The sequence below is a fragment of the Lygodium microphyllum genome, chromosome 20 (assembly GCF_053477565.2).
Source record: "Lygodium microphyllum isolate KBCC chromosome 20, Lygodium_microphyllum_v1.1.10, whole genome shotgun sequence".
Taxonomy (NCBI): domain Eukaryota; kingdom Viridiplantae; phylum Streptophyta; class Polypodiopsida; order Schizaeales; family Lygodiaceae; genus Lygodium; species Lygodium microphyllum.
In genome coordinates this window covers 118,438,826-118,510,914 of record NC_141154.1, presented here as the reverse complement: position 1 = coordinate 118,510,914, position 72,089 = coordinate 118,438,826, and the positions used below count along the sequence as shown (strand labels likewise).

The 72,089-nt window shown below is 39.9% G+C and overlaps 1 protein-coding gene across 1 annotated transcript; it reads right to left on the bottom strand.

Moving 5' to 3' along the window:
• Positions 1-43,622: 43,622 nt before the first annotated feature.
• LOC148019304 (uncharacterized) lies at positions 43,623-71,014 on the bottom strand. Its single transcript, XM_087660901.1, has 13 exons — positions 70,505-71,014; positions 60,485-60,594; positions 60,279-60,389; positions 60,118-60,175; positions 59,823-59,912; positions 57,478-57,572; positions 57,151-57,204; positions 56,928-57,071; positions 48,470-48,527; positions 48,149-48,263; positions 44,434-44,503; positions 44,253-44,324; positions 43,623-44,156 (listed from the first exon to the last, which is right to left on the bottom strand). Exons 1-13 carry the CDS (start codon positions 70,716-70,718, stop codon positions 44,037-44,039), a joined length of 1,311 nt encoding a protein of 436 aa, XP_087517027.1. The 5' UTR covers positions 70,719-71,014; the 3' UTR covers positions 43,623-44,036.
• Positions 71,015-72,089: the final 1,075 nt, after the last annotated feature.

Below are 72,089 nucleotides of genomic sequence, written 5' to 3'. Positions count from 1 at the left end.
AGAAGCTCTAATTGGGATATATATGTCAAAATCTCAAACGAGTGACATTTTTGATAATCATGAATCAAAAAATTGAGTGAAAAATCCATGTTGAAAACCATTTGAGACACTAATTGCACCTAAACAGTTATTGCAAATCCAAAACCTAGGCAATTGGTAATTTGTGTACATTACAAATCTAAAAACTCAAAGAGTTCTACCCTCATGAGGTCACTACATCTTGAGACACTACCAAATTGGCTCAAAATATGCATACTATTTCATGTCAAGAGGAGATCTCCTTATTAGCATGTGTCCATTTGTTGGCATGCTTACCCAAGTTCCCAATCCTAACAACCACCCTTCAATCTACTTTACTCTTCTTTGTGTTACCCCATTTGATCATAAGTGCACTTTCGAATTGGGTTGTTCAAGGAGGATTAAGAATGTAATGTGGTCCCTTTGCACTCCTTTGTATCCCTTGGTTTTATGCAACATCCTTTCTTTCCCTCTTCCCTTCAACATATGGTCCAGCCCTAATACTATGCTATTTAATTAACATAGTGGAAGTAAAATTAAACTATTCTATTATCTCCTACTCAAGACCAATTTGATGGCAGATGATGAGATCCATGTTTTGGAAAGAGTGGCCAACGTTGCAAATTGAATGGCTATTTTATGCATTTCATTGTGAATTTCAAGAAGGATTTCAATGAACTTTAACTCTACTTGAATAGTAAGGTGTCATGAATAGAGGTGACTATGACAATTGGTCCACTTAGGCCAATTGACCATGTCACAATGAAGCTGTAGAAATGATACAAGTTGCTAGAGACAATGGCCAAAGGCTAAGCGATGAAAAGCTACTAAGACTAGCACTCAATCACTTATGGCCCACTAATGAGCTTACAAAGGCTGTAAGCCAAGAAGATAGGGATTGGAACTAGCACCTTATAATGTTGGAAGATCCAATATATTTTGATTAAACACTTAGAAGTAATAGTTCTATTGAAGATACACAAATTCTCAAGGGGTGCACCTATTAGAAAACATCTATATAACGTGCGTTAAAAGGGTATTAAGAAATTTCCTTCTTTACATGATATAATGCCATAAAATGAACCCTTTACTAAAATTATAGTTTTTTTTCAAATTATAATTAAAAAACATATTTTTAAAATATAATCATGTAAGTTTTACTAAATAAAATACCATTTCTTTTGAACTCAAGTGGTATCTTACATGTTCTATAAGGTGCACCCCTCGGGTACAAATTGTGGTCCATGCATATGTCATGATAATCTAGGTAATATTTTAGGGAATATTCCCTATATCATTAGGCTAAGGGCTCTTGTCCACGGAACCCACCAAGGGGTCTACTAGCCCCCTTGGAACCTCAGAATAATTGAGGCTAGCTCTAGACCCCATGGATGAGGTGCATTTGATAACTCATCACTTGAAGTATAATACTACCTTCATTAACTCTTTCCCACTTGACCCAATAGTCAAGCCTACATAGGCTATGTAATTACTATCGAATCTTCAAAGTTAGGTCCCTTTGAGTAACTAGAGTGAGAAATTTGCCAATGCCTAATACCCATTTGGTTTTTCCCCATTTGGGGGCCTTAAAATATTTGGTACTTGGAGAGCATATGTAGGTAACTTAGAGGTATGTGGGTATTTGAGTAACCTCTAGCATGAATTGTCAATCTAAATGTTATGATTATCTTGAGTGGTTTGCCTTGGTCATAATTCTCTATGTTGATTATATGTGGATTGCCTTAAGTGGCACCCAATTAGTCAAGGTGACAGATCACCTTGATTAAGGTGATTGAATTCAAGACAAAGTGATGGGTTAGGGCCACTTTGAGTGTTTGAGATGCGGTTTAAGTGTCTAGATGCAATCAGTTAATGCCTTCCAGTCAAAGATGTTGATCCAACTTGGATAGTTTTTGGTTACTAGAGGTGGTGGATCACCTTGATCAAGTTGATCAAATGGTCTAATCAAGGTGTGAGATCACCTTAATCAATGTGATGTACTGTAGAGGTCAAGATTAGTAAAGGTGAAGAACACCTTGAGTGGAGGTGATGGATTGTATGCTATATATATGAAGTCAAGGTGATGGATCATCTTCAATAGGATGTTTCAGTCAAGATAAAGGATCACTTTGAGTGGTCTACATAGGATCATCTTGATCAAGGTGGTCGGTTCTAGTCAAGGTGATGAATCACCTTGAACATAGTATGCAATAGTAGCTAGTCTATATGATGTAGTGGAAGTGGTCCACTAGAGGTGTTGAGTCATAGTCAAGGTAAAGGATTACTCAAGGTGAACGATAGTTAAGGCAATGGCTAAGAACCAGTCAAGGAAATCCATTTCAAGGTGTAAACATGTCTTTTTTGGCTCAAAACCATTGTTGGATTAACAAGGATAGTTTGGCTTCCCAAGATATTGTCTTCTAAAGGCCACAGTGAAAATAACTAAAATAGAAGGATTTGACACTTAAATTGAAGCAATTGAGGTGATCAATCTTAGCCTTTCGAACATGAAAAATTCACAATTAAATGTTATGCAGGATGTTTAATGGTTTAATTACACTATAGAGATGGTTCTAAGTGTAAATGGAACACTAGATAATGGTCCACATGTGATTTTTAGCACAAAATGCAGCCAATTGACGTGATGTCTAGAGTACCTTGGCCCACGATGGTGCAAAAGAAATTTGTGACCATTTTTGCTAGGATGATTTCTAGTGAGCCTCCAAGTGTAGAAAGTGCTTCCAGAACATGATGTGGTGCAAAAATCAATGTAAAATACCAAAAATTATGAAATCAAGGAGATGCAAGTACTATTCAAGGTAATGGAATGTGGTCTTTCAAATTATGAAAAAATAAACGTTTAGCACCTGCATGACCTAGTGAGCTTGCATATGAGCTTTACTGTGAAAATTAAATTATTTTAAAGTGTTCCACATGTAAAATTTACAATTTCAAACCAAAAAATTAGAACTCAATGGGATGAGATGGAGCAATCAAGGTGATGATGGCTACTATATCCAATCAAAGTGCATATAACCTCATAGTTGCATTCTCACTTGACCAACTGTGATTGTCCTACCTATCCAACCATTGTCAAGGTGATTTGCACATGCTATGGATTATGAAAGTGTCATTTTCAAGGACCAAAATTGTGGTTATTTGGTGCCAAATTGAGTTGAAATGTCACTTGAAAAAAATGAATAAAGTATGAATCCCTTTTGACATGAATGACATAGAACTCATAAAAATAAGTTTTTATACAACCAGGATTTATACATGACCTTGAACCAAACATAAAGATTATTTATCCATATTGTATGAAGCTCTTGAGAAGTCGTTGGGCCACTTGACCACCCACTACCCCTTTTTTTTGTTAGTGCTAATTGTTGGATGGACCCTTGTGCACAAGGGGAACCACTGATGCTACCCCATCCTCTTAACACAAATTGATGGTCATCATGGCTCCACAATAGGCTTGGGTCCCATTTTCATGCTCTCATCGGCCTCTTCAAGTGATTATTATTGACCTAAGCTTGTATGTAATCGTTGGCTTTTCCAAGATTCAAACATTTCAAGTGATCATTCTCAACCTAAGGTCTCATGTAATCTTTGGCTTTCCAAGATTCAAACATTCCTTGCTTGTTTTCACCGCCTTGAGAGAAAAGGGAATACACAAAAGAGTTTAGAAATTGAAATCAAAGATGAGGCAAAACCACATGATATAGAGCATGTTTATAGATGCAAACATAGAACACTTCCTTCAAAAGACTAGGCTAACCTTTCAAAGTATGCTTTTCTTTTTTCAAGGGTCAAGCTAACCTTTTCAAGGGTGTGTACTACTTTTTAAGGATTGTTCCAAGTTTTCTCTAAAACTAGCCTATCTTTGGAGGCTTTGGGCTATCATTTCAATGCTTGGGGCTACTTTTTCTCACAAGGCTTTTCTTTTATTAGTTAGAGTCTATACTCATGGTGCATGCATTCCAGTACATATGAAAAAGAAAATCGATCTTGAATACCAATCAAGTATTTATCATTAGAACATCTTTAAAGGGGCTCATGTAAAACTAGTTTTACACACATAGTTAAGTTAATTTAACATCTTTAAAGGGGCTCATGTAAAACTAGTTTCACACACATAGTTAATTTAGTTTAGGGGTGTAGATAATTTCAAAGATAAATAGAGACCTTTCATTCTTCCCAACTATAAGAATCAAGATGTCTTTATCTTGAAAAGAAAGCTTAGAATTTTGCTTCCATGTTTGCCTTCGATTCTCGACGAGAGGAATATTTGTAGAAATAGAACTTCCATTGTAGAGATAGAGCTTCCACTTGACAGAATATTCAATAACCATTCTATTCCTAAGTTGTTTGTGATGGGTTTCAAGTATCTCTTCTAGTTCAAGGTCAAATATATCGTAGAGGAACACAAAATTTGGAGGTCATTCGATACATGAGATGGATTTGGCGCATACTTCTTTTAGTAAACTCACATGGAACACATTATGAATTTTAACTTGTGGTAGTAAAGCAATTGATATGCTTGGCCATTAATTTTTCAAGTAATGACATATGGCCCACAATACCTAGGTGATAGTTTCTTACAAATTCCCATGCTTAGAGTACTTTTCTTTGGTTTTACCCTTAGGAAAACCATGTCACCCTCACTAAATGTTTTGTATGACCTATAAGCATTTGCATAGGCTTGCTACCTATCTTGAGATACTTTGATTTCTTGGAGGATGTATCTTGTCTGTGCTTCCATTTCATTTAACATTGGTTTGGTGGCTTCAACTTGGATAGTTGGAACTATCCAAGTAAGAGGTATCAAGCACTTTTGGACATAGAGAGTTCTTGGAATGGGCTCATTCCAATTCACCTTTTATGTAAAGCAATATAGGAGAACTCAAGCAAAGTCAAGTAATGACTCCACTTTTTTTGTTCTCTAGCACAATAGGCTCTTAAGATATGGGGAACTCAAGCAATGGGAGCCTAGATTATGACGGTCTCAGAGGAGTGATTGGCCAAATGGCGGTCTCAAAGAGACCCAACCTATGTGGCACCAACTTCCTTCTGAGTTATGACTGCCATTAGGGGTATGGACTTGGCCGGAACTAGCCAAGAAAACACTCTGGTTGATAAGATTCTCACTGAGGAGGAGCTACATGTTGTGAGTAGACTCGGACAAGGTACCATGCTACTCGATGTTGCAAAATATCTGTTATTATTGAGTAAGCTTCCATGAGTACTGGATGTGTGTGCCATACTCCAATACAATCTTGAGTTCTACAATTGGTTTTTATCCTCACAAAGTGACATGGATGGATAAATTGTACATAAATAAACAATGTGTTTTGTGACTGTGTATAAATAATACCAAAAAAATCAAAGCGAGCACACACACAAGCAGTGATAATCAAGCGCAAGTAATATGCATCAAAGTTAACACCATGGGATTCAGATAAGTGATGTCTCTTTGAGCTGCACCTGTTCATTATGGTTGAAGCATATGACTTGCATGTACTCTCAAGAGTTGCCAAGTGAATGTAGGACGACACAGGTCTTTGTATGAAAGAGTTCAATGTCCAAGTCACTACAAGACCACCAACCCCACAAAGAACCATTATGGAGAAAGTGACAAAAATGCCAAGAACAAAGAGCCATGACGAAAGCCATTCTCTCTCTTTCTTGGCCAAACTCTACATCTAGGGCAAGATTAAGGTGGCAAGCTCCCGTTCACGGTGGAAGAGCAAGAAAAGTACGGCTTGATGATAGAAACGAGAGGTTTCAGCTAGTTTACATTCAAGCTTACCCTAAACCTAAAAGATGCCATCATGGAGGAGCCAACCATAAAACAACTCTTGGACCAGTGCAGTCGATAGAAGTATGTAGAGAAGGCTGGGCAAGCTATTAATTACAGCAAGTGTGTAGAATTTTTTAAGAAGCCTCCATGCCAAAAGAAACTATGGCATGGTGATGGTAAGAAGAGGAGAAGAAGCTCATTAACTAGAGGTGGAGTGGAGCCCTGCGATGATAAAGAAGACCCTGTGTTTAGCCATAGTAGTAGGACTAAGAAACACCCAAGGAGGTATGTGCATAACATGCTAGGGGTGAGCCGCCACCAATCCGGGAACAAGAGGGAGACAAAGTCCACAAGGAACAACAGGACAACATGGAGAGAGTTATTAAAAAAAAGAAGAATGAGCAACCATCTCAACGACAAGAGAGAGTAAGAGGACAATCCGTGAGTAGTAAGACGAAAAAATTTGTCAAGTTAAGCGAAAAGGAAAGATCACACTCTCCAAATCCCCATAAGAAGAGCTCGATCCACCTCCAAGGAAGACAGAAAGTTGCAATGGGTGGAGAAGAAATCGAAGAGAATAAAATAGGAGCGCAAGCAAACTCCATAAGAGGAGGAAAAAGTCTATGGCAAAAGGGAGGAGGAGATTACTCTAATGAAAATGGAATTAAAGATTTAGCCTACAAGCTGGCACATCGCTGCAACATGGATTCCATGCCATGACACCTAAGCCTAACACTGGCTTAGGAGTGGAGGAGCAAGATACTCCCCTAATCCCACCTAGTTGAACCTCACAACAACTCTCCTCGTTAGGGGTTTGGGGAGCCAAAACAACAAAGGTAGCCACTTCAACAAGAGCCACTAGAGCTGGTCCACAAAGAAGGGCGTAACTCTAAATCAGATCAATGAAAGAAAGAGCAAGTACAGAAACCAAGCCCCCTCCATGGCCACAACAAGTACAGTCAGAAGAGAAAAGGGCTCTATGCCAAGCCATGCATTCCTTGGGTAAATCTCTTAGGCCCCCTTGGAATGTAACTATTGTAGAGCATCAGGATGATGTCTAGCATGCCCCCTCCCAATGCATCTCCGAGAGAGAGAGAGAGAGAGAGAGAGAGAGAGAGAGAGAGAGAGAGAGAGAGAGAGAGAGAGAGAGAGAGAGAGAGAGAGAGAGAGAGAGAGAGAGAGAGAGAGAGAGAGAGAGAGAGAGAGAGAGAGAGAGAGAGAGAGAGAGAGAGAGAGAGAGAGCCACACAAAGAAAAAGGAAAGAAATGATGAGTTTTTCCATGTATATCAGAGTGCCACAAACACTGCTCCTAGGGGTCCTCAAGTTAGGCATGTTCGGTGGCCTTGGTGAGCCGGCTCTGTGTCTAACCCCCTAGCCCTTCATGTCCCCCCACTTCACACTTAGGACACATCAAGGGCATGACACACCTAGGGAGTTTGTGCTCACCTACGGTTAGATCTATCTCCCTAAGTGACACCCACAATACCTCCCCTATACACAAACTAGGTCCTCAAGTGTGGGACAACACCACAGGCTTCCTTGAGGTTCTCCCTGAGGTTTGACCCAACTCCTAGTTTCACTAGCATAGACACCATGCAACATTGCACAGTGAGGTAGACGCATCCCTAGGTAGTGCACTTCCTTTTTCTTTTTCAGGTATACTCAACAATGGCGATCAACCACCGACATTGAAGGCCCCCACTACCCGATCAAATCTAATCTCGACCTCTGCAATCTAATCTCGGCATCAATGAGCTCAATTTTTCTAGATCGTGTTGACAAAAGCACAAATGATGTCTCAAGAAGCCTGTAAGTATACTTCTCCTCAGCATTGACAATTTTCTCTAACCCATTGAACCCTTGCTTCATCTACACATTGCTACAAGGAACCTAACTAACTGTATTCTAACTATGTACTATCTACATATGCACGTGCACTCACATAATATCTGCACCATAATCTATTCACAGTTTGGGTCCTCAAGTGCAGGACAATACTCTCAGCTTGCTTAGAGTTCGACGACCTATCTCCCAAACTAATTAAACTACGTCTTATGCACGATAAGAAGATTAGCACTACCCCTAGGGAGAGACCATATATGAGAAGTTTTCAATTGCAGGTATTGAAGACTCCAACAAAAGTGTCAACAGCCCTTCATCAACCCTCAACTTTGAATTCTTATCCATTATCATCATGCAAGCCCACCAAAGAATTGTCACCCATAGAATCCCTAAAACACCAACACCTATGACAGCCATGAGTGCAACTCCTGACAAAGAACAACTCTATCTCCAACTACAACAACCCTATCACGATCCAATCCTACCACCAAAGTACCACAAAAATGCCTTCATCCACACCACCACCACAATTCCTCCATGGCAAACCTGAACAATCTCTTTCAACCACGTCTTCAGTGTATGCCAAAGCCTGCTACCTACGACGGTGAGTGCCATGGGACTGGCACTCGTCTAGGAGGGAGGTAATGTTAACCCTCAAATGAACAAGGTGGAAAATTTGAAAAATCTAAAGCAGAAGACAAGGCCAGGCAAAAGTAAAACGGAAGATGAAGGTGCACCAAGAAAAATATGGAAATACAAGAAGTGCAAAAAATCTTAAATCAAGGAGAAAGGCGCACAAGAAAAAGTGCAGGTCAATACTTTTGTAAAACAGCGCAAAGTGCACCATGATTTTTTGTGAGAGCGCGTGGCTCTCATTCGTGCAAATTGTAAAGGTAGATGGGTGGTAGAAAGGAAGCTAGGAAGATAGGAGGACAATGGGAAAGAGGGCCTATGGTCGGCCATGTAAAAAAGGGGATGACCACCCAAAAGGGATTTAGGGTTTTGTATATAAAGTTGAAAAGTGAATGAGAAGCTCATTCTTGTGTGTGGCCAAAAGTGGTTCTCCTCCTCCTCTTCTTCTTCTTCTTCTTACTTGCTTGAGCTTGTGCTTGAGAGAGGGAGTGTGAGAATGTGAGGGAGTGAGTGTGCGAGGGTGAGGGACTGGGGTGGAAAAGCTCTATGTCTTCTCCTCTCTTCTTCTCTTCTCTTGTCTTGCTCGCGGCAATGGAGCTTGCTTGAAGCTTGCACTTGGATTGTGGAGCTACAGAAGTGCTCAAGAGAGGAGGTAACTTGATCGTGCATGGATGTAAGCTCACTACACCCATAGAGATGAATGGTGCATTGCCTATGTGAGAGGTAGCCTTTAGTGCTCAGCCTAGAACACTTGAAGCAATAAGTGGTCTATGGGTCTCGACGGTTAATTGCCTCTACAAGGACATGATCGGGCCTAGGTGCAATCGATGCACCCTAACCAAGCTTGAGATTAAAAAACTCATGATTACTCCTAAAACTAAGAAATCCTTGAAGAATGTGATATTTGGATTGTAAGCACATCCAAGGGTACAAAAATATGAATACATTGGATATGTGTGTCATATTGTACCTCCACAAAAGCAAGCACTACAAGGTCTAAGTATAGCAGGGTTGAGAGGCGCTCAACAACCTGAGCAAGGGTTCTATGCATGATGGGATTTGCCAAAAGGGATGAAAACTACTTCTACAAATGCCATGGGGTTTGTAAAGCAGGCTTAAGAGAAGGATAATATCCATACAATGGGGTAGCCATCTGAAACAAGAAGAAGATCAAAGTCCCAAAATATTTAGAAGAGTTGTCAAAGAGCACTTATTATCACTGTAGCAAAGTAAAAGCTATTGTATAATATTGCTTGTTTCCTTTTGGTCGATCTCAAGCATAGGACACATGCTTGTGACTAGGGCTTCCACATATTGTATTGTCTCATATGCAGCATTTGTTGCACCTTTCACCTCGAGCTGCATCTCACCAATGATACTATGAAGATGCAATTGTGTGCTCTATATTTATTGAGGAACGTAAAAAATAGATGCGAATTGAGATTGCATCTCCGACATACATTGTAGTATAGCATGAATGTGATCACTATTTTTTTTAAATGATTGGCCAACTTATGATGGATCCCATGATGTTGAAGAAGCTCTCACTAGCTCAAAAATTCTTGAATGCCTCAAGGTGCCAACATATTGAATGTCTCTCTCTTATTGTCAATGTATGAGAATGAGTTCTTACTTTGTCAACAAAGGCTTGCAATACTTCGACTTACGAAGATAATCATTGAGTAGCAAACTTCATAGAGGCTTTGGTGGTTCCTCAAGGAGAGGCAATAAAACCTTTCCATTCAACAATGGTATCTCCCCATTATTGAACCACTAATAGTCTTCGACTTAACCCTCCAAATTTTTCCACTACAACAAATACATGCTTCATTCATCCTTGCAAGGGTGTGTGAGTTCCATGATCCATGTGTAGTTGGATGAATTTCTATCTCAAGCATAGCATGACAAAGGGAAAGTGTTGCACCTCCCATAAGTAGAAATGGATGCATGGTACGTGCAAATATAGATACATTTGATATTGTAACAACATTGCATGATGAGAACTCACATTACCAACAACCAACACTCTATGTGCTTGAGTTCTTACATAGAATAGTTGCTCACAAGAACACACATAATCAATCTTATCATTTTCATTTATGTGACAAAATGACACATTACCTAAATGAAACCTATGCATTTGTGTTCGAACTCTTAGATTGTGTCTTCAACTAACTCTTCTAGAGTTCAACCATAGTCTATGTAAATGCAACATGGGCTCCCTTGAAAGCATACATAGAACTAGATCCATCTTTCTCGGGATGATAATCAAGATGTCTAAATGCCTAGGGAAAAGAATGATTTAATGTCAAGATTGTACTATATATCACTCATGTATCACGATGTACTCACAAAATATTCAAAAATATATAATATGCCAATCACTCAATGAGATCGATAGGATCTGCCACTTCCACATTAAATATACAGGCTCTCTAATAACCAAATTTTTTTGTATTATGTCAAAATATACACTCCACATAAGATTTCCCAACACAAGTACTCTTAACCTCCATTGTAATACATGCACGAATGCTCAAATGTAATTAGGGCTACATTTTTCCACGTGGAGCATGTTAATTACAAACAACAATGCATACATAAAGTTAACACACACACACACACACACACACACACACACACACACACACACACACGCACGCACGCACGCACGCACGCACGCACGCACGCACGCACGCACGCACGAGAGACAGAGACACAGAGAGAGAGAGAGAGAGAGAGAGAGAGAGAGAGAGAGAGAGAGAGAGAGAGAGAGAGAGAGAGAGAGAGAGAGAGAGAGATTATTTAAATAATCAAATTATAAATAAGCACTTCATAATAAGTAATTGAAAAAAAAATTCAAAACTATATGGAGAAATAAAACATTACATCTTATTAAAAAAAAGTTTCTCATAGAGATAAATCCGAAAGAAATTCAGAACTGCCATGATCCTATTGGTCTACCACCTAGCTCTAAAAGGGCCAACAATTGTGTTGCCACTACCAAAAGGGATGCACACCAGTGATCATAATAGGTGAAACATCGATACTTATCCACTTTGTTAGTTAGCTCGGCAATCATGACATTACAATTTTTGGGAATACGCATTTACCATAGATAGGCAGTGACTCACTACTAGCACTTATCTTTTACAATGGATTACAATTGTTTAATCAATCACAACAACACCCACTAATCAAGAATGAGAGTTAGAGTAAAACTTCAACTCCAAGGAGCTACTATGAGAATTGCTTAGGCTAATTACAAAGATTGAAAGCTAAAAATATTATTGATTTGAAATAAATAAGCATTCAAGCACAATCATAGCTTCAAATTTGAAAAAAGACTTAATCCTTGAGTCTCTCCAATGATTGGATTGAAGCACAACAACACACTTTAAAATGACAGACTAAGAACTAAGGAAATACCTTTGATTAGGCTTGAAATTGAATGCCCTCAATAAGCAATGCAATTAGATGCATTTACTAATGGAAAGTCTTCAATAGATGCCTCCCATTGCTCTCCCATAATCAATGGATGGACATTGCTCCATTAAGATCAAAAGCCCCTAAACATTGCTTCAAGATTGGACTCCATAGCTCCATAATGCTCCAATGGCATCATAATGCTCTAGTGCTGATGAAGAAGAAGCAATATCACTTGAATCAAGTTTCTTCGACTCTTTTTATACTTCAAAAATAAAGAATTTCCATGGTTGATGAAGAATCAAGAAGCTCTTCTCCAATGGACTCTTGGTAGACTCCAAGAATGCCAATAAACTCTAAATCTTACAAAGATATGGAAGGATCTTGTTGTATGTAGACTCTAGGGGTGAAGAAAGGAAAAAGCCCCTTAAATCTAAAAAAATTTAACCAAATTTTAATTGCTATCTATGCCTTGCACCATGAGGGTTTCGAGAAGGAGAATTGCTTGAATAAGTGAGCTTTATGGCTCAATGAGCAACAAGAAAAGCAGATTATAGCTCCATAGCATTGAGGAGTGGCTTGGAAGAAGGCACGTGGCCATGAAGAAGAAGCTTCATATCAACTTGATCAAAAAAGTTTGCATTGTTTGCTCTAGTGTGCTGTTGTCATAACCAAGATTAACGATTGCCCATAAGGTATTCTCCCTATTGCTCATGATGCTAGGGAGATTCCTATGATGTTCATTCTTGAAGGGAAGTAAGATTCATGGAGTAGAATGGAGATGATGGATTGAAGGTTCCATGAAAGTCTTAGAAATGAAGTAGAAGAAGCTCTTTCTTAAAAAGTAACAACGGTTTAAGCTTCAACTAAAATCACCCCTCATTCTACCAAGTTACCTTAGAATGACATGAAACTTGAGCATGACCTATTATTTAGGCCATCGTTTTGTTAAATTTCTCCAAGATCCTTATTCACTACAACACCAGTAAAACAAGAAAAAAGCAGGAAAATAGAAAAATCTGAGAAGTAGGAAAAGGCATAGGGCAGGCATGGAGAAGGTGCCCAGAATAATATTAAGTCCAGAAAAAATCCAAAAGCATGGGAACAACCGCCAAAAGTCCCAGGTGCAGCCGCCGAAGTGTGGAGGAGTTAAAAGCTGTTAGATATGATCAATGCCCCACCCTCATTAGGTGCTACCAATGATCCATGGTGCTCAAAGCTGTAAGGCCCCCATTATGAGGAGAAGCCAAATGTGAGCCCGGACATTGGTTGAGCCCTGACTTGTATATAAGATGAGGTCTATGTGACCGGATGGCAAAAAGGTGACTGTTGTGGGTCTAATCTTTGGGTTAGATGGAGTGGTTAAGCTGGTAGCAACTCGAGGCGCTTGTATTGAGTTGCGGTGTAAGGGAGTTAAAAGGGGCCCCTATTGTGGAGTCCGGGGGCTGCGAAAGCGGCCCCTGGCTGGGGGGTCCCAGGGGGGCCAGCGGCCCCCCTAGGGAATATTCCTTGGAATATTCCATGTCCCACTAGTGGAGGCTCATATGGTAGGTCGGTCAACAGGCCGGCCTAACGACCTTCGCGGGCTAAACCCCTTCGCAGCCATCTCTCACTCATCTTTCACCCAGTCAGAGTTGTTGTTCCAGCTAGCCTTAAGCTCTTCACCTATCTTCTGTCTAGATCGCCATCTAAGCTTCACACAGTGGAAGCGCACGGGTGGACAGAGCCATCTTTGTATCAGTTGTTTGAAGTTAAAGAATTTACTGATTCTCCTCTTATCTGTTGTGTACTCTCTATCTCTTTCTTAGATTCTGTTCGCTGCGCCGTGTAATATTTTACAAAAGCAAGAAAGCACACATTTAAATGCAAAAGCGCTCTCAAATCCTTGTAAAAGAGCACCAGGCTTCCTCCTGTGTAAATTGTAAACTTAGAAGGGCGATAGGACTAGCTAGGAAGTGAAAGAATGGAGAAAAAGGGCCTAGGCCATGGCTGGCCATGTAAAAATTTAGGTTGACCGCCCATGGAAAGTAGGTCATGTATATAAACTTGAAAAGTGAATGAGAAGCTCATTCTTGTGTGTGGAAAAAAGCTTATTCTTCTTCTTCTCTTCTTCTTGCCTTCTTGCTTGTGCTTGAGAGAGGGGGTGAGTGAGTGTGAGGGAGTGAGGGAGTGAGTGTACGAGAGTGAGGGACCAAGGAGAAGAAGCTCCCCATCTCCTCTCATCATCTTCTTCTCTTCTCTACTCTTCTCTTGTCTCGTGCGGCTATGGAGGATGAAGCTTGTTGGAGAGGGATTGAGGTTGCTTGAGATTGCCTCAAGGATCGTGGAGCTACCAGTGTGCACAGGAGAGAAGGATACTCGATCGGACATCAAGGTAAGCTCACTACACCCCATAGGTAGGGAGGGTGCGTTGGCTATGTGAGAGGTAGCCATGGCCGCTTGGCTTGAAACGCTTGACCAATAAGCGGTCCATAGGTCTCGGGGGTTGAGCTTGTAGCTCCCTTCATTTTGGTTCCATTGTTGGGACCGATGGAATCGAGTCTTGAGCGCCGCATGCTTCGAATTGAGCATAGAGGTAGGGTTTTTAGCCCAAACCAGTGCTTGAGATAGATAGGAGATTTAGGTGGTTTGATCTTCGGAACAAGTAAGTATTTTGGTTTTTTGTTGAGTAGGCAAGTAGGTAAATCAACCTCAGCCCCACTGTTTTTTATTTTTGTTGCACTTGAATAGGATTAGGACCAAGGAAAAAGGAAAAATAGAAGGGTTTTTTGCTACTGAAAACAGATTGAAAATTGGGAGAAAGGGGCATAAAATCTAAATCTTGAGTAGATGGGTGCAAGAGGGGCAACCATAAGGTTGAAGGAGATTTGAGCAAGGCAATAAGAGGCTCAAAAGGTTGAGGGAGGCATCATTTTGCAGTCAGACATCGAGAGAGAGCTTGAGAGAGAGTGTGTGAGTGCAAGTACAGAAGGGGTTCGATCCGCCGCTCGTTTTGTTGTCACCTAGCCATTCCGGGTATTCCTTGATCTTCTCTAAGTTGTGCTTGTTTGATCTAGAAAGTTGGAGCTTGTACCAGGACCCCCACACGTAGCATTCTTCACTCGCGTCCTCACAATTGCAATGCAACAAACGCAGTCGGACTAGGCTGTAGGTGTCCGATTCCTAGAATCGAACACTCAAACTATCTGACTCTACCAGTCGGACCACTCGTTCGATTGGATGCACCACCTTAGACTTGGACCACCCGATCCGATCGAACCAACTATGCGATTGGACCATCCGACTTTGCCAGTTGGACCCTACCAGGTGGCAGTAGGATCCATTTTTAGACTCGAACCCACCCGTCTGATCAGACCATTGTCAAATAGTCATACCAACTCCAGTCGGACGAAGACTAGGATGGACCACTCGGTTCGATTGGAAAGTCTAACTTGGACAATTGGACCACCCAGAATGGGACGGTCCGATTCTGGGAATCGGACCACTAGGGCAGAACATTTTAAACTGGTAATAAGTGAGCCACCTCCTCAGGCCAAGGCTACTCCGAACACATCCCCAAACATCCTTGAGTACTTGACCTGGCTCTCAGAAGCTAGAAATTGGAGAAACCACACATGGACAGCCTAGAGTCAACCTCTAGTAGCAGGCCATAGAAAAAATGAGACTTAGAGTTGAAACTAACCCTTAGATTCCAATCCAGCCTTGACAGGGTGTAGAGTGTGCAATATAGACCCCAGACGATACAAGAGGATAGCCAAGAAATGCGCTTAGAGCCATATTAGGCTACGAACAAAAGGAGGAAAAGCGGGAACTACATTGTTCATTTTTCATTCGCACCCCACGCTGATTTCATCATTTAAAGTGCACTAAAAGGGAGAAAGCCTAATTTGGCACTGTGCACTAAAAAGCACTAAGCACAAATGTGAATAAAATTGACAGCTGTTTTCAATAACAAGGAACTCACATAGAATCATAATAATTCAAAGAACCCACCAGTAGGAGCAGACCTTGAGACGTAGCTGGGTGCCATAGAGCCCTGTTAATAGGACCCTGAAGACCCCAAAGAGTTCAAAGACAACATGATTGAGGGCAAGTCGCTACTCGAGCTGATTGGATTGATCCACAACCGGGTGGAGCAAGAGGTTGCAAAAATATTAGGAGCAGATGCGGACCAAGAGGATGACTAGCTGGACTTGGGCGAGTTCCCAATCGAATTGCAGTATATGGTCAACCAATACAACTGGCTAACAAGGACCATAATCCACGGCAGACCGATCGAGCAAGTAGTTACAAGCCTTGAGGAAGAGAGGAAGGTAGTTAGGAAAGTGCTACAGAGCATCACGGTGTATAATTGCAAGCAAAGGGCGAGGAAATTGCGGCAAGACTTAGAGGTGCACGAGACACGACACATTCTAGCCTTAGCTAGTAAGGCCACGACAAGGCCAAACGTAGAGAGGAAGAGGGAGCTAGAGGTAGACCTGATGCTGAGCGAGCTTGTCACCAAGTGGCTCATAGACAACACAACTGCTGGGCTATAAGAAGGATTCCAGCTCATAGTCATGTACAATGTTAAGGATACTTAGGAGCTAAAGAGGGAAAACACAAAAAACCTATAAAAAATACTTCACATGGGGTGCTTGCACCTTCGTTTTAGGGCATCATGGAGTGGTCTAGCTCAAGAGAAGAAGCTAGTTATCAACATGGAATGCAACACCAATTCATGTGGTTTTGTAATGATAATGTGGACCATACATGGAACATTTGTTCTTTTATTCATCATGCACCACCCAAGGTTCCATAAGTATAGCTCGTGGTAGGATGCACGAATTTTACCGTAGAAGAAATACACACATTGGAGAGTGGTGGGTTTATTTTACAAAAGGTGACACAAGAGGTGGATGTTAACAAGGGCTCGTGTAGATATCGAAGAGGTGTTTCATAGACTGCAGGGAAAAGAATAGACTCAACTTTGGGTCTAGATGCAACTATGAAGGGCCACACTGTGGTGAAGCCCTTGAGGCATGAGGTTTTCAAACTAGACACAACCAACTCAAGTGTCATACATGAGTGTTATGATGTGTACATTGCAAAGAATCCAACATGTAATTGCCAAGATTTCATGGACCATGCCACAGAAGGAAAAGTGTATTTGGTATGCAAGCACCTATACTATGTGTGCCTCCAAGTGTTTGGGATGGATGCAAATGCCAACATTTTTATACACCAACCCACACTCACTAAATAAAACTCACACATTGTATTTGGAAGCAGAAGAACTTTTCCAACACCACCTATTTAGTGATCAGCAATGCAATGCCAACACTACCTCTTAGCACAACCACATTTTATTTTGTTGAGAAGGTCACTGTTATACAATCCAATTAGATGGCAAGCCTTTGGTGACCTTGTCTCTCTTAATTTGACAAGCAAAAGCACTTTTTCTAGAGTTAACACAATATAAATGTACATTTCGATTGCTTGTATGAATTGTCTTGTTAGGGAGAGGGGGGAAGGGACAGAGGGGGGGAGGGGAGGGAGTTGTCAATCCATTGAAATTAAAGTTCTAAAACACATAGCGGTTTCCCAAGCATTCACATTATGGGGGGAAGGGAGAGAGGGGGGGAGGGGAGGGAGTTGTCAATCCATTGAAATTAAAGTTCTAAAAACACATAGCGGTTTCCCAAGCATTCACATTATGTGTGTGTGTGTCTGTGTGTGATGCATTTAGAATTTAAGAGATGTGTTTGTTACAACATGTGCCATAATCTGATGTGAGACATTATTATACAATGTGGATTGATCACATGCATGAGAGAGAGGGAGATAAACATAGAGAGTGAGTGAGTGACTAAGATTTGTGTGTGTGTGTGTAGAGTGAGAGGGAGAAATTGCATGTACAAACCTAAACTGAGAGAGAGTAAAGACAAGGAGTAATTTGAGAGAGAGAGAGAGAGAGAGAGAGAGAGAGAGAGAGAGAGAGAGAGAGAGAGAGAGAGAGAGAGAGAGAGAGAGAGAGAGAGAGAGAGAGAGAGAGAGAGAGAGAGAGAGAGAGAGAGAGAGAGAGAGAGAGAGAGAGAGAGAGAGAGAGAGAGAGTTGTGGGTTGTGGTATTCCATTCTTTCGGGGTGATCGCATGAATGAATCCATGTTACATGCTAGAGAGATAGAAATTGTTTACAAGAGATGGAGTGTTATTTGATCAAGTGTGCTAGAAAGAGAAAAAGAGAATATACACGTAGAGGAAGAGACAGAGAGAGAGAGAGAGAGAGAGAGAGAGAGAGAGAGAGAGAGAGAGAGAGAGAGAGAGAGAGAGAGAGAGAGAGAGAGAGAGAGAGAGAGAGAGAGAGGTACGTAGAGTGAAGGTAGTGGTGGCAATTGTGGAGGTGGTGGGGATAATGGTAGTGGTGGTGGAGGTGGTGACAGTGGTGGCGGCAGCAAAGATGGTGGTAGTGGTGGTGGAGGTAGTTGTGGTGGTGGTGGCGGCAACGACGGCAACGGTGGTGGCAATGGTGGTGGAGGAAGTGGTGGTGGTAACCAAAAAAATAAAGGGGTGGAATAAGTGGACTATGTGGGACAAGAAATGGAGGTTTCCTAGAAAAGCTTGCTCAAAAAGCTACACTTGGGATATCGGATGGGCATATAATTACTTGCTAAATAATTGCTTTCTTATATTGTAGCTTGCATTTTAGGCAATTTATTTATTGGAAATTAAAGCATGGCCTTTCCATGTGTGCCTATTGCAAAAACATTTCTTCTTCTCAACATTTCCCATCCTTGATACATTTGACCATAAATTGCAACCACAAAAGTGTTAAAAATCATTTTCTAAGCAACCTTGTGAGCTTTCACATTTTGTTTCCACTCAATATCTTGAAAACTTCAAGCTTCAAACCTTTGTAAAAGTCATTGAATTATGTTGAACCTTTGTTTAAGTTTTGTATCTTTGACTTGGCATACTCTTAGAACCTATTTCACCATGATTAGAGCATCTCCTTTGATCCTAATCCTTTTATTCCCATAGCATGTACTATTAACAAGGTTTCTTCTGGCATAGCATATTCAACTCCATTATTATTATGCATTTCTAGCTTTAAACCTTGCTTTCTTTTTAGATTAGCACTTACATCATACACCAGAACCACATGGAGCTTGTCGTTTCCTATATGAACCATTAAAAAAATAAGACATGCATTTCCAACCTCCACTAATTCTAAAAGGGGGATTTGGAATCTCTCATTCCTTGATCATTTGTCTATTGTCATTGTTATTTAATAGGCCCACCAAAGTAGACATTGTGGTTTCTTCCACCAAGAAAGAGAATTGAAATTCTCCCAACTCCATTACCTATTTGGAAAATCTCATAGAGAGATTAGCATTATTTACCATTTAAGGTAACAAGGAATAATTGGTCAAAATTAGAAAAGGCTTAAGCAAAATATCAACCCTAACCTTCTACAAGAAAAGTCAATGTGCTCATTACATGCCCTATGAAAGGTAGAGCCTGAATGGAAACACACAAGCTAGAGCCTGAATGGAAACACACAAGCAAAAACAAGAGCAAAGCAAAGCTTTGGTGGATAGAGCAAGAGAGCAAGAGAGCAAGAGAGAGAGACATTGTATGTGGGAACTCCAACAATCATAATGTGTGACCTTATTCAAATGTCACTGAAAGAATAAAGAATGAAGTAACAATGATGGGTGTCCACCACCTATAGAGTACAGGTGTGCGGGTATTGTTAGTGTAATGAATACATGGGCAGTTAGGCACAAGCGCCTTTACCCCAACAATCTTCCAATTTTGGGAAAATGTGTCCTTAATGAGAAGAGAATAAGAGAAAAGTGACAAAGTACAAATGTATATAAAGTATAATAGGATGAGGAAATACGTCATCTCATCCAATGCCCATTAGCTTTCAAAGGAAGGCAAAACTATCTGCTAAGACACTTTTATTGAGCAAATTTGCAAGATTTTGGCCAGTTGTTGAATTTAAATACATTGTAGGGACCACATCAGTAATATCAAGGTTAGGACTAAGCAGAGAGCCTCCTTGCAAGCCTCAGTGGCTACAAAATACTCTACCATTGTAGTAGAAAGGGCCGTGCATTTCTATACCCTGGACATCCAAGAAATAGTACCTCCAATAAAGGTGAAGACATAGCTAGAGGTGGACTTCCTATTGTTTGCATGCCCTACATAATCAAAGTCAGTGTACCCCACGACTCCTATATCTTCGCTACCATAACAAATGCACATATTTGCACTACCCTTATGGTACCTCATGATACTCTTCAATCACGACATCCCAATGCCATTTGCTATGTGTACCTATATAGCATGCCACAACTCCCTTTGCAAATGCTATGTCAAGACGATTGGAAATCATGGCATACATCAAACTATATAAGGAATCTTGACCATTTGCTCATCATACTGCAGTCAATTGACATGGCTAACCTTCACATGAGAAGGTAAAGGACAACAAATAGACTTAACATCATATATATGAAACCACTCAAGAATCTTTTGGATATACTCCTTTTGCGACAAGTAAAGGAGACCCTTAGAGCAATCGCATGTGATGCACATCCCAAGAATATATGAGGCCTGCCATATGTCCTTCATCTCAAAGCTCTTCTTGAGTTTATTTTTCAAGGCATCTAGCTCATCATGAGTGCTCCTAGCAATCAACATATCATCAACATGGAGTACCACAATCACAAGGCTTTCCCATTGGATGAGCTCTTTGTGATACTCAATATTGTTGGGGTAAAGGCCAATGGGTCCAATGGGGCCAATGGTTGGTTGGATACCCCTTGTATGAGTACATAATTTACAATCATATATAAGTGAAGATAGCAAAGAATAAGGGTATTATTTATTGTACCCACTAAATTGTCTTATGATTCTCTCTCTCTCAACTGTTTTATAGTCTATAGCTTATATCTCACATCCCACCATTACCTTCTTATCAACTGGTATATTAGAGTGATGTTCATGGGAGCTCGTCCTTGGAGTGAGGAGCATTACTAGTAAATATTCCTCACAAAAATTGAGATTTGAGCTTCTTCTACGACATTTGTACTTGTTATTTGTATTTTGATAGAGGTACTATTTTCATCATAGAGCTTTATAGCTAAGTCAAACAAGTGCTTCAACTTGAGAAGCCATTGAGGTTAAATTTGGAAGCTTATATAGCCTGATTTGGTAGACTTTGGGTAGCCATTAGTGGCTAGAATTGAAATAGAATAGCTTGATTGTAGATGCTCAAGAAGAGGTTTTGGTACATGATTTTGATGTATGTAAGCACATGACATACTTAAGCAGGAGAGAACTTGTCATTTGGAAGCAGAGGGCCTACTTGCCAAAAGCACAAGGCTTAAGAAAGGGTTTTAAGTAGAGAGAGAGAGAGAGAGAGAGAGAGAGAAGAGAGAGAGAGAGAGAGAGAGAGAGAGAGAGAGAGAGAGAGAGAGAGAGAGAGAGAGAGAGTTGATGGTTTGTTAAGATAGTGATATTCATGGATTATGATACTTATTTGATTGCTTCAAGAGACTGCTAATTATGAAAATGACCTACTTTGACTAAATTTGAGGCATTAAGATAATCTCCCATTTCTATCACGTTTTTTGGTCTTCTCAAAGCTGCACAGCATATATTTTATCTCATAGAAACCCATTTTTAAAGCTTTGGATGAAGGTTAATAAAGTTAAAACTAGTTTCACATAATAGAAACGAGATACATGTGTTTTGAGATTGTTTTGCTTAATATTAGCAATTTTAAAATTCCAAAAAATATTTTAAAAAGCTTGTATGCATTGAAGAGTACTCAAGTTGTTTTCATATTGTCTTTGCCATTGCAATAACTAGTTTGTTTTGTAGGTTGTAGTATTTATCATGGTTAGCTAATTAATATCACAAAATATCATTGTTCATGTTTGGTCAAGGCTATGTTCTTATTGGTCACCTTCCTTGAGGGTCATGATAGTTTCAGAATAGCCATTAGTAACTCTGTCTTATAGGTGCTCTTATGAGTATGCACATTGAGAGGAGTTTGCTCACTAAGGAGGTAAATAGAAAGAACAATGTAAGGTCAAAGAGCGCTGGTGCACTCATTTGTGAGAGAAATGTCAAATGCCAAGGGGAATTCTTATGAGAGAGGCAAGGCAAAAAGTAAGTCTTACAGCAAGGAGAATATAAAATGCTTCTTTTATAATAAGCAATAACATATAAATAAAGATTGCTAAAAATGGAAGAACAAGAAAAAGGCAAAAAGAAAAATGAAGATGATGGCAAAAAGGAAAAGAAGGTAAGGCAAAAACAGAGGAGATTAATCTATGTAGTAGTGAGGATACATATGCATTCTATGTATCGTCTCTGGTGATGTATTCTTGGTTACCATGGATAATGGCATGTCACAAAATTGGCTTTGGATTCAAGAGCATCATTCCATGTCACTCCACTTGAGAGTGGTTCACTACTTATAATATTAGAGCCTCGAAGATTATCAGCTTAATAATGACTATACATGCAACATTTTTGGTGTAAGAAACATACATTTGTCCCTAGCTAGTGGATCTTCATTTATCTTATAGAATGCATGCCATGTTCTTGATTTGACAAGTTTGATTAGTATAGGATAGTTTGATGGCTATGATTATAGGGTGATGGTACTAGAATATTAGAGTGCTTGGATTTGATTCATAGTGATTTGTGTGGGCCTATTACCCACAGTCTCATTGTGGGTGGAGCTTTGTATTTTGTCACTTTCATAGATGATGCCACCATGAAGGTTTGGGCTTTACCTCTTCGTAAAAAGAATGATGTGCTAGATGCATTTCAAAAACTCTTAGCATTTATGGATAATCAATCAGGCAAAAAGCTTAAGTGCTACAATTGATAATTGCATTGAATATACTTATGCCTTTACAAACTTTTGTGAAAGTAGTGGTATCAAAAGAGAGTTGGCATTTCCTAAAAGTCTTGCTCAAAATGGTGTGGCTGAAAAGATCAAGAGGACCATTTAGGAAAGGGTTCATATAGTATGCTATCTAATGTTGGTCTCATTAATGGAATTTGGGTTGAAGCTATAAAGACAACCGTGTGCTTGATCAATAGCTCTCCTAGTAAACCATTGGATGGTAGAACCTTAGGTGAGTTATGGTCTAGAAAGAGACCTACTTATGATCACTTGCGTGTCTTTAGCTATGAGACATTTATGCACATACGAGGGACAAATGGAGTAAGCTTGATCCTAAGTGCAAGAAGGGTATCTTTCCCAGATATAGAGAGTTAAGAGAAATGGGGTATCACTTTAGTGTTCCAAGAGGATGGATATCCATCACATGAGCAATATACACAACTTGTTTCACATGTTGCACAGCTTAGATAGCTAGCTAGTGTTGAGGAGGAAATGCCACATGTAGGTGGACAACCTCATGTTTTACAAGATGGACAAATGGAACAACTATAGGTAGTTGGTTCTATATCATCCACAAATCCTAGACCTTCAACCTTCCTCTCAATCTCCATAGGCATCCATAACACCCATAACATTATCCTTACACATATCATCTGTAAAAATATAAAGATTTTCAACAATAGATAGTCGCAAAAAGATCTATAAAAAGATTATAAACTTTTCAAGCCCTCTTTATTCCTTTCCTTATCATCATCTAAACAGATTTGTGGCATTTCAAAACAAAATATGATACACTATCATCAATAGCATCAACCTATTGGACTACATGAACATCCTTACTAGTAGGCATTGTTGTTATTTCCACAATAACAAACTCCTTGAAAGATATAGTTTCAGGTTGATCTAACCCATTACACTAACTTTTGAATTTGACTTTTTTTTCTACCATGACACATTCCTACTATATGTCATTCAATGTATTAACCGAATCCATTTGCAAATGTACACTCTTATTTCCAACTTTAACATCATAATTACCACAACATCTTTTTCTTCTCTCTTAGCTTGCAAATCAATTCAAAGCTTATTCTCTAAATCTTGCACGTGTTGTTGCTAAAGATTACCAACTTGTTGAGCCTTGGCATTTGCATCTAGTAGTAGCTCCTCCATATTCTTATAGGAAAAATAGCCTTGAAGCACCTCATAATGTTGAGTGACCAAAAAACCAAAGCTTAAGACAATTGCATTCCATGCCTCCTTGGTAGCTATCAACATGGTATTCTTTGACTCTTGTTCTTTTGCAATTCTTAAGACGAAATCCTCACCTTCCACATCCAAGTTATTCAATACTTGTCTTCAATATATTGTAACAGTGAGAATCAATTCTTAAGTATTTCTAGTTTCAATGACAATTTATTATCATTCTTTATTAATAGAAAATATTCATGATGCATTGTAGTTTTAAGCTCCTTTAACCATTGAATAAACATCTTAGTTGATAATTTCCACTACAAGACTTGATGCTGCAAATCTTGCAACTACCACTATGCTTCTTACTCCCCTTTGCATCATCCATTTGGGACTTTTGTAAATAAGAGAGAACTCTTTTGCCTTTGAAACCTCGCTATTATACCACAATTTTAATTTTGCAAAAGCCTCTACATCCATCGTGGACTTCCCAGACATGTCTCTCAAAAGTAAACATACTTGCTCCAACATGTTTACTATTTTAGGAAGTTGTGTGACACCCTCCTTCTTAAACATCTTTTTGTCAAACCCCATTACTAAAGTTCTCACTCTTTGAGATCATCTAGGGTGCCACATGTAGAAGTGTGCCCCACAACAACAAATTTTTTCTCTAGATTTAGCTTTTCCAACTAAAACTAGCCTTCTTAGCAACTAGATTGTGCTTGATCATTTGAAACTTAGCGTATAGCCTTCTTCGTGACTAGATTGTGTCTATCCAATTCTTGAAGCTTAGCAACCCATACTTTGCCATAGATTTATCATATCCCAAAGTAAGCAAATTATCACAAATTTTCTCTTTTTTCATTGCTTGCACTTAATGCATCACTGATCACTTCCAGTAGTATGCTTAGAGACCCCACATGTATTATTAGAACCTCCAACCGAATTTGCTTTGCCTTTGTTTGTCATGGGGGTAGAGAAAGACACTGTTGGCTAATGTTGCTCCACATGTTGATGAAAGGCAGTAGGAACCATGCCGAACCTACTCTAGTGCTCTCTCTTGCAAGTTAACTTGCACCATAATGTGCTCAAAAACTAGAACTATCCAATTAGGGATGCTTTCATTTTGTGCATACCACAGAATGTTGTAAGCATCCCAGTCAATGGCATCAATTTCACAAGCAGCATGAACCACTCCATGAACTACTAAAACGTAATTTCTTGAGCGGTGCAAGATCTTGCAAGGTAGAAGTATGGTGGGTCACTATGACTTCATCAAACTCTCCCCACAACTCACATGGTCACATACTAGTGGCTTATCACAATAGGGCAGGCAGCAAAAGACTTCAGCTAGCAAGGATGGGCTAAGTTCAACCACACCCCCAATCTTCCCCTTTACTAGCATTGCATGTCAGGGCATTTTCTATTACAATAGTACGGTGACAAGGTAGTGTGCCTTTGAAAAAGTTACTCCTAGTAAACTTGAGTTAAGTGGCCCACATTTAGATGGATGTAATAAAAGATTGAGTTAAGAGGTACATCATACATTGTTGAGAGTATAGGCATATGAACTCTCCTTATGTAGGAGTGGATAAGGGCAAGCAGGTGTGAATGGTCTTGAGGGGAAGGGGAAACCCTAACCCTAGCCAGTTGGGGCTATATAAATAGCCCATGGGTCTACATCAACCTTTGAGTGAGAGTGACCCAAGTTGTACTTCATGAGAAACTGAATAAGCAAGACATGGGTCTACATCAACCTTTGAGTGAGAGTGACCCAAGTTGTACCTTTGAGCTCTTCTCTCCCTCTTGTGTGCACTTCAATGTTGGCTTGCACTCTGATTTTTCACATGGTATCAGAGCCATCTCTGATCCTTGTCTTCCCTCAACCTCATTACACCAAGTCTAAGTGCACATGAGTCTTCATCTCCTTCATCTTACCTATTGACCTCCATAGCCATAGCTTGACCCACCTCTGTTGGAGGGAGAGCAAAGGAGAGCATTTCAGCTCAAGATCCCTTCTGAAGATCTCTTCCCTAGCTCAAGGCACATCAAGGTGGCACAAAAAACCCCAACATTGTGGATGCATGAGGGCAGCATTGTTGAAATAGTAGAAAAGATGTGGTCTAGGAAGCATGGTATCTCTGAGCATGGTGCAATCATCAAGCGGTGCAATCAATCTGGACACAATAAGGCTTTCATAGTTCCCCTAGTGGGCCATCTCCCTCTAAGAGGGTTTGACCTCATTCCCTCTCTACTTCGACAATCAGTAAAACCCTAACTGTGAGTTTCTTGGCAGCCATAGCCAGGAAACTTCAAGCTTTCTTGTTCTCATTTTTTTCAATCTGGACATTATCAATAGTGATTCTAATCATTGAAAAATCCTTGCCAAAATCTGTTATTGCCTTGTGGAGCTCAAATGCAGAGTTTCCTCTCATTCCATGGGCACTACCAAGCTCGTAAAGATCGACCTTCATTATGAGTAAAAGAATGGAAGTTGGTACAAGTGCTTCTTAGCACTACTGATGCATTTAATTGATGTTTCTTCCTATTTGTTGCTGATAAATCAAAGAAATGAGTATTATTGTACTCTCCTCTAATTCATCCCATAGCATAGAGTTGATTGATTAGCCTCGTTCTACCAAAGAACTCCTCTAATAGGCTACATTATATCAGGAGGAGCCAGAAGCGTAGTCTAAGTTTACTTCACTAAAGCCAAGGAAAACAGTCAAACATAAAAAAAAGGGTTGGTCAAAGGCAAGGACCACCTAAGTCCTATTTCGAAATACTCCATATGTATGATTCTCAACCTTGAAGTTTTAATTGTAAAATCTACATTGTTGTCGTCCTTGAACTAGTGGCCCTTTGTAAAGGATTAGACACTACTACTTGCACTAAGCAAGTAGTAAGACCTTCCTATGGCCTCAACCACCTTTGTCCTCAAATTCGTAAATTTGATAGCTAAGACTTTCACCCTTGGCAAGTACTCATTAAGTACAAAATGATGGACATAGGTTATTAGCCTCTCATTCAAGGAACTAGAGCTGTTGATCCTACAAATCTTTCTGATGTGGAGGATAATCAATGTGCTAATCATGTTACACTTAGATGAATCCTTGATTCATAATGTTAATCAGCTCTCCACTGCCAAGGAGAAATGGGATGAGCTTGAAAAGCTCTATGGTGCTACATATAAAAACACTAAGATTTTCCTTAAGATTGAATTCTTCAACTTGGAATATAGAGAAGGAGAAGAATTGGGAAAATTTATTTCTCATATGAAGGGCCTTATGACACAGCTTTCTTCAGTGCAAGCACCAATCCATGATGAGAATGCTATTGCCATTCTTTTGAAAGCAGTAAAAAATGTCTTTTCCACACTTGTAACAACTCTTACTAATATTCCCAATCCTACCTTGGCAAGTACCATCTAATCCTGTTTGGATGAAGAGAAAAGGAATTACAAAGAAAGAAACACCAGTCATGCATCTACTCTAACATCCCGTGACCAAGTCTTTGTGCACATAGTTGTCAATAAGTGTATCTTTTGTAAGAAGAAAGGGCATACTATAAACAATTGTTAGAAAAAATAGCCAAAAAAGATGAAATGTAATGAATGTAAGAAGACGGGACATATTACCAATAAATGTCCTAAAGTACCTAAGGAATTGGAGACTAATTTTGCCTCCCAATCCACCGATGATCGACTCTTTTGAGTCATGTATCCTTTCTACCTATAACCATCCTTGTAGCCTGATCTATAAAGGCATCCTAGTTTGGATTTTTTTTTGGGGGGGGGGGGGGGTGAGAGTATAGGCATATGAACTCTCCTTATACAGGAGTGGATAAGGGCCGGCAAGTGTGAATGGTCCTGAGGGGAAGGGGAAACCCTAACCCTAGCTAGTTGGGGCTATATAAACAGCCCATGGGTCTACATCAACCTTTGAGTGAGAGTGACCCAAGTTGTACTTAATGAGCAACTGAATAAGCAAGACATGTTCTTGTACTTTTGAGCTCTTCTCTCCCTCTTGTGCACATGCATGTCCATCTCTTGCTTTTAGGAAAATGAAAATAAGGTGTTATTTTTAGAAAAAAGAAGAAGAAATACATAATTGCATTTTGGAAAAGGAAAAGAAAATGCTATTTTTGGAAAGAAGAAGATGAAATACATAATTGCATAGGAAATGCAAATGTTGTAAGAATTGCATGTATGGACTAAAAAGAAAGCAAGTAAAGAGTGTGGAGCTTGGAGGGTGGAGAACGAGGAGCGAGAGCCTGCATGATGATTAGGCAAAGATGACCTACACCCAGAAGACGGAAAGAGCAGGACATGGAGAAGCTTCCTATACGATAAGCAGGAAGCCGTCCTGATCATCATGGAGCTCAACCCAGTCCTCAAGGTGCACTTCCTCTCTGGCGGTGCGGCTGCGGCCTCCTCATCCTCCATCCCTACCTGCTTTGGCTAGATCCCTGACAGCTTCCGGCTCCTTCTCAAGGAGAGCGAGCAGAAGCAGTTCTTCTTCCTCAACAATGCCTCAACGGTCACCTTGTCGCCATCCAACACTCTGCATATTCGAGCAAGAAACATGGCTCCTTGCACACTTCCTAACGTAGGAGGATGCCTTCTTAGACTAGTATGCATTGCTCTCAAGCTCATCGAGCTCATCTATGGCATTAGCTTTGAGGAACACCCCCCCTTACAGGACACCTTTGCCACCAGGCCGATTATGAAGAGATTTACAAGCCTTGGGTTGAATCGCCCACTTCCCTAACCTGCACTCCAGAGTCTGAGAGCTTTTTACATGAAGATCTCTTTCTTGGCTGCATGCCTGCGCAGCACAAACTGCTGCTGAAAACTACTCCTTAACTCCATTGGAACAGATGCATTTCTGAGTAAAAACTTCCTATCAAATGCTTGACTCCTAGGATGCAAGCAAAAAGTTGTATGAACTCCTTGTTGTTTTGTGAAGATGTGCTGCTGTAAGTTCGCACTAGATTCCAAACTATCTTGTTAGCTTCAATATTGAAACACCAATTACTTTGCTTATTGGAATCCACAGCAGCAACAACTCAAACTCCCTTTGAAGGCCCACCCCACAGCTGTTAGTTGGGTATATGAATTCTCATGGTTGCTTACTTGCCCTAGTTGTTAGTTGGGTATATGAATCCCTATGGTTGCTTACTTGCCCTAGCTTGCAGAAGAATGAATTACTTCCATCCCTATCATGTCAGCTGGCAACTTCACATACAAGAAAGATATCACACTTTTGAATATAGCTAGAGGTGATCCAGTCTATAAGCTACAATGATAAAGTCACTTATAGTTTAGGGAGAACCTTTGGCCCAAGTAGAAGGGTTATGTTAGGGCCTTTTGACACAGATACTCTTACATTTATAAGCCTACTTGTTGTCATGTATGGGAAATTGATTCCAATAGGTCCTTCCACATATAAGAGACTCCTCAAGATTGCCATTCATGGTTGTCTTGTGTGTTTGATAGGGCCATTTTTATTTTGAGAGAGCTTCGTTTTATTTAAATAGTATCTCACCCTAGAATTGATTGAGGATTACTCTTATCTTGACCCCTTGGAAACAAGTAAAGCTCAATGGTTGACCAAAATAATCAAATGTGTTGCATCCCCAATATCTTGGCATTGTTGTGACTTGGGCAATGCATTGACTTAATCACATGGCATGACTACAAACTAGAATGGAGTCTTTAAAACAATCTTCATGAATACTCAACGCTTAAATATTAAGTTTGACATGACCAATTTTATGGATTTGGAACTGAGATTTGAGATCATGCTAAAGTTCTCTTCAAACAATGCAATTGATATCTACCACAATCATTGAGAGAACATATTTAATAAAGTGGGGGCTATGAGAAGACATTATAAATGATTAAGAGGGAGCTAGTGTAAATTATTTATATCCAATCAAGTCATCACTATTCAAGGAGAAAAACCCAGTACTATAGGCAATGGAGATGGTCATGTCCATGTCCGTGGATAGGGGGAATGTGAGCTTATGAGTAGTTCATAGGGGTTGCCTAGATTGGCTAGATGGCAAGTTGTGATGTAGTTTGATGTATGTGTCAATTTGGAGAAGTAACATGAATGAAAGACAAGCATATAAAAGAGTTTCCTCACACATTGTGGTTTGATGATTTATTCTACTTAGTGCCCATATCATGTTAAGTTTATTGAGACTAGCTTTGTAGATTTGGTACAACTAAGAGTTGATAGTATACTAGAGTTCTCTTCACTTTGTAGATTTGCTATTGAGAGTTAATAGTATGCTAGAGTTCTCTTCATTCGATGCAATGTTTTGCTCCAAACACTTTCAAGTAAAATAAATGAATTTTTTTAAAACAAAGGGCAATGCTCTTGCTTGCAATATTACACATTTGTTTTCCTTAGGGTTCTAATTATAATGGAGCATAAAGAGTATGTTGCCATCACAACCAAGGAAGATTTGCATACTCCCACAAACCAATATCATGTGGCCAATACTATATTTCCACATGCTCCAAATCCAACAAAAAAAAAGAGGCTTAGAAGTTAGAAGGTGCCCTTACCAAATGGAGATGAAACACTATAGCCTCTTGGGATGGAAAGTCTTCATCTAATGATGTGTGGGCAAAACATTCCTCCACATCCTTGTCACTATCAATTTTGTGCACCAATGATAGTTCCTTCATTGCAACCTTCATCACTTTCTTCTTCATGTTTTAGGTGCATATTGCCATGGTTGTTGCCTTTAGGGGCAACCTAAATAAATATTCTAACAAGAATTTTTTCTCTCCAACATCCTTACAATCCAATGAGCTCCTCCATAACAAATCTTAAGCTTGCCTAGGTGTTTCACCAACTTAGAACTATGCATGCCAACACAAGCTCCTTAAAATTTTTTATTCTTTATATGTTGATTAACCCATGCCTACCTCTCACATTGGATGATACAAGAGATATATTGAGATAATTCACTCCTCTTCTAGCCACAATAGTTGATTCTCCAATGTTGAATGGACTCGTCAAGAGATAACTCAAAATTTATATCAAGTTTGAGTGAAGGTACTACAAACTCCATAGGTGCCACGATTCCCAACCCATATACCAATTTAAACATGGTCATGTTGTTATTACCTTATAGGCAATATGAAAGGCCCAAAGTGCAAAATCTAGCTTCTTATCCCAATCACTATGATTCTCTTCCTGATGCCAGGAGGCATATGCCACGGTGGATTCCGTGAGGTTTTACGGTGGATTCCGTAAACTTAGATGACCGGGGCTCATACACAAAGAGGATTCTTTGTGCGAGAAGTTGATGGGGACGCCTGTCCTTTTCGGGCGTTTCATTAATTTAGTGTGTACATGGGTGATTCCATAGCGGGTGATTCCGCAAAATGCATATTAAATTAATAAACGTTTATGAGTTTAGAGTGCGCACTCGTAATAAATTAAGGTTAGGATTTATTTCTAACCAGTTGATTTATTTATGTAGCTGAAGACTGCTAGGTATTCACTTTTGTCGGTTTAATTGTATTATTTTACTAACGATTGTGAATGCTTCAGTTGATGTGTAGAGATAGCAGCAGTGGCGGAGGAAAGCATTGGAGTCTAGCGGGTTTTCGACTCTTGGACTAGATTTTGATAGGCGCCACGCCTATATTTTGTTATGTCTATTGAGACATCGATTATTTATTATTATTTTGTATGCGCTTATGCGCCTGGATATGTTATTTCTATTTGGACATTGAGATTGGGCGTGCCAGACACTATGGGCACCGTCCTTTAGCTTTATTTTCCTATTTTGTAGAAAGCAAACTCAAAAGCTAAAAGCTTGTCATATTTTTGTAATTGGGCTATTATTGAGCATGAAGATTGGAAATATACATAAAATACATGCTTTGTGAAGCGCTCACACAAGGCATGGGGGAGATTGAACCCAATTTGTCTCTTGCCTCTTGTCGTGCATGCTTTTACATGGTTTTTTGTGCAAAAAGGTAGAGTACTTTGTTCTTGGGGACCTTCCGGGATTCACCACGTGAGCTATCTGCGACCGATCTGCGCACCAGTGGTATCAGAGCGGAGCAGAGATCAAGAGCTTCCAATCGCTACCAATCTCGGGCGAAGGCGGAGCTCCAGGAATAAACGGGCTCTACAGTCAATCTCGTCGCGAACCGTCGATACAGGCAGACTTTTGGCGATCAAGAACCCCTGTTTCCACTGTCAGATCGCGAAGGACCAAGCTTTGCAAGTGGAGGACCACTCATACACTTCCATCATCAAGTCGTGGAGTTACAGAGATAAGCTCTCTTTATAATCAAGTTTATTATCATAAGAAAGCTTAATCTTAAGCTTAGGAAGGCCTAATCCTCAAAATCGTGACAAAACGGCTTCATCCCGAAAAATCCGGCGCAAAAAACGGCCCCCCCCCTCACGAAAAAAACGGCGGCCTGTTAGTCCTCCTTAAGCTCATAAGCTTAAGCTTAATTACGTAAGCTTAAGGCTTTCTGCAAGTTACACAGGTCCGACAAGTTCGCAAACTCCGAGTCTCGCACTTCTGAAGTCAAGTTCCGCAAGTCGACGGTAATCAAGTTCTGCAAGTTCTACAAGTCGGCCTAAGTCCAGCAAGTCAACAACTCTGCAAGTCTGCTAAGTCTGCAACTCTGCAAGTCAGACTAAATCAGAACTGACTAGTGCTTAAAACTCCTAGAAGACTTGTTCGTATGCAAAAATTCTGAACTGGAAAGTTGTTCGCAGCAAGCTGTTCTACCTATCTACAAGTTCGTTGAAGTACTTTCAGCAAACGGAGACAGAAATATTACAGAATTTCTGAAAATTGAAGAAGAAATACCCAAGAATACATAGCCTTGTAACCCCAAATTTGAGCTACGCTCATCCCGCTAACCTGATTTTGAGTGAGAAAGGTTTGTTGAGTTTTACAGGATGACTACCCCACATATGAATGATCCTATGGCTGAAGACGACCTACCTGAGCCTACCATGGAACAAAAGCTGGATCTTATCATGCTGCAATTGGAAGAAGAGCGAAGGGCTAGGCAAGCCTTGCAAGCGCAATTGACAAAGCTACAAAGAGCGTCCACTGATAAAGAAGAACCGCAAGCTGAAGATTTGATTCGCCGTACCATCGACGCCACTCTTGAAGCACAAACCATTCGCAAAGAATCCAAGATAAGTAAACGAAGTTTCAAGTTCCTCACTTTCAATGGCATAAGAGAAGGAAAGACTATTTTATCATTCATTAGCCAGTTTGATGACTATTTCCATGAGGAAACTTATCCCGAAAAAGATAAAATCAAGTGTGTTACTAATCATCTGATAGACAGAGCATCACTTTGGTGGACTGTAGTCCGCAAGAGTATAGCATGTCCTGCTACTTGGGAAGATTTCAAGAAGAAGTTCATGCAAAATTTCCTTCCACCGCAATTTCATGAGAAGGCTATCAAGCAATGGGATTTACTTCAACAACGAGATCGTGAGCCTATTCCACAGTATACAGAGCGTTTTTGGAATGTACTCTTACAGTTACGCATGCTTGAAGACGTACCAGAGATGACGTATAAGCGGAAGTATATGTCTGGACTTCTTGGACATTACTACGCTGAAGTTAACATGTTCAAGCCTGCTACCCTTGAAGACGCCATCTCCTTAGCTCACGACACTGAAGATAAGTTACGCGGAAGAGATCGACGACCACAGCCATTCCAAGCCAACGGTAATTATGGATCTAAACAATTCAATTCCAATTTCAGAAGGTTTAATCCAGGTCGTTTCTCATCACCATCTTTCCGCAAGAATTGGCCTAAACCACCTGCATTACCATCCATTGTCAATTCAAATTCTAAGCCTATTCCACAAGCAAATCCAAATATACCCAGACTCCCAGCCATTGCAAATAATGTGACCAAAGCTAAGCCAATAGTATGCTATAAGTGTCACCAGCCAGGGCATCTCGCAGCAAATTGTCATTCAAAGAAGCCATCAGCACATATTAACTACCTTGGAGCTATGGACGAAGAAGAGCATGAGGATATGCCAGATTTCACTGAAGAAGAGGATGATATTACTACTACTTCCGACACTTTACCAGGTATGCCTACTTCACATTCATTGTTGACTATGAAATGTATGGTGCATGGAAAAGAAAGAACTATATTGCATGATGACGGTAGTACCCATGACTTTATTTCAGCAAAATTGGTAAAGGAATTGAAATTGCATACTGTACCTACGCATTATCGCATAAAAGCCGCATTTTTAGGCACTAGGTACAATGGCACACAAGAAGTTTAAGATTTAGAAATTCAAATTGGTCCATATATTGAAAGAAGGAATTTCTTAGTTGTCCCATTACAGTCAAGCGACATTATTCTAGGAATGCCATGGAGACACCAACATAATCCCAATATAGATTATTCTACGCACACAATGAATATTAATTTTCAAGGAAAATCTATTACATTATTTGGTATGCATGCATCTCATATTTTTCCACTGCTTTCGCATACTCAAGCAAAACGTACACTACGCAAGAATACTAAATCATATCTTATTTGGGTGAATGAATTGCATGCAAAGGAAAATCATATGCACCCTAGGCATAAGGAATTTCTCGCATATTTTAAGGACTGTTTTGCAGAAGACCTACCACCAGGTTTACCTCCATCACGTCTAGAAGACCATAAGATTGATCTAATACCTGGCACACAACCACCTTGCAAAGCCCCATATAGGCACAATCAAATAGAGCAAAAAGAAATCCAGAGTCAAGTTGAAGAATTACTAAATAGAGGCCTAATTCGACCTAGCAGTTCTCCATTCGGTGCACCTGTGCTCTTAGTCAAGAAAAAGAATAATACTTATCGTATGTGTATTGACTACCGAGCATTAAATAAGATCACTGTTAAGAATAGGTATCCTATACCTAGAGTTGATGACCTTATGGACAAACTGCAAGGATCTTCTATATTTAGTAAAATTGACCTTAAGTCTGGATATCATCAGGTGAGGCTAGATAGATCCGACATATTTAAGACTACATTCATGACACAGTTTGGCCATTATGAATTCTTAGTCATGCCATTCGGATTAACTAATGCACCTGCTACTTTCAGTAGAATGATGAACCGTATTTTTCTAAAATATCAATATTGTGTGATTGTTTTCTTTGATGATATTTTAGTGTTCAATCAAAGTGAAAAAGAGCATTATGAGCATTTATAATTAGTTTTTCAATTACTGAAAGAAAATCAATTGTTTGCAAATCCTGACAAGAGTGAATTCTTTAAGACAGAAATAGAATATCTAGGTCATATTGTATCAAAAGAAGGAATTAAAGTTGATCCTAAGAAAATTGATGCAATATTGCATTGGCTTGTTCTAAAAAATGTACATGAATTACGCTCATTCCTTGGTCTTTCTAGTTTCTATAGGAAGTTTGTACGTTATTTCTCATTACTTGTTTTACCATTAACAAAACTTCTTAAGAAAGGAATTGTTTATCAATGGACTGAAACTCAGCAGAAATCCTTTGATTTACTCAAACGTGCATTAACCAATGCCCCTGTTCTACAATTGCCTGACTTTAATAGACCATTCTTTCTAGTTGTGACCGATGCTAGCGGATCAGGAATAGGAGCCGTATTAATGCAAGACAACCATCCAATAGCATATTCTAGTTCTAAGCTGAAACCCTCCCAACTCAAATATTCCACTTATGACAAAGAACTATTAGCAGTTGTATAAGCATTAAAACAATGGAAGCATTATTTAATGGGTTCAGAATTCATGATAAAGACTGACCAGCAAAGCATTAGACATCTACTTAGCCAACCCCAAATTTCTGACCGTCATATCAAATGGGCTTCCTTCATTCAAAGTTTCCATCCTATCATTCAATACCAACCTGGAAAAGAAAATGTAGTTGCCGATGCATTGAGTAGAAGACCTGCAATTCATAATATTTCCATCATATCTTTTGATTCTTTGATTGCTATGAAAGACACATATCACCAGGATATTACTTTTCATTCTGATTGGCAAAAATTAGTTCAAAATAATTTCATTCATGTTGATTCATTGTCATATAATGATGGATTTATGTTCTTTGAAAAGAGACTGTGTGTTACTATTCCATTCCGATCTTTTGTTTTGAATGAAATTCATTGTCCCCCGTATCAAGGTCATAGAGGTATCATTTCTACATTACGCATGTTAACTGAAGATTTTTATTGGCCGTATATGGATGCAGATGTATCTAATTTCGTTTCTGAATGTTTGACTTGTCAAAGAATAAAGAGACATCATGGTAAACAGTATGGATTATTAATGCCTTTCTATTCCATCTAAACCTTGGGAACATATTTCTATGGATTTCATTACTGGTTTACCAAATACTAAATCTAACCATGACATGATTTGGACAATTGTAGATAGATTTAGTAAGCAAGCATATTTCATTGCATGTAAGAAAACTTTAACAGCATCACAAGCAGCACAGTTATTTTTGAAAACTGTTTTTACTAACCATGGATTGCCAAAAGTGATTATTTCAGATCGAGATTCTAGATTTTGTAATAATTTTTGGATTACACTGTTTGCAAATCTAGGCACAAAGATTGATTTCTCATCTGCATTTCATCCAGAAACAAGTGGACAAACAGAAGCCACAAATAGCACTATTTTAGATCTTTTACGTGCATACACTATCTCTAAACCTCAGACATGGGATACTCATTTACATTTATTACAGTTTGCATACAACAATACACCGCACACATCTACAAAGAAAGCACCTTTTGAAGTTATTTATGGATATAGATTATCTACACCTGTTGCATCTTTGTCTAATAGAATTCAGAGTGCTGATGATATTGCTGTTATGCATAACACTATTTTTGATGAGGTAAAGGATATGATTGCTAAAGCCCAACAATCATATACCAAACAAGCCAACAAGAAAAGACAAGCTATGAATTTCAAAGTTGATGATTATGTTTGGCTTAGAATAAAAAAGCGTAGACTGCAAAGTGTAGATAGACATCCAGTTGTCAAATTAGCTCCTAGATTCTATGGACCATTTAGAATCATTCATAAGATTAATGACAATGCATTCAAGTTAGAATTGCCATCTCATTGGAAAATTCATAATACATTTCATATTAGTTTATTGAGACCATTTAGAGGCCAATTACCTATCCACCCTGTTTATGAAAACCCACCTTTACTAGAAGAAGAGACTGAAATACTTGAACCAGAAGCCATTATAAACACTGACTACATGACCACTAGAACTGGCCGAAGGTATTCTAGATATCTAGTGAAATTTAAAAACCATCTTGTAGAGGAAGCACAATGGATGCACGCTAGAGACTTAAATGCTTTCCCCACTCTGTTAGCTCCACATTGAGCTAATAGCAATTGAGGTCAATTGCTATCCCACCCCGGGGGTATGATGCCAGGAGGCATATGCCACGGTGGATTCCGTGAGGTTTTACGGTGGATTCCGTAAACTTAGATGACCGGGGCTCATACACAAAGAGGATTCCTTGTGCGAGAAGTTGATGGGGACGCTTGTCCTTTTCGGGCGTTTCATTAATTTAGTGTGTACATGGGTGATTCCATAGCGGGTGATTCCGCAAAATGCATATTAAATTAATAAGCGTTTATGAGTTTAGAGTGCGCACTCGTAATAAATGAAGGTTAGGATTTATTTCTAACCAGTTGATTTATTTATGTAGCTGAAGACTGCTAGGTATTCACTTTTGTCGGTTTAATTGTATTATTTTACTAACGATTGTGAATGCTTCAGTTGATGTGTAGAGATAGCAGCAGTGGCGGAGGAAAGCATTGGAGTCTAGCGGGTTTTCGACTCTTGGACTAGATTTTGATAGGCGCTACGCCTATATTTTGTTATGTCTATTGAGACATCGATTATTTATTATTATTTTGTATGCGCTTATGCGCCCGGATATGTTATTTCTATTTGGACATTGAGATTGGGCGTGCCAGACACTATGGGCACCGTCCATTAGCTTTATTTTCCTATTTTTGTAGAAAGCAAACTCAAAAGCTAAAAGCTTGTCATATTTTTGTAATTGGGCTATTATTGAGCATGAGGATTGGAAATATACATAAAATACATGCTTTGTGAAGCGCTCACACAAGGCATGGGGGAGATTGAACCCAATTTGTCTCTTGCCTCTTGTCATGCATGCTTTTACATGGTTTTTTGTGCAAAAAGGTAGAGTACTTTGTTCTTGGGGACCTTCCGGGATTCACCACGTGAGCTATCTGCGACCGATCTGCGCACCACTTCCTTTGTTGGTTTGGCATCAAAATTTTGTTGGAGCTTTTAGCTTGGGCATCCACTTATGGATGACACAAAGTAGAATCCTTATGTAGAATCATGTGTTTCTTGGTTAGATCAAAATAACCTTGTGTTCAAGAAATATTTGCCCAGCTCTACAGGGTACCCAAAGTAAGTCATAATGTTAGAATACAAAAATTTGGCAATACTACTTGCTCCATTATTCTTTAGGGCTTGAGCCTCAACCCACTTTTGTGCAATTTGTGCAAAAATGTTAGGTGTATAGTTTGCAAGTGGCTTAATGGGGCATACAAAATCAAATTTCCCAAACTGGTCATCAATGCCACTATATTGCTCCTATCCATCCAACCAACTTTGAATACATGTTCCTTCCTCAGTGTTTGCATAACTGAATGATCAAACTCCCATAATATTAACATTCTTTAAGCAAGTCAACTTACTAACTATTACTTATTGATAAGATATAATAGAGCTTTAATGATCCACATCAAGTATAACTTTATTAGCTAGCAAGTAATGCCTATATTTGTGAAAGGAAAAAACCATCCCTAATGCCTCTCGCTCCTTTATTGATATTTTTTTTTCCATGTAGTCAAGATATCTACAACCATAATAGACCAAATGGCACTAGGCCAGAGCTTTAAGGCCAGAGCTTTATCATGCATCAAAAGAACATTGATTGCAACATGTGATACATCCATAAGTAGATGAAACCAGAGATGCCATCGAGGAGGTTGTAAAATGGAAGCCATCACCAAGATCTCTTTAAAGGCCTCAAAGGCCTTTGCATATGCATCTCTATATATAAACTACACTCCCTTCTTAGTCAAAGTGGTGTGGGGCATATATATCGACCAAATATGTCAAATATATGTTATTTCATTTAATTTGGCCAACATACCACATGCACTAACTTTGGTGGCTAAACCTTACTACTTCAATCTTCCTAGGATCAACTTCCATCCCTTCTTCATAAATGATATAACCAAGCAACACACCTTGTTTTAACACAAAAATAGATTTAAAGGGTTTAAGGACATATCAAACATGCAACATCTCTCAATACATAGCCTCAAATGATGTAGATGTTCTACCTTAGATCCAAATACACAAAAATCCACCAAAACATACATATAAAAGGAATCAAATATGGACCCAATGTTTTTGTGTTGCTCCTTGAAATTCAAGTAGGCTATTCTTCAAAACAAAGGTTATTACTTGTTTAGAAATGCTCCACACTCTTAAATAAATGCTATTTTATGCACGTCTTTAAATGCCATTATGATTTGGTTCTAGTTAGAAAACTCATCAATGATACCATATATTTGGTGACCCGTAACATCATCTAGCAATGAATTTGTAAATGGCAACATAAAAGAGTTGACAACAATTGTTTCATTCATTTTTTAGTAATTAACACAAATTCTAATTTTACTATTTTTCTTTGGAACCGCCACTATGGGGAACCGCCAAGTAGCTTCATTGATTGGTTTATTGAACTATACATCCAAAAACTTATCCAACTCCTTCGAATTCATCCTATGATGACATTGCATTAGAGGTTTAGCATCCTTCTTCAAGTTGATTCTACATTGATATATCTAGTCAAAGCTCTTCACATTAGTATACTCCCGTGCAAAAAGGTATCACCTATAAATTGGGGTTTTCTAAAATAGTGATCTTGACAGGTTTTGGACATCAGCAATTTCCAAATCAACTTCCTCCACCTCATTTTCTGTAACTCAAGTTTATTGTATCATAGTATGCTCAAAATTCTATCCAAACTCCACAATTGTTATTTTCATGGCTCCATCTTGCTCAACAATAAGCTTTGCAAAATCCTCAATTTGCACATTAATAGAATCATCCACGATATGCTTTAGTAATTCTTTAGGGTACACAGTTGCTATTTGCATTGATGATCTTCAAGTACATGAACATCCTAAACTTCACAAACCACAATAAAATTCTATTTACTATATATTTGTAGAATTTAATCAACATCTACTTTAAAACTAGAACTACAATTGCACTAGCTTGTAGAAGGAGTTCCTCTCACCATCTTCCACCTTAAGAGCTAAATTAATGGTTTGTGCAATAACATGTCTACAGCTTGGCTTTGATAAAAAATTAACCACGATACAAAATTTAGTTCTTTCTTTCCATGAGAAAACAATATGAACCCCCAATCTAAGTAGCATATTGTATGACTTCCCAAGATCATCCATTTGTAAAACATCAAAGTCAAATTTGAACTTTAATCCTACTATTCTAATCACCTAAGGTTTAAACATTCCCAATTATTGCAATCGATTGATCTACTATCAAAAATTGGAAAGGTGCAAGTGCTCCTTCTTGCCAAATAAAGTAATTCTAATATGATATTGACTGAGGGTAAGACATTGTTGAGTTGCTTGCCTATGCACTCCACTTGAACTGTGGGTAACTATTGAGCTAGTGCCATTACCTAACAAGCAACTTCACTCTACCCCATCTATGGCTTTTTACTCAAACAATCCTAGGTTTCTCTTATGAATTTTATTAATATTATTATCCTCAAAATTGAGATTTAAATGTAGAACTTGCTCTAGCTTCAACTAAAGTTAGGATCTGACCTATATTAAGAGTTATTTGGACCCATTACAAGAAACTATGCAAGTTGCCTAATTTGAACTTCAAGGGATGCCTATAATAACACTTGTTCTTTAGAGCCTTTAGATTCTATGACCCATTCCTACTTGTGCAAGTATCACACCTATTTCAATCTTTGCTTCCTAATCTTATGATGTTTTCAAGTTCCAACTTGCTTTTACTTGTACCCTAGTAATAGTCAATGCTCCAACTTCCTCATCACAATCTTCAATCAATATAAAATTCAAGCAATCATACTTATCATGCATTTCCTAAACACTCATCCCTTATCTAAAAGGAACTGTCTTGAAATTTGGATCTTTCAATAACTTTTGCAAACCCACTATACCAATAAAGCCTTCAAAGCTTAGCCTCTTTGCCCACTCCTTAGGCATAACCCACTATAGCAATAAAATCTTCAAAGCCTAGCCTCTTTGCCTACTCCTTAGGTAGAACCCACTATACCAATAAAATATTCAAAGCTTACCTATTTACCTACTCCTCGAGCATACCCATGATTACACCAATGATTGGGCTAGAGGCTACCATAGATGAGGTGCTCCTATAGGTCATCCTTCATTATAGATCCTCGCTATTGCATTCCTCTCTTTGCTCAATGCCTCACCACATTTCACATTATGGTCCCACAAAGTGTCCTCTTATTGAAATCTATTGGGGGACCTAGAACATAGCTATTGGAAATCCTCCTAGATTCTACGTCGATCTATTGGAAAACCTCCTAGGTCCCTGAAATCATTACTGTGTGGGATGTATGTAAAATGTATAAATACTAGTTTTGTTACGTTTTAAAGATTACTTGACAAAATTGAGTGGTTACTCAACATCTAATTATGTATGTATTATATTTTTAAGGGCTTATTGTATCTTCGATGATAATTTTATTTCCATGGATGTTATAACCTTCACCCCTACTTCTATCATGATAGATTTGTACTCCAACATGTTGGGGATATAAACCTTGAGAGACAAATGTCTATCATATCATGCATCGTGCCACATACTTTCAACAATGCACAATTGTTAGGCACAAACTGTGAAGCCGTCTTGATGTTGCTTGTTGCAAAGCATGATTGCACTTAGTCAAATTTTGTACTTCAATTCATACTTATTTGCAACAAACAGCCCCAACATAGCATGGGGGCTAGAAAAACTTCAAGAATACAAGATTGTAGGATATTTGTTTATTTTTCTTACTACCGCTTCAATCTTTTTTTTTTCCAATCTCTCTCTCTCTCTCTCTCTCTCTCTGCAATTTGAATCAATGGAAGCACACTCAAAGACAAGTAGCAAACACATGGAGCCAAAGGCCTACAAGAATAAAAGGGAATTAAGAAGCAATCACAACTAGAGTGATGTGGATGATATCCATCGATGGAGCAACCATCTCTCCAAGGATTACACCAAGCAAAACCATGGAAGTAATTTGCTACAATAACAATCCTTGAACATATCTCACATGACCATGAATACCCAAGGTTGACCAAGGCCATATAAAAAATTAAGGCATTGGATATCAACTAGATGTGCCAAAGATTAGTCCAACGTAGAAAATGAAAAAGACAAGGATGCTAACGGCTACAAAGTGGCTATGGACAACATCCTACTTAAAACCCAAGAACAAATTATTGTCCATTGACATGTCACTAAACTCCATACTCGTAAAATGAAATTCCAAATTTGTCTGGCAATTGCACAAGAGATAAGATGAACATACATCTTATCACAAGTAGTTCAAAAGACCTATCTATCACTAGAGAAATTGCAACCATGCAACATATCCCCTCTGGAAAGACCCCCCAATAAGAAGCATGTATATGAAAACTTTCCTCTAATACAAAAGCTTAGACTTCCACAATTGGAGCAATCAATCACACTACTTAGCTTTACTATCTCAAGTGGGCCAAATTTTATTTAATTTCTCAATCACCCATCTCTTATCCTTAACCATTTTATGATAACTCTAATTGGCTTATTGTTTCAAAAAGTTGTCCAATTTTACAAATGCCCAATCCAACCATGGAGATGAAGGTTGAAATGCAAGCAAAGGGGAATGCTGCCAAAGCCATTCTCTAAATTTGACCAAATCATCCTATAGCACCAAGATACTTGAAAGTACTAACAAGATACAGTGGAAAGAATGAACTCAAGATTGACTAAGAATGACATCATGTATAGTCATCAAGCCCAATCATGTCACCCTATTATACTTATCATTCTCCATGTGCTTGTCAAGCCAATCAAGCAAATGGATGTGACCAAAACCTCATCATATTAAACTTGTCATCCTGCATGAGCTTATCAAGCCAATCAAGTAAATGGATGTGGCCAAAACCTCAGCTTGCAAGGAATTAGCCTCCTTTCTAGAGTCAAGGGGACACCGAGCAATGAAACAAAGGATGTCTTGCTAAGTGGTGATAAAGTGTGAAAGAAGAAAAGAATGCGCAGTTAGGACTACTTGAGTCAAATTCAAAACATTCCACACCGAGGCATAGTTTCTAGTTTGGCCATATGAGATGTCAATTTCCTCAATAAAAGCCATAGCATTGTTTGTCCAAGGATGTTCTTTCTCCCTTCTTCGAAGTATGATTACCATCAACCATAAGGGTGATACGTCATCTTTAGGCAACTATATCTACAGGTTGACTGGGTCTTGTATTTTGTGCTTGACTTGAGATAAGCCTTCATTTTTTATGACAGTGTAAAATTTCTTCTGACATTTTTATTTAGCTCAAGCTGAAGCAAAGAGGCTGACTCAAAGGTGCTATAACCCACTTCAGGATTACTCCCATTTTTCTATAAAAATAGGGTGCCACTACACTCGCCTCTTTACCATGCATTTATGCACATACTACATGTATATGTATGCATAGAAGTACCTACATATGTATGTATGTTCATAAATACATAGACCTGTTCATGTTAGGTAGAAAAGCATATCTTCAGATGATGTCAGGACAACCGTGTCGAGATATGGCAAATAATATTTTTCCTTCAACAATGATTAACATTTTCCTTTCTTCTACACAGCTAAATTAAACAGGACGTGAAAAACTGACATGTAAGAGCCACAATGCATAGTGTCTGGTTACATGTTGCTGTGATATGTTCAGTATTGGCTATGTACACAAGTATCTGGAGATACTGTTTGCTTTTGTCATCTGACCAGTTGAAGTGTGGTGATAGAAGTCAAAAGTTGACATTGCTGCTCAGGGAGGAACATGTTCTGCCCGGATGGTAGAAAACACTGCATCTTGCAGAGAGGTTTGACGCCCATTCAAGTGAATCTGCTGTGGAAAATCTACTCGAATACTGGAGTATTCATACACCTGCAAATGACCTTGTTAATAAGCATATGAAATAGCTCTGAATGAATAGTTCCGCAAATGGATCCCCATGAACAAGAATAAGCATAGGCATAGAACCTTGTCTTCCCATGAAACATGGACACAATGGAAGAATGGTTCAAATAATGTCACAGAGTCACCTTCCTTGATCTGATGCAACACAGCAAGAGGACAAATCAAAGTCATACTGCATGTAATACAAAAGGCTCCCAAATACATATGAAAAAGATGACAATGGCCAGGATGTTTGAATGTCTACCACTCCATCACGCAAGGCATACACAGAAAGAACAAAGAAGTTTCCTTCCGAGTCTGACACAAGAAAGAACCTGCCCAAGCATAAAAGACAAGCCTTCAGTAACATCAATGGGTTAATCCATGGATACCTTGATAAACATGCATTTTACCATTTTTTTCTGAATACTAAAGGAAACATGGGTACTTTGTTGAAACGCCATATGTTGATGGAGCCTAACAGTTGAGAGTATCTATCTAGACAGTGATCATGCACGGGTTTCACATCGTGACAACTTCTAATAAAAATACTTTATCCACATTTTGAACTAACAAACTAAAAGTAAGGGAACAGTTGTCATAGTTGTTTGCACTTTTCTCCGATAGCCTTCACTCTGCCATCATACAGACGTCTATATGCTTTGGTCTGTTGCAGTCAAGTTATTGAAATGCTTCATTGAAATCATCTGATGATGATGGTAGCTGATGAGTGTACACTCAGATAGTTCTGATAATTTTGCTTGGTTTTGATATCAAGATCTAGCCACACTTGAAGCTAGACTACAAGTGTGTCCAGTTTATTGTAAAGCTGTGCCAGGATTAACAGATTTTGCCAGCATTTTTTTCAAAGGGCAACATGTACAAACACGATGATTGATTCACCTTAGCTGTCAGCAGGATTGTAGGTCCTGTTTATGTGCTTCTTAGATGATCATCTATCAGTTGATCTTCCAAAATGCTTGTCATTGATACTTCTGAGAGATTTATATTCCCTAGGCATGTGATTGATTCCAAGTACATATCCAGGTGTATGTATGTTATTCAACCCCACTGTACATATATAAGGCAAAAATAGGGCTGATCTTCCAAAATGCTCATCATTGATACTTCTGAGAATTCTAAATTCCCTAGACATGTGATGATTCCAAGTACATATCCAGGAGTAGTATTGTCTATGGTTCACCAGCAAAGGTCATGCAAATCCATCTTCACACATTAGCACAAGGTAAAGTACCATGAGATATCCATCTTCTGTCTTACCTTTTGGAGCTTAGGGTAAAGAGTCTAATCTATAAAGAGACTTGAACTCCAAAAAAGTACATTCAAAGGTGTACCTTAGGAACCACAATTCATTGTTCTTGTTCAACATCTTGGGAGGTTCCCTAGCATCTATACCTATGAGCCCACCAGAGTCTAAGGCATACCAAGGGAAAGTATTGGACCACGAGGTAAGGAATCTCATAAATAAAGAGCTCAGACTTAAGGGAATGTACCTTGAAAGTTGAGAGATTACCTTTAGTAACCATGTGCAGCATGTACCTCTTGGATATCTTAAGAGATTCGGAGGCATCTCTACATATGAGCCAATCTAAAGTTTGGGGGACATGAAAGTGCCTTAGCTGTCACTGAGATGTGTTTTTTAAGCTCAAGATTAACGTGTGATTAACTCCTAGGTCTTTGGGTAGGCAAGACATTGCATGAGTTGTGTATAGGACATGGGCAAGTCCATCAATGGTAGGGGTTCAATAGTTGAGAGCCATAGATCGATAAATTATTTAATGTGCAAGTGCAAAGTGCACATTTAAATATTGGGGCTTATTGAAGCTTAGTAACTGATTTAAATTATTAAATTTGAGCAAGAGGACAACGTTTATTCCAATAAACCCAATTTAATAATTTATCAATTAAAATATTCTTAATTTGTAAAAACGCCAAGGAAAAGTTGAGAGAAGCAGTGGTTTTTGCCACAGTAATAACAATCTGGACAGCAAGCTGCAATTGTTTGCATGCATCGCCAGCAATCACTCTTTGGACTGGTGGTGGTGTTTGGCAGTTGAGCTTCTTTGGACTGGTCATGGTGTTCAGCAATTGTTTTCTAATGGTCACATTGCATATCTCATTCTCACACAGAGATCACTGTGCACACATCTTGGAGCACATCATACCTGATGCTGCCATGAGATGCACAATCAGAGATCAACTTGCAGCCTACAGGCCTTTCTGCAGTTCATCTGGTTGGACTTGCTAAGAGCAGCAACTGCACCAAAATACTGACAGACATCATGATGGAAGTTCCATTCTAGGATATCATTGTAGGGTGTTTCTTGATGAAACATCTTGAAGAAGTTCCATTCTGGGATATAATTATAGGGTGTTTCTTGATGAAACATCTTGAGGCAGATTCTCCCCTAAAGAAAATTTGACAAATTTTCCTTGAGCTAGTAAAGCTTCCAAATTTTAACCCTTGCACAATTTCATCATCCATGATGTTACTTGATCTCTTCTTCCCTACACGCCCCTCTTTTGATTTGGTTGGTTGGTTGAATTATAGACATTTCCATGTTTTCAATTTGGCCTTTTTCTTACGTTTCACAGTTTTTAATAGAAGGTATGGACCTTGACTAGTAGCTTTCTTATCTAGGGTTTTTTGGTATTGTTTGATTCCCCTAGGTCTCGTAATTTTTCCCATATTTCCACCTAACACTCAACCTTCTTGGTCATTCATTAACTAGACTTTTGTGTAGTTTTGATCATTAATATCAAAATTTGAGTGTGGATTTAAGAATTCCAACTTCATTTTACTACACTTATTTTATGACTCCTTGTTTCCTAACAACCCCAGTCTACTTGCAGTTTAATTTAAACCTTCTTCGTATTGATAACTATGCTAGAACTAGCTAAGCAACCATTTTCCAACCTAATCTCCTGGGTGATGTGAGGTTCTGCCAAGTTGTTGTTGGTGGTTGAGGACACACCCATGCCTTGCACACCTCGGGCTGCAAGGTGCAATTGAGCAACAGGGACAGCAGCTGATGATGTGAAGCAGCTGTAGCACGCAATAGATGGCTGCATTTCATCAGGTTGAGACAGCTCCAGATGCAGTTGATGAGGACAGAGCAGCAGCAGGATGCAGCAGCTGCTGGATTTTCAGAAACAAACAGCAGTGCTGATGAGCTAGAGCAGTTGTGGTTGGTGTAAAGGTTGTTGTGGAAGCAGCAGTAGCCAATGTAAACAGCCGGCCAAATATGTGTCTTCATAGACAACCTTATGTTCCTTAATTATTCGTCTGCAGTGCATTGACTATCAGTGCTCGATCTCTTATTTTACCTCACCCTCCCTCCTTTTAACTTTGTGTTTTCCTTGCCATCAATTGATAGTTTGACATGTGTAGCTCAATTGCTCAAAGCCTGGACCAAAACCAACCTTCACTAAAGTTACCTACTTGGGATCCAATATATAGTGGTCAATAATACCCCCAAGACTGCAAACTGTTAGGTATATTCGTCATCAGCCATGTAGATCTGTGGCTTTCCCTTAGATTGCTGTTGGTGATTAATGTGTAATAATGAATCACAGTTATCCTAAAATTCTAGATATCCCTTGGTGCCAGGCCTCGAATATGAGAACTCGAGTATGAGCAGCCTAAATTTCATGCCATGACCTGTGTGTAGTTTCATATGAGCAATATTTGACATCCCATTCATTCCCCCTTTGGAATTCATGACAAATATACACCATTGAGTTTCCTGTGGAAACTAAGACTCTACTTGGATGTTATACAGCATCCAACTCTGATCTTCCCATACACCGGTTATCAAAGGCCACAAAAGCCCACCAAACTGCAGTTCCTTATTTGCAAGTGCAAAGACCTTTCTGTTGATTTCTTTCCACAATAATTAAATCACAGCGTTATTGTCCTAACATGTTCGCATTCCTTTTTGACGAAGTGGGCAACTTACAAGGGCACTAAGTTGTTGTTCCGTATTAACAAAACTATCTTCCCCTGCAGCACAACCCCTTTGTTGAATCCTTCTTGCAGAGAGAGCATGTTCATCTGTTGTAGGGTTCCTTGAACTGCAAAAAAGCTAGAATTACTTACAACAGTGTAACTAGTCCCACCTTCAGTTTATCCTTGTCTTCCTTTTCCAACATAAAATGAAGGAAGTAAAATGAAAGAGGAGAGAAATATATGTATAAAGGACAACAGCAGAAACAAAAGAAAAACGAGGGAGAACAGCCATAAAAGACTATAATGCAAGATGATGCATTTTGGACGGCACCATTCTCAGGCTTCAAAGAAGATAACAGGGATGCCAGCCTCTTTGGCTTGATACGCCCCTGCCCATATAAGAAACGAGCCACAAGTAAATACAAGGAAATGTTGTGAATCATCAATGCTTTTGAATTAGTACTTCAATGAGAGTAGGAAATGGATGAACTATTACTAAAACAAGTACATGTTACAACCATGATAATCAGTCTCTTGAGTCAGTTGCAGATTATCATTTTAATAAACACTTTGAAGCTAGCATTCTAGGAGATCTACAATGATGCTACAGTCAGAAGAAACCTGTGCAAGACACAGGAATTTTGCTACAAGTAGTATCAGTTGCAGATTATGATTCTGGTAAATGCTTAATGGAGCTAGCACGCTAAAAGATCTACCATGATACAACAGTTGGAAGAGTCACATGCAAGACAAAACACAACAGTAAGAAATGATAACTTATATTTGGCATTGGAAGAGAAGGATACAGCATAGCAACAGAATTCTAGGGGATTGGACCAAAAGTTCAGAAAATTCACTATCAACAAATGCATTACGATGCTTTAAATGGAGTTAGGTCAGAGGCCGGCAGAGACTCCCGGAAGTTGAAAGTTTCTATGAATTCAAATACTTCAAAAGCTATGAGATAATGCCATTTAAATCACAAATACTTTCTTGACAGACTTCAAGAGGTTGTTGCACTAAAATAGATAGTACTGCATTAAGAGAGGTAGTCCATGCAATAAATTGTACTCTTTGTTGATGTTTAAGGGAATCTGGTTTGTGATGCATTGAGATGCACCCAGATACTGTTGCCTCTCCCATCCTACTAGAAAACTCTGCAGCCAAGGAGAGCTGCAGTTCCGATGCAGAAGCGTACCTGGGACTCAGGAGAGGTACAGTCTCAACAGGTAACAGTATAGCCCACCTAAGACACTTGGGACATAATATGCAATTATGGATGCTGGGTTGAGGCGAAAAGCATGTTCATACCTTTAATTAATCAAGTTAAGTCAGTTAACTGTACCAAGAAATGAGAGTTCATTAGGTTGGACCCACCTGCTCGGTACATATTTATTCAGTTGTTCATGTTTGACATTTAGGACATTGTGCTCAGCCTGCATACATGCCCCTGCCCCTTCCCCAAGAGAAAGGCACCCGACCTCTCAGTCTCTAATATTTTCTCCTGCATGTATCTCCTGCACTTATTCCCTCCTGCTCGCAGCACTCCCTGCCACCTCTACCCTTCCCATCTCCTCTTCCATATCGCAGCCTGCAACAGCCTCCTTCCTCATCCCTACAGCTCTTTTCTGGGCTGTTGAGAGTTCATCATTTTCTCCACTCTATCATATGACTGTGTATCCCTATTACAAGCCACTTATTTTGCTGAGTGGATTGTCTAGAGCAGCATATCAGGTTCTTGAATCTTCTCTATGTACCTGGCCAATTGTGTTTGCATACACAAGTCCTTCCACACAATCTTACAGTGTGAAGCGTATCATCATTGTGTGGAGGCATTGTACACTCATCTCAGCATTGTAGAGACTTGTTTGCACCTCAATTGCATGTTCTTGCCTCCATGAATGAGAGAACCAAACACTCATTTTTGTCAAGTTATCAATGTGCGAGTCACTCTACACTCTCAGAATGTGCAATCAAAAGAGACCTAGGTGGATCCAATCCTGGAGTAACAAGACTATCGGATAGGGATTGGTGTAAAGATCTCCAGGAATAAGTGTACCTATTTGAAATGTTTGCCTCAAAGCTAGCAAAGTTACAAACATTTCAAAGTGTCGTAAGTGTCAATTGACAGCACCCATGAAAAGAAAGTCACATATGGCTTCAAAATTTTCAATTTTTTCAAAGAAAAAAAATTATATTACTAACACCTTCGAGAAGACCCCTTGAGGCAAAATATAAAGTACAAATAACCCTGTGGAGAGTAGCTAAGTATATCATAAATACAATGATTGTGTGAACAACCAATCTAGTGGGCTATAATGAAACCATCTGAAGGGTTGTGTGGAGGGAAGGTGCCAGAATCCTGTGTCTGCAAGAAGGTATCTCTTCCTCTCCACATCCTCTCACAACCACCCTACAGCCTCTCCCATCTCTCAGGAGTCGTATGGATGATCTCTGTCCAAAACCTTAAGAAAATCTTTGCAATGGAGACATATGCAAAACACAAGAATTGACATTCAAACTCGTAGAAGGTTGGCAATCTGGGTGATGAGTTTGAATGTCGATTCTTGAGACCCATAGGCTAATATGTCCTTAGGCTACTTGAGCTCTAGGATTTTCCTTCCTTTGTCTTCCACTACATTCACACATTACTTTACTCTCTTCATCATTCATGTTAGCTTTACTTTTGTTTTGTTTTGCACTAAAGCATCTCACTAGAAACTTTAGTATGCAGATTCTAATCTCTTTTGCATGATTTTGTATTTCAACCTAGGATTAACATGTAGATTTGCACTGGTCTTCCTAGGCTAGAGACATAGGAAGCTCGCTATTCCTTTGTGGTTCCATCTTCTTAGCAGACTTGCTTTTCTATCAACATGGAGGCTTCTCCTCCAAAGCAAATCTTGCAACATCTCCTGATGCTACCACATTAAGGTTGCTTCTCCCTAGCTCCTCCCACTAGGGTGCTTCATCTTTATCCTTCATCATTGTTCTCGACACCATACAAAGGCCGACACCAAGTTCATCTTCCTCTGATATCAATATACATGATTGAGAGCAGGTTCCTATCCTTCACTTGGTATCTACATGTTTTGGCATTTCTCTTCGACATTGGCCCCCCTTCCATATATACTCACCCTTTGCATTTCATAATCTTTGTAAAATAGCACTTGGGAAAGTGAACAATTTTTCCCATGAGGAACACTGTTCAAGTGGAACCTTGTTGCATGCCCATTCTCATCATGTAGCATTCCTCTATGCATCTCACGGGTGCAAAGCACATCCTCAGCTATCCCTCCATATCTCTTCACCCCTTTACTTGCTCAACAACACCCTAAAGGGTGATTGGGATAGTCTTATGTTTTGTGATGTTGTATCTGACTATCCCTTTATCCCCCCCCCCCAATTGGCACAGTTATTCCATTATGTTCACACAAGAAAAAAGGTCCAAATTGGTTTAACATCGCCTTTGCAAATCCTAGTAGGCCACTAGATAGTTGGCGAACACCCTTTATCTGATGCTGCCTGGGCCTCTCTAGGATGGTCCTTTGGACTCTTGAGTTAAGATAACCGATGTCTATGTACTCTTGGTAGGTTCTTGGGAAGCCCACATGCACCCATTGACCAATGCCCTAGCTATTTTGGGATGGAATGCCTTGGGGTAAGCTATACTTATAGTCCCTTTTTGGTTCAAGTTTTGGGGTTGATAGGGGCTGTTAACCTGAAAAAGGAACATTACACATTAAACCTTGATTAGCTCATAAAAACAGGCCCAAAACAGAAAAATTAAAGTTTTTGTGTCCCATAAGCAAATACCCAAACTTTGGGAGAAACCACATCTATAAATAGGAGGCTGCCAACCACTTGCTTCCGTCCTTGTTATGCAGATTTCAGCCATCAGCTCTCCTCACCAAGCAGTCAGCCATCTTTTCACCAACTACTACCACGCCTTCCAAATCAGCCAGTGACCTGTCTACAGCTGCCGCCTACTGCCTCCATCAGCTGGCAACCTATTCTAGAGCCTCCTAACTACTATGTTTGATGTTGGAACATGCCATCATGATGTCCAGCTTCTTCCTAGCCTGTTTCAGCCTGCATTTGCAGCAGTGCAGGCTTCCCTACATCAGATTCACTTTCCTCAGCTATCACCCAGCTCTCTGCTAATGTGTGTGACAAACTATGCTCTTCTTCGAGCGGTACATTGCTGTGTTTACCAGTTCTAGCCCTCCAGACTGCTGCATTTTGGTTTCCCATCTGCTGCCCTTGGACAGCTCTCTTGAACTACTCCCTCAACCCACTCCCATGATAGTCATCGGTTGTTGGACAGCTCTACCTTTGAGTATTCTATACACTCTCTCATTCATTTACAACATTCACTCATTTACTTCAGACTTATCTTTCTTCCCTATTTACATTTTTATGTTTTTGTCTAAGTTATTGTGTTTTAGTCATGTTAGTACATTTTGTGTTTTTTCTGCACAAACCCTAGCATAACTTCACAGGGCCTCTGTTTGTGACACAAGCTACCGGGTCCCAAGTTGCAACCATAGCTTCAATTTGGCTAGGAAAGTTCCCAAATGCTAGAACAACTTGCCAAAGCCAAAACAAGGAAAACAGATTCTAAGAGGACAAGGCACATGATGAATAAACTCCGCATTTTAGGACAACTTAAAACATTGGGAAGTATTCTCATCAAAGCATCACATTTATAACAAGTGGCAAAAGAAATTCTTAATCCTTTTCCTGACAAGCATAAAACCCAATGGAATAACACTGAGCATGCATCTCCACAAGAAAAGTCTCTCTCCTTAAGTAGCAATATTTCAGCCCAAATATTTGAAAGTCTTCTATGCCATTTTGCAAGAGAATTTGTACAATGCCCAAGGGAGTTAGCATGATCAATTATCCAAGGCAAGAAGTAGGATAACATATATTATTTCAGTTCTCGAGTCATAGAGAGAATAATATGTTGGATTGTAATAAACTACTCCGAGCTTGCAATCTACGTTTGTAGCCAAAGTGCATCAATCATAGTCCAAATTGAGTTCCAGAGAGGCTTTAAGCTCGAGGGAAAGTCACATTTGTACCCTGAGGAGTAATCATATTATTCACTCTAGAAATGCCTTTCACTACTAAAAAATGGGCCTTCTTGCTTTTGCAACATTTGGAGGGTCAAAAAGTTTCTCCAACAAAAACTTCCATTTGAACCACATTTCCATTTCCATCAGTCCTACTATCCATTTGATGTGTGTGGACACCTCACTCCACTAGTAATCAATTTCGTGCTTATGTGTGTGCAATTATGGAATCCTAAAAATGTCCAAAAATCCAAGCATCAGCATGAATAATCCAATTTCAAAAAGCATTTGTGCAAGGTTCACACACAAAGGAACCAACATTTTAGTCCAAGGTTGCTATTGCTCAGCAAATATCTACAACAAAGTTAATTTGCCAGACAAAGCATGATATCTATAATTGTAAGTTATAACAAATGGAAGACCAAACTTAAGTGAGAGAGAGAGAGAGAGAGAGAGAGAGAGAGAGACATGACAAAGGTCGCCCTGCCCTAATGCATTGCGTGCCTCAAGCCGTCACTGCACCAGGTCTGCCACCTTGTCATCCTGCCCTAGGCCAGCCGTTGGCCTGGCCATTGCTCCCCCAGGTCGCCCTGCCCTAATGCATTGCGTGCCTCAAGTCGTCACTGCACCAGGTCTGCCACCTTGTCGTCCTGCCCTAGGCCAGCTGTTAGCCTGTGGCCATTGCTGCCCCAGGTCCGCTGCCCTCTGGTTCTGTCATCATTGCACCCTGCCCTGCTGGTCACCTAACCAGGAGCCCTGCCATTCCGTCCTGCACCTCATGGCCCTGCCCTTCGGGGGAACCTGTCACACTATTCCTGCCACAGCCTATTCAGCTTGCCTTTGCAACAGGCCTGCTGATGTTCCCCTCTGCCCCTCATATTTCTCTACCATCGCAGTTTGGTGCACTGTTGCTGACAGGCCCCTTTCTTTATGGCGGGCTTGAATATAGACTGCACTGCTTTTCCTCCTGCAGCCGGAGACCTAAACATGGATGTTGAAAACAACACACTGGAAGAAGACATGGTGCCCTGCATTGACAAGATGGCTTCGTCCCCCCCAACATTCAGTCTTCTATCAAACACAACAAGCATGAAGAATTTCCTGTTGTTCCTAAGGCCGCTGACATGGATGATTCTCCGCCACACTCGTATGCTCAGGTGGCTTCTACTTCGCAAGATTTCCAAGAGCCAAATTGGGAACAATTACTTGAGTTTACAAGTTCTCTTTTGGAAGAATATGTCAAGCATAATCATTGATATATTCTTGCCTGTGCAGAGGGGGCAATTTCGGATACATGTGCACATCCAGGAGATTCTTTGTTCCTTTTATGCTTTTCACAAGTGAGGTGTTTTTCTCTTCTTCACCGGCTACATTCCCATGCTTGCCAGGATCCGTCAGTGAGACAAACATCTATCCTTGAGGCTGATTGTGTGGACAAGATCTTTGCTGGTCCTTGTGGCTTCTATGAGGTTGTGGTTCTTTCTACTTCAACACGGGGTCTCCTTCTCAATAAGTAACCCCTCTTCTTTGATAAATAGTTGGTGCATATTGTCTCTTGGCGTCCGCTAGCAGATTTCCAATGTTTACTCAAGCAAGCATGTCCTATATGGGTGAAGTGGAGAGTTGCCCAACTGTTTATTCGGCCCTTCTCAAGGATGCAATGGCTACCATAGGTCATGTGTTAGTACCCCAAGCTTGAAGGCAGCTGACAGAAATAGATTGTGTATGCTATGGGATACTTCCAAGAAGCAACCCAACTGGTTGCAGCTCAATTGAGTGGCATGTGGCCTCTTTGGTTCTGGCTCAAGCAGGGTACTTTTGTTGGTCACTATTTTTCGTGTGGTAAATTGGGTCATCTTATGGCCAAGTGTCTAGACCAAAAGAGCACCATGGTGGATCAGCCCATGGATAAGGACCAAGACCAACACATGACTCTGGTTTCTGCCCAGCAATGGGTTATCCTGCCCACTCAGTCTAAAGGCAAGCAGCCAGCTTCTTCTTTAGATTTGGAAACATGGGGATGGACACCAACGCAATAAGGGAAAAGCAAGGGAGACTTCTCTGTCCACAGCACCTCTTGATCCTCCTTTGCCTTCATAAGACCCCCCTTCACACTTATTCGCATCGCTGAGATAAATTCTCTAATGCACCTACTGCTTGAGTTTGCACTCCCACCCAAGATCCACCACCCCCCAAGCAACAATCGCAACAATCGAGCCAGTCCTCACAACATGCCATGGCCCTCCAACACAGTTGGCCTTTGATGCTGAGGGTCGAATCATCACCCCATGGGATTCCAAGTATCCAAGTTCCACCACCCACCCTATAGATGTGCCTTCTTCCTCGTAGGCTGACCATTGGCAACCCAACCCTTATGCAATATTGGGCGACTTCTTTTAAGGCATATTGAAAATATTGGTAGCGAAGGCCCAAGCCCATGCAACCAAAGCTCGTCAAAACTCTTGATATAGCTCTGGGAGTGCTTTTTGCACTCCTATCTTTTTGTATATGCTGAATTGGTTGTATCTAGTCTATGCACAATGACCCAGAGCCACCCTGCACCTTGTAACCTTGTAATCTTGTACTTTTTTCAATACAAATTTAATAATGTCTTCAAAAGGCCAAGGTGGCCTATGAGAAATGAAGTACTACATGTGACATGTGATCTCATCATAGAGAACAAATTTACAAAATAATCAAGTCAGCTCACATTCAAGAAGTATTGAGCTATTTATGCTTCCAAAAAGCTAGAATGGCCTATGAGACAAAGAAATGAGTACATCTTGCCATGTCATCTTGATTTGAGAACAACAATGAAAATGAAAAATGAAAAACAACTAAATATGCTAATGCTTACAATCCTAAAGACTACACGTGTGGGCTACCCTCGTGTACAAGACGATCCCTTGATGAACATTCAACTCGCCTATAGTATCACACCCTAATGAACAAGACTATCTAGAAACATCATACTCTCGTCGCAGTAAGAATGTCTGTCATGGGGTGATCCAAGATGCAAGTTCACTTAGAGGAGGTGCTTGTCTCTAATGGTGAGCAATGATGGCTCAAATCCCAAATCTCAAATCTGATGAAGGTAAGGATGCTGTGGTGGGTGTCGTGCTCTTTTGGGGGCACCCGAGAGAGAGTTATATTTTACGAAAAAAAAAAAGAGAGAGAGTTATATGCCCTATGGAGGCCAAAATTGGCCTAAAGGGCAAATCAACTACATCAATCATCATTTGTACATTCCGCTTGGGGTGCAAAAGGCATAAGCAGCATTGGCCACTAACCAATAGGTCACTACGTGTGAGCATTCCCTGAAGATTGATGAGTCCTATAAAGCAGACTCTAGGGCTCACTTGTGCAACATCCCGTAAGATCACCACTCAGGGACACTAGGCCGCCCTATGATAATCTCATCCACACTATAATGGTGTGAGGTGTGGACTGGTCGTATGGAATGCCAATACTTTAGTCAAAAAAGAAAGACAAAGTGGAGGAGAGCACAGCTACCCTTCAAGGGGGCACAGCTCAGCAGCTGCTATTGCCTGCCAATTCCAGCTGCCAGTACAAACCATGTTAGTGATAAAACCAGCTCCCAGGGTGGGGGTACAAAGGAAAGTACAGACTAGAACAATGATGTATGAAGCAGCACTATTACTTCCTTTTTATAAGAACATCCACACCTTAACTTTCAATCAACGTTCTCACCTTGTTGGCTACTGAATCATCCAACTTGGCTAATAAGTTCACTAACTCCTCAACTTGTTCTTCGGCATGAAGCCCAGGATCCCTCATACTGGCTGCTTTGAACCCTTTCAAGGCCCGTTCATAGTCTTCCAAGTATTTATTTACCTGTGAGAACAAACTGCTCAACAGGTCATTTGATAAATTCCTTTTCTTTTCAGTTCCAAAAGTTTGTAAAGGTGCTCACAGTTGCACTGTTGAAGTAGAGATCAGGGTTGGAGTTCGCCAGTTCATCTTTCTCCTGTGATAACAGCAAACAAAATCAAGCTTAAGACCTTTACTACCTTTGAGAAGCACCTAGAATATAAACAAAACAGCTTCCAGTTACAAACAGCATCATAAGAATTTATGATTCTAACTTCTAAAATCGTCATCATATAAGTATGGGCACTTTCTCTAAGAACTTTCTTCGTCACTGTATTTATTCCAACATTCACAAAACCTGTTGCTGCACTTAACATGAAAGAAAAAATTAAAAAGTGCATAACGAAGCTGAAAGAAGCTAAGAATGCACCGCATTTTGATAAGCTTTCAAAGACTGACGGAGTTTGCTTTGATCCCAAGTCCCAGTAACAAAAAAACTGGTTAAGTAAGCATTTCCTAAAGTATCTGCAGAAATCAGATAGAAAAACTTGTAACTGTTAAAGTCATGATTCATATAAATATACTTCATAAATTAAGAAAAATATCACTTTCATCATATATACATATAAGTATACTCCATATATTACGTGAAATCCGTATGAACAAAAGTTTACGCTATAAAGGATTGGTTCTAGTTCCCTTTCTGCCAGTAAGTGGAATATAGATAAGGAGATTAATGTACGAAATGTGTCAGTTGACACTTCTCTGAAACAATGATTAAAAGAAAAGACTAGGGATCCTTACCATGTTTTGGCCACTACTGTAGTAAAATCAATCAGAGACCATAAACCTAAATAGACACCTTTAAAGTCTCATAAGAGCTTAATTGTTGTTTGAAAAAGCAGACCATAAGGTTGAAAGAGAAGATCAGCATAATATGGGGTCTCACTAAACCACTTAAGTCCCTCCCCTTTCGTCGTTTTTGCTGCAGAGACACACAGTAAAGCTTTGGCCCATCCACCTGACACATCTGATTGCCAAGTTGTTTGTGCTAATAAAGTACAACCTTTTGACTAAAACTGATCCAAAAACCGTTCATGCAGAAATAATCAATAAAAAGGAGGAATAAACATGACCTAATCATAATGCAACTTACTCAACCAAGATATAGATTGAACTTTATTTGCACAATTGGGACAGTGCACTCCAGCAAAGCTGACCCTGAAGCAGGCTAAATACTTCCAACATGCAAGACAATACAAAGGACTGCAGCAGTACTGACCATAACTGTAGGAAGTGCCCACATACTGCAGAGTGTAAATTCAGCCTTATCACAGCATGATCAGTTTATTCATGCACAGATCTATGAGAGTAAGGAGTGGGAACAGGCAGTACAATGATCAATGTTATTCACCATCATGGAGCCACATAAAGAGCCAAACAGAATTGCCGAAACCTTGGGCAGCAATTCAAGGTCAAAGGCCAACAGGTGAAGGTCTTCTCACAAGTTTCGGCATCATGGAGAATAAACCCAGGTGGATCAGTCTGCAAAGTTAGTCCAGTGTTTCCAGACTTCAGGCAGCAAGCTTGAGACTGAAAGAGCAGCGTGCAGCAGTTACCAGTACATGCACAGAAGCTTTCTACATCCACCTAAAGGCCAAAGCATGAGTGCAGACCTCAGGAAATCAGGCAGCATGCATTTAGACCATTGTGGACATCAACTTAAGGTATTAAGTTGTAAGGATGCACAACGATACAAAGAACCACAGCAGAGCTAAGCATGACTAAAGGAAGCACCCACATACTGCACAGTGTAAATTCAGCCTTATTACACCACTATCAAGTTATTCATACACAGACCAAAAGGCAACAGGTGAAGGTGTTCTCACAAGTTTCTTCAGTCTCATGGAGAACAGACCCAGGTGGATCAGTATGCAAGGTTAATCTGGTGATTCCAGACTTCTCGCAGCAGACTTGCAATCAAAGGAGCAGTGTGCAGCAGTTACCAATATATGCACAGAGAAGCTTTCTCTACATCCACTTAAGGGCCAAAGCATGAATGCAGACCTGAGGAGATTGAGCAGCATGCATTTAGAGCATTGTGGACATTAACTGAAGGCATTAATTTGTATTTCTTGAACAACAGTTTGAAGCCAACTCTGTACCTTGACTAACACTGCACTAATGCCAACATTTATGACAGTTCACATTGGAAAACAATATCTGGAGGGAAAAATGAAAAACGTGGCAAAGCCCCTATGAAGCTTTGCTTCGATAGAGAAGCCAGTGAACATTTGTTAAATACGTTTATCAGATATTAAACCCACTCTTCATAGCCATCAACTACACATTTTACATTTTTTTCATCTGAATTGAGACAGTATACCCTCTCTTAATGATAAACACATTAAGATTCTGTCAATGATAAGAAAGGCAATTTATCTTCTGCTCATAACCTTTTCTGAGACAAGTGAATCACACCAACAACTCCATGATCAAACCATCTCATAACCCATAAATAACTAGTTGATGCACGCTTCAGTATCATAAAAGGAAGTCCAGCAGCTATCTTGTGCAAATACCAGACAGGTTACATTAACATGGCAACCAGAGCCACTAGAGACAGAACAAGCATAAAACCTAAGCCTTGTATTGCATAGAATAATAATCAAAAACATCAAATATCAAAATTAATGCTACTCATTTTTAGACATCATTTGGCTTTTTTCAGGAACTAAATATGCTAAATTGACCACTTTGGCAAAGGACCCTTACACCATGACTGTCCATCCTTGACATCAAGACTAACTGCTTCTTTTGCGTGTTTGATGCTCTCTTCCACTGCTTCAGCCTCATCAGGAGATCCTATCAACCCAATTTTAGCCATCATGCAACCTCAAAAACATTACAGATGCTTTTACTATAATGTTAAAGGCCTATCACAAATAAGTAGTACAGACAAGGAAAGATCTTTAAGGAGATTGTGTATGCAAATAATCCAGTAAACAGTGGTAAGAAAAGCATGGTTGAGGTCTGCCCAAGACAGACATCATTACCAAGCCTCTCGTACCTTTTGCAATACGTCTCTGCAGCATTGACAGCTGCCGCAAAATTTTCTTGTCAGGACCCTGCATAATGACATCCACATCAAAAATATTGGACAAGTATAACACCTGACTTATTGTGTCTAGAAAGGTGGCCATAAGAATGTCCTATATCATCATAGAATACCTTTTTAAGAGCAAGATTGAAACAATTTTTTGCAGCCATTAGGTCACCTTTTTTCCAAAAGCAGTTCCCCAGGCAGGACCAAGCATCTGCAAGGGATGGATCTAGCTTCACCTGCCATCCTTAGGAGTTATTTCCAAATCGAAAAACCTATCTAATGAACAGTGAGGCTACAAATTTTGGAACATTTCATATCAAACTCAACTTACTGCCTTGGAAAGATGGTCTTCAGCCTCTTTACAATAGTCAGGACCAACATCTAAGGCTTTTCCTCTCAAGTATTCAAATAACGCACGTCGAGAAGATGGCTTTCTCTGGTCTACAAAGGCCAATGTGAAGAGAGGGTGAACCAATTTCCTCCAAAGCATTTAATTTCACAGGTCATGTTTATGATGTTTCAAAACAAACAAAAAAGGTAGGCGTACTACTTTATGCACCTTTAATTTCCTCCAAAGCATTTAATTTCACAACTCATGTTTATGATGTTTCAAAACAAACAAAAAAGACTAGGCATACTACTTATGCACCTTTAGTCAAGCTACCTGCAAAGTTTGACATGACATCATATAAACTTATCTCATGCCCCATGGATCCAAAGTCCAAATTATCAGTTGCAAGTGATTCTTCGTTTGCAAATGCTATCCACTATCAAAGATTGGTTGGGTTTCTGATATGGCTCATCCATACAAGCCTCGACATCTCTTATTTGGTAGCATTATTGTCTTCTTTCAGCATGCATTTGGGAATAGCATAGCTAAACAATACTGGCTGATGTTCTTTGACTATGATGCCTAAGCTTTTTCCAATTGAGTATTATTGCTTGTCACATTGCAGTAGTGCAATCGGGGATGATTTCCAAGATTTAAGGGGGGTCTCTATCACAAAGATGCTTATTTTTAACACTTAGCTTTGGCATTATTTAAGTAGTGCACATGTGAGCTGCACATGTGAAGTGCAAATCACTCGAGTCACGGTGACAGTCTAAATATCCTAAGTATGTAGTGGGTAACATTGGCAAAATTTGTATTAAGTTATGTTGGACATGTACTTGTGGGTGCATGGTATCAATTTGAGCCTAGGACATTGATTGGGCCTTTAAAATATCCTATGGTGAAATTAGGTTCAGACATCAATTAATAAATTAATCCTAGTCTAAGGCCAATTAATGTTGGGAATAACTTAAAGTTCAGGGTTAGCACACTAAATGTGGATGGGCACCAATCAATTATCGGGCAAGGTCAAATGGTATTTATTAATTTAAAATATTTAATTCTGAAACTTAATTAATTAATGTTGGAAATTGCTTTTGGAAGGCTAACACTTATTGAACTTGCCCATGCAAGCTGAGAGGGCTGTTGGGGCTAGCTTAGGTGGTGGCAACCATTTCTTGGAGATCCATGCACAATAATTGAAGACCCAAAGGTAAAAGTATCAACTATGAATTGAAAATTTATATCTAGCATTAAGCGTGAGCCTATTCCCATTTGATTTGGCTTGTATCTAAGAGCCCAAGGATCCATTTGTGCCCAACCTTGAGTCAAATCTTATTGTTGCTGGTCATTTATGACAAGCATTTGTATGGAAGACTAGAGGTCAATCCAAATCTCAAAGTATTTTATCTTTGAGCAATGTTGTTGGCCCAAGTGCCAAGTAATTGCACAATTAATTAATAGAGAATGAAAGATAATGAATGAATTGGATCAATGCGCAATAAGTCAATCACAAAATGAGAGGCAATATTTTAATGAGTGCAAGAGAATACATGCTCAAGGTGATCACAATGAAAAATGCCACACTTGTGTAATTATGATGCATCAAGTGCATTTTATAATACAAAGAAACCCTAATGGCTTAGCTGTCATAGGAAACCATAAATAAAACCCTAACCCTAGTGTCACTAAGTGCCTAGGACACTAGGGGCAACAATTGGCAAGGGAGTTCAAGGTCACTATTTCACCTTTGTGTAGTGTGTTTGCTGCATTGAGCTTCATATATATTGAGCATTCATTCATTCATTATCTTTTTCAATGTTCATTATCTCTCTGAGTTACCTTAATCCTTACTAGTACCCTAGGAGTTGGATCCTCCATCTCCACTCCTAGCACTTTCTCTTTCTCCACACCATATTCCACCTACCCTCACTTCATTACCTCTTTGCACACTAGTACATCATTAGGGACAATGCCACCCTTTAACACTGTGCCTTCCACGTACCCATAAGTGAGCACTTCTTTTCACCCTTGGACGGCTGAGATGGGCGACCCCCTCAATACCCCTACTCACTAATCTCCCCATTCATTGACCTTCCAAATGCAAGGATTTCCATCCTCTACTTATGGTGAAACTAGCCTTCCTCCTCGGATAGGGTGGTAAATAACCTGGCTTAGCACTAATTGCAGCATGCATAAAATTCACATAAACTGAAAATGCACACTTTACCACTTTAATCTTGGACATTGGACAGCCTGTTGGACCCAAAATTAATGCCCCTTGCAGTATTTCTTTATCTTATATTGCAAATGAAAGGAGTACAATTGAGATCCTCTAATCTCCTCCACTAATCCAAGTACCTCTCGTTCTCAAAATTGACCAGCAAGCCTCCAAGCCAATTTGCCCCTTGGTTTGCTTGGGGATTGGCCTTCATCCTACTCCTTGAAAGAGAAATTCAGCCCCAAATCTGATATCAGCTAGCTGGCCTCTTGAATCTCCTTAAAATTCCTCAATTTCAGATACTAGAATTCAAGTCCTAAGTCCTCAATTCTAAGCACGCATCCCGAGGTAGCTATCGAACCCTAATTTATGCTACAAATTAGAATTTACAGCATAGATTGACTGAAATCTCTTTTTCTGATGGCTCAAATTGCAAGGAAATGCTGAGATAACTTGAAAGATGGCTGGGGGATGAGAGAAAATGCTATAGAGAGAAATTTCAGAGTTTCAACGCAAGAAATGCTGAAAAACTGCTGCTACCTTGCTCAGACAACCATAGAAGCAGCCACCTACAACATAGGACCACCAAAAAGACTATTGCATCCCTCTTATATGCTGTCATCTACACCAGAAGGACCTTGGACTGCTATCACTTACTCTTGTAGAGCTCTAAACTACTATCACATGCTGTAGGACTAATCCTTGGTGGCTGCAAATTACATCACTGACCTCTCTTGCTCTCTAGCAGCCTTCTTCTCTCTCACAATGGCTGGAATAGACTTCTGCCAGCCCCTGAAAACGTTTTTCTCACTTGCATGGGCAAGTTTTACCAAGTGGCAGCCTTCTAAACCCATTTTCCAGCATTATCCAGCTTATTAAATTAATTTTTTGAATATTAATTTAATAGTTATTCTAGTGCTCAAAAAATTAATTCTATCAGCCAATAATTAAATTAGTTAGGACAATTCGTCTTCCAAGTATCCATGAGCAGTTATTAACCCTTAGATCCGCATTAATTAATTAATTAATGCCTAGTCTCTAATGTCACCACTAACATTAGTGGCCAATAAATTAGTCTAGGCTCAAATCTAACACAGAGTACCACCTAGTACCTATCAAGATAACATATTATGACTTTTACCTTTAACACCCACCTTATCCTCGGGGTCCTTGGCATATTTCCATGAAATAACTACCATGTGCATCACATGTGCTAAACAACCTTGCACATTTGATTAATAACTTAATCAAATGTTATCGACAAGATTAAAGCATCTTAATATTTCATGTCCCCATGATATATGGTGTGTCCCACACTCCTTGGAACACTCCTCCGCAAGGATTTCCATTCTCTGCCCCATATAACTCTATTCCTCCTCCATGGGCAACTTGTGCAATCACCATACCCATGCCTAGTCAGTCCATTTCCACCCTTGAATCCACTATGCACACTTCCCAGATGCATTGTGGCAACTTAGGGATTAATTCCCAAGTGTAGTCCACTCCCCTATCCTATCCACATTATCCTTCTTACAACACTACGACTCTTATTGCTACGGCCAAGCATGCATTCACAAATAAGACTTGTTTTAACGGATCAAATTTTACCACTTGGTTGAACTTCATGCAATAAGTGCTTGAATCTCAAGGACTTTGGGACCTAGTAGTTGGTCTTGAGCTTATGCCAAACCCTTGAATGGCTTACCCTAAGCACATCCATCAATGGAGAGCCTACAATACCACGGCCAATGTTGAGCTTATACACGGGTTGCTTCCCAAGTTCCACTCTCAGTTACAACATTTCCCCCTCACATCCGAGTATCAAAGTCATCTCATTAACTGCTATGTATCACGAGATCAAACTTGGCGTATCAATCTCCACTTTGAGCTTCAAGAGTTTTCCATTAAGAAAGGGGATGATCTGAAAGTCATGTTGGTCAAATATAGGCGGTTACTTGGCTCTCTAAAGTCAGATGATAATCAAGTTACATTCTTTTTTAATAAGTTGCCTAAAAATATTTTCACTTTACCCAGCACATCATCTCATTGCCCTGATTGCCGGCCTTTTATGAGTTCAAGTGTCAGTTCTTGCATTACGTACCACTACACAATTAAGTCCACAAGAAGTCCTCCACATACTCTTGTCCAGAGAGGGGTTTGGTTGCCTCTTCTTCCCAAGGGAAAACTAGTGGTAGCAAGAACTTACAAGATACAAAGGCAAGCCAAAACAAGGGTGACACTACTTCCTCCAACAGAAACAAAGGACCAAAATCCATCCTGGCAATAACTGCATAAGAAAAATAGGTTTGGCACACACTGCCAAAGATCGAGCCATGTGGACAAGGAGTGTTGTACCAAGGCCTAGGGTCTTCCTCCTAAGAAACCTCAACAGACCATTGCACTTGCCTCCACTCTGGCTAGACAATCTAGTGGGGCTATGCCTCCCATGGCTGCTCCATTTACTCCTCCTGCCCCAGTGGCCATTGAACATGTGTCGCGTGGACAACCTCAACAGCCTACATCTTTTAATATTGCTAAAGGATTAGCTGATTGGTCTACTAGTTCCTCTCCCATTGCACTATTTGCATCCATTCCGAGGTCTCCTACACCCCACCCTAGGCACACTTTCCCACACAGTCACAACTGATGAGGGACAGGGACGATCATGGGGACGGCTGAAAATAGGGGATGGGGGACACGGGACTCGAGATGAAGACAATCTCTGGGAGTGAAAATGTTGACTATGGAGTGACGCCTGATGAGTGGAGAAGCGGCCAAGAACCAAAACGCAAGGTGCAACTACTTCTGATGATGATGGATGCTCACACCTATAATAGGGGAAGGCCACCAGCTACAAAAGAACTACACCAAGCTACCAAAAAATGCAATGTGATGCTTAACACCTGATGGGTGGATAAAGTCACTAGCTAGAGAAGACTAACGCCAAGATGATGGAGCTGCCGCCAACTGTGCAAGTGAAGCGTTAGCAGAAGCTAAGGTACGCTGCCACCAAAAACGCTGCTCCAAAGATGGAGGCTGGCACTTGATGGTAGGAGGTGTAGGTGATAGAAGGAGAGTGTCAAAAGACTAACTGCGAGAGAGTGGGAGTGACAGACTGAAGGACCAGCCATGTAGGATGAGTGATAGAGGTAGCCTATAAATAGGCAAGAGATTGTCGAGGGTGGCTCCCACTGTGGGCTCCCAATCCCTTTTTGGGGCTATCCACTATGTAAAACCCTAAACGCAAAACGCAAAACGCAAACTGTGTGAAGGAATTCTCAACAAGGGAGTCGAGACATGTTCTTTATGCGGGTCATGAGGAGAATGGAGTCTACATTATACGGACTTCATCGGCCTTTCTCTCTCTTTTTCTTTCTTCACAGACACAAACCAAGCTATGGTGTGTTCTATTTGGTCACCTCAACTACAAGTACCTTAGAAAGGTGGCTCATGGTCAACTTATTCATTTCTTGCCAGAGTGGGATGAGCCACCCACCATGTGTGTCTTGCATTCGTGGCAAGAAGCATAGAGGTGCAATTCCCAGCAAGGCTTCACGATAGGCAAAGAAGCCCCTGAAGCTTGTTTCGACGAACTTATCTGGACATATGAGAACAGAAACCCTTAAGGGGAGTTTGTATTTTATTTAATTGTTTATTATTTTAGCAGGACAACATGGACACATTTCTTGAAGTTAAAGTCTAAAGTATTCTCCAATTTCAAGGATTGGTTCATCTTCAAGGAGAATCTGTTTGGCCAGAAACTAAAGACCTTGTGATTCAACAAAGGGGGAGAGTTTGTCTCCAACGAGCTTGTCAAGCTTTGTGCAGATCATGGCATTCACCAGGCGTTTGCCAATACAAACACACTTCAAGAGAATGGCATATTGGAGCAGAAAAACTAGAGCATGATCAAGATGGCATAGACCGTGATGGAGCGTTGGCAAACACCACAATATCTATGGGCTGAGGCAGTGGTCGATACTGTCAACATCCTCAATTTGTCACCTGCATCAATCGTGGTTGGTATGACACCCTTTCAAGCATCCTTTGATCTAAAACCGGATGTCTTATTTCACAGTGTCTAAGTGTGGTGCCTATTTTAACATCTCAAAAAAATGGTAAGATAAGTTCGAGCCGACTTCCAAAAGCCAAGTGATCATGTGTGATATAGCTCGGAGTCACAGGGATACAAGCTCTATGATCCCATTTCACAAGAGGTCTATACGAGTCAAAATGTTCGGTACGTGCAATTTTAAGCCGCAGAAGGGGGTGAGGAGCATCCCATACTTGGAGATCCAGGTGATAGTTGGGCACCTCAGCTAGTGCCTTTGGAGTCTATGCCTCTTATGGCTCCACCATCCACTACCGATCCCCAATTGTACATTCACATATCAATTAGAGGGTGCCCTTTCTTCATGCTTTACGTGGATGATCTCATTCTGATAGGTGACCATGCTCAAGTGGTAAAGTAGACAAAGGAGGCACTACATTAGATGTTCAAGATGACGGATATGGGACTTCTCCACTTTTGTTTAGGTCATGAGATTTGGTAGACTCTGAGGGGGATTTTCATCTCTCAGCACAGCAATATATACAGGAGCTTTTAACCACCTTTGAGATGGAAGGGTGTCGGTTTATATTACTCCCACAGATCCAAACTCGAAGGCTATGACCTATGCAAATTCACCGGCATGCTAGTTGCTACAAGTAGTTGATTGGATTATTGATACGGCTCCTCAATACTCAGATTGATTTGTGCTTTGTTGTTTGTTTGCTTGCAGGGTTCATGAGTGAACCCAAGTTGGTTCATTGGTAGCCTTCTATGAGGCTAGATAAATTTAGACTAGGTTGGAGATGTCAACCATAGGTAGTCAACAACGAGCTACTACTTTATTTTGGGTGCAACTACTATCTCTTGGAGAACTAAGAAGTAGCCCACAATTGCCCTGTCATCTACAAAGGTGAGGTACAGAGCGGCATCTTCTACTGCATGTGAGTGTGTGTTAGAGGTTGCTAGGAGAGCTTGGCTATCCGCAAACAAGTCCTACTACACTTCATTGCAACAATGAGAGTTACATTGCTTTGGGACAAAATCTTATATTCCATACTAGGTTGAAGCACATTGAAATACAGTACCATTTCATTTGGGAAAAGATCTTAACTCACACTATTAATGTGGTGCATTGTAAGACAAGGGATAACTTGGTAGACTTGTTTACAAAGGCTCTTCCTCATGCCATTCTTCAACAACACTCTAATTCAAAGGGAAGGCTTCACAGCGGAATCTTATTCCTCCAACTTCAAAGGGGGGTCTTCTTCCTCTAGTTTTAGAGGAGTTCACTACTCATGTGGTCCTCTACACACAATGGCAAAAAGCCTTTTTATTCTTCATTTACCCTTGGATGGGGAGCTTGGCCTTGAGTTGCCCTACTCACCTAATGACATTAGGGTCTACATGTTCTACCTAGATTGGGGCCTTGGATGTTTTGTCCATGATTTGGTGGTTGTACCTTCGCATCTTTTCTACAATAGAGATGGAGATAGTGTCCTCACTCTCAAAGACCAAGATGTCGTCTTCTTACCAACACAAAAAGACAAAGCTAGTGGCTTCTCTCCTAAGATCAAGTTTCAAGCACCATCAACTCACCTTGTCTACTATTCTTCCTCATAGGTTTCCTTTCAAGTGGAATTTGATTTACAAGTATTACAAACTTACCCTTGTCATGAACTACATTTTTCCCTAATCGTCTTTGGGGCCTCCTATTGTGTTTTTCACTTTAAGTACATTAAGAATGTCGTACAGAGTGAAGAATCTCTCTCTCATTCCTCTTAGGGCACCCCTTTTTGGTCCTAAGAGAGGATCTTGAGGTACCAAAGTCATTGAGTGCATCGCATTACATTAATTTCTATTTGGGTCTCCATACAAAGCCTCGAAAAGGCTTTATTTGTTTTGTTTTATAAGTGTATGGACACAACTTGAGACAATCCGGGAGCCACCCTAGACACTTCGATGTCTCATGTGCCTATAAATAGGGCGTGGGCATTATTGATTGCACATCCATCATCACTCCATCTTATTCGTTCTTTATCAATTCATTAACTCCATCACAATTTCAGCCTCAGCCCTCTACCACTGCTGTCCACACCCCTATCTGGGTCATGGGTGGATATTTCAATTTATGGTGCTGCCTAGCTGGTCGTGACACCATACCAGCCAGTCACTTCATTCCAAAGGTCTCCTTCACATCACCATCAGCACCAAACACCCTAGATTGTTGTGTTCTAAGCACAGCTTGGCAACCTCTTCTTCATTATTTTCCACTGCTATGTTTGCTAGTTTTACTCCTCCTTGGACTAGTGCAGTGGATCGTCTTCATCTTCATTGTGCATTTCCAGCTCCTATTGCCACTCCAACATCCAAGTGATAGCGCCCAGCCATCAATCACCTTCTGGAGGCTATGGTTGCAGCAAACTCAGGCTATCTACAACATGCTACATGCTCTTTATCAGGCCTGCATCAGATACCTACGTTTTTGCATTTTCTCCTCTCCTAAGGAGCAGCTCAGCAATTGCATTTTTGCAACCACTTACATGGAGAGAACTTCATCAAGCATTCTTGTGTTTTCTTCTCTAGTTGGCTGCCAGCAGTTGCCTTGACAGCAGCCATCATCTCCAAGAGATTTCACCATGTTCTTCATCTCCAACACCTCTAAGGATTGTGTTTCGCAGCCTCTACAACTGTCCTTCATCTTCCAATGTCTACTCAACATTCCACTACCCAAAAGACTGCATTCTGCCCATGGAGCAATTCTTTTCCTCATCATTGACACCTCTACTCAGAGGACTGAGTTTCTCTCCTTTCATAGTGCTTGTCCCTTTGAGATACTGCCACCTGATCAACAAGGATAGTGCACTCAACTCCATTGAATCAACATGATTCAATGTTCATCATTCTTCATTCTCTTCTCTGTTTTTGAGATTTCCTTGTCACAATGTTTGCCATACACTCTGTGTTTCTCTCGCAACCCTACCATTTCTCAACACAGGATGCCTCCCCTCCAAGTATTAGCCAAGAGAGTGGGCAAGTCCTATGATGGTATCACTCCTATGTTCAAAAAGGATAGCTTGCAAGTTGAAGGAACAAGATAGTTTGATTGCACAATGATCTTCATGTCCAACCAATGACGCACCTAGCAAGACTTGAACCCACAATGTCACGGTTATGAACCCAAGTTTCAACCGCTAGGCCATCACCTTTGGGACTATTCACTCACCTTCTGTGCTTCCATTCCCACCACGGCAATTATCTTTTTGAGTGCTTTTAAAAGGATTCCTCGGCCTGGTGTACTTCTCCTGCCTATTGCCAACTATGGTGGCTGGCGCCCAATTGGTGTACTATCCACTTATAACTCAAGGGTGGCTAGTGCCCACATCCTGAACTGCTGGCCATGCAAGCTGAAGGGTTGAGCCAAGGCTAAAGTAGTTTATAAAGACTATACTGTAGATCCGCTTTTTCAGTTTCTATTTTATTGCAGTTCCTTTTTTTATTAACGCCTTTAGAAAATGAAAAAAAAAAACTAGTCAAAATTTGTCACTTCAACCATCAGTTCTGACACTGGTCAGTTACAATGATTCAACTCCCAATAAAATCTCTTTTGTAAAAAAGCCTAAACTCACAGACTAATAATCCCACACTTTTTTCCTTTTACTTCAATAGAATTGCCGCTCTTTCAATTTTTTTAAAACCCAGAAAAAAATGGGTAAAACCACTGATGCTTCCTAAGGTCCATGTCTCCGACCTTGAGATATGTTGTCCAGAGATGCCACGATTTCCTTGGAGCCCCTGTCAAGGCGCTGTTTCTTTACGGAAGGGTCTCTTGAGAAGAAGGTGTCCCGGACGAGGTAGAGTTGATCCAGAGCCATTGCTGCAGAATGGAGGGGATCTTCTCCCTTCGCTGCATCATCCTCTTTGTTTCCTTTCTGTGGAGGGACAGCGGTCTCAGATTTCCCCATGCTCTCTTATGCTTCTTCACAAGGACATTTCTTCCTCTTCTTCTTCCTCTCTCTTCCTTATCTTATCAGAAAAGCTGTCAATCTCTCTCCTGCAATTCTTCTCCCTGTGTTTTCCTCGCCTTCAAGAAAGGAGCCTATCGATCTCTCTGCATCTGAATATGGAGAACAGGCAAAAGCAACTAACTAAAGAACAGCAAGTCCATCGACATGGACATCCCAGAGTGAGAGGCTGGTTACACACCAAGTGATGGACGCCCAACCAACCACGGCTTAGAGGGTGGGCCAGGGTTATATGCCCAACCCCGGGCCAAAGTGTGGGCATTTGAAACTGGGCACGGATAGTATTGGCACAACACCTTTACACACTAGAAAGACACATTTGGTTAAAAAGTAGAAAATAATAAATATATAATTTCTTTTATTGGCTCCAAATGTAAAAAGTGTACCCTTATCCGTCACTCTACAAAGTGGACAAGGGAGACTCCCCATCCAAAAGTGAGCAGGGAGTAGTAAATAACAAGTTATATCTCTCTAGTATGTAAAGAACTTGCAAACACCCAACCTTTAAATAAGTGTTTTGATTTGTTAAAACTTACAAAGTTGGTGTCTTGAGTTACCTATATATCCTTTTCTATATGCATACAAGCCTCTTGGTATCACCTTGCATAATTGTGTAAGGTAAAAGGGCCAATAGAGTGACATTTAGATACCCAAATATTTTTATTAGTAGAATATCCGAGCTTATGTCAAGGCTTGTAGCCAAGGGATGCCCAAACTCTTGACTACCAACTTCAATATCAGGGCTTACAACAAGTCTTGTAGCCAAGGGATACCTAAACCCTTTACTAGCAACTCAATGTGTGATACCATTACAAAGGCTACAAGGGTTAATAGAGTGACATTTAGACACCAAAGAATTTGCATCAATTGAATGCAAAGCTTGTATCAAGACTTTAGCTATGGGGTATCCAAAACCTTGACTACCAACTCAATATATGGTCAATGACCATCTTGGTGACCAACCTAGAGAAGTCATTGTCTCGATGTAGCATTGTACAAGGTGCCTTTACCACTGCCCTTGAGAATGGAAACCATGAGCTTGGTTTTATCGTACCATTTCACTACTATTTGAACAAGTGATTCTTAGCTAATAGAGTGACACGTAATAGTTTCATCCAAATGAGTTAAAATGTATTTTCTATAGTTAAATATGTGTATATATCATATTACATTGAAATAAAATTTTTGGAGCATACCTAGTTATAAATGGAGGGTTCACAAATAAGTGATAATGAGGGGTCAATAGAATGATATTCAAGGACGCATTGCTTTAAGGTTTTATGAAATCCAAAAAACATGTATAGTTCAACT

What these genes read in the sequence shown, in the direction of transcription:
- LOC148019304 (XM_087660901.1), bottom strand. Translation starts at nt 70,718, where the DNA reads ATGGGGAAATCTGAGACCGCTGTCCCTCCACAGAAAGGAAACAAAGAG. An exon ending in AAGACCATCTTTCCAAGGCA is followed by an intron (nt 60,390 to 60,484) that starts GTAAGTTGAGTT and finishes TAAGGATGGCAG; the next exon opens with GTGAAGCTAGATCCATCCCT. An exon ending in GCAGAGACGTATTGCAAAAG is followed by an intron (nt 59,913 to 60,117) that starts GTACGAGAGGCT and finishes TTGGGTTGATAG; the next exon opens with GATCTCCTGATGAGGCTGAA.